This window comes from Nicotiana tomentosiformis, chromosome 11 (assembly GCF_000390325.3).
Source record: "Nicotiana tomentosiformis chromosome 11, ASM39032v3, whole genome shotgun sequence".
NCBI lineage: Eukaryota > Viridiplantae > Streptophyta > Magnoliopsida > Solanales > Solanaceae > Nicotiana > Nicotiana tomentosiformis.
The window spans coordinates 80,052,230-80,124,318 of NC_090822.1; the positions used below are offsets into that span (position 1 = coordinate 80,052,230).

Below are 72,089 nucleotides of genomic sequence, written 5' to 3' on the forward strand. Positions count from 1 at the left end.
TTCATTTGAAACTACGGGACGGTATCCCGAGAGATTTTCCCACTGTGTTTACCTTGTTTTGAGCCGAGGGCTCCCTTAACTATTAAATTTTTGAGAATTTCTTTAACTATGTTACTGTAAATTTCACTTATATCTTTTACTGTTTAATTTATTATATTTACTCCGGTAGGGCCTTGACCTGACCTCGTCACTACTCGACCGAGGTTAGGCTTGGCACTTACTGGATACTATTGTGGTGTACTCATGCCCTTCCTGCATATGTTTTCGTGTGCAGATCTAGGTACGAGCTATCAACATTGGGGTTAGTGCGTGCTGCTGATTCTAGGAGACTTCAAGGTACTTTTGTTTGCGTCCGCAGATCTTCGGAGTCCCTTTCTACTCCCTCGCCTAGAGACTTTCTTTATTATCTTCAGACTTTTGTATAGAGCTACATAGATTATAGCAGCTTGTGACTTAGTGATATTCCGGGTCTTGGGAAATTATTTTGTATATGCCGAGTGGTACTACTCTTGGCTATTTATAATATGTTGTTTATCTTTAAAATGTTGTGTTTCTTTATATTTTTCGCAATATTAGGCTTACCTAGTCATAAAGACTAGTTGCCATCACGACACCTTATGGAAGGATAATTTGGGCCGTGACAGTTAGCTTCGATATGGACAAAAGATTATATTGGAAAAGTGAAACATAGAGGACATTTGTTAATTCATCATCAAATAAAGAAACTGAGCCTATGTGTGTTACAGAGGTGGTGTGACCATTAGGCAGGTGAACTCTGCTACAATTGGAAGGAATTAGTTGCGGATTAAGTAGAAAATGCAGGCTAGAAAATATTAGTTGCCCCAGTGTCAATCACCCAAGGAGTAGTTTTAGTCCCTGCTGCTAAACAAATGCTAGAACAAGATGATATACCTGCCATGTTGACATTTGTTTCACGTGGAGGTGTAGAAGAGGATGGCGAGATGTTGATCAGTTGTAGGATTTGTTGATATTGTTCAGGCATAAAGACTGGCATTGGCATTTGGTGAGCAATGTCGTTTGATCCCTTTGCCTCTCAAGACTCCACATAATTGGCATTATTCACCAAAGGTCCTCTGTGATTGTTTCCAAATTATTGTGGTCGATCAAAATTACTTCTTTTGTTGTTCTTATGATTAGAAGGATACCCAACCAGTTTATAACAAGTCTCTCTTTTGTGTCCTTTCATATTGCAGTAATCCCGGTATAAGCTAGTATTCTTTTGAAATTTATTGTGTTGAGTAGAGGCCAGAACTGTAGGATCATTCAGGTCCAACTGTTGCAAGGGCTGAGCACATTATATGATCAGATTAGATTGCACGCGCTGACTCTCATCTTGCATAATCATATTATAAGCCTGATTTAGAGATGGGCTAGGGATTGTCATCAGAATCTGACTACGACATTGAGCATACGTCTCGTTTAGGCCCATCAAAAATTGCATAAGCTTTTGTTGTTCCATGTTATATGCATATGTCTTATAGTTTCCAGGAAGTGGAACTAAGGAGAAGTATTCATCCCAAACATTACGCAATCTAGAAAAATATTCAGATACTGAAGAGGTTCCTTGCACCATTGTGTAAATCTCACGATGCAACTGGTATACTCGTGTCAAGTTTCTTTTGTCAAAACATTTCTTTAAATCTATCCAGACCTTATGAGCATTACATGAATACATCGAACCGTTTGCCAATTCTCTCGAAACAGAGTTGGTGATCCATGACAAAACAAATGCATTACACCTATCCCATTCATGGACTAAATCCCCTTTGTAGTGTTCCCTATGACAACTTCCATCAATAAACCCTAATTTGTTCTTGTAACGACCCAGCCGGTCATTTCGAGAGTTATAGCGTCGTTTTCTCCATTTCTACTTCTTTTTACGTTATTCAGCTATATTATGTTATATCGGGTTAGTTGGTTCGGGACCAGAGTGGTTTTAGAGTGAATTGAGACACTTAGTCTCTTAAGTTGAAAAAGTCAACTACATGTTGACCTATGTATAAATGATATCGGATTTTAATTCTGATGGTTCTGTTAGCTCTGTTAGGTGATTTTGGACTTAGAAGTGCATCCGAAATATGATTTGGAGGTCAGTGGTAGAATTAGGCTTGAATTGGCAAAATTAGAAATTTGGTGATTTCGGTCGGCAGTAAAAAATTCGATATCGGGGTTGGAATGGAATTCCGGAAGTTGGAGTAGGTTCGTAGTGTCATTTGTGACGTGTGTGTAAAATTTGAGGTCATTCAGACGTGGTTTGATTGGTTTCGGCATCGGTTGCCGAATTTGGAAATTTAGAAGTTCTTAGGCTTGAATCCGAGGGTAATTTGATGATTTGATGTTGTTTTGAGTGATTCGAAAGTTCAACTAAGTTTGTATGTTGATATATGACTTATTGGTATTTTTGGTTGAGGTCTCGAGAGCCTCGGGGTGATTTCGGGTGGTTAACGGATTTGTCGAAGTTGGAATTTGCAGCTGGAGCTGCTGCTTATGCTATTTCAGCACCTGCGGAAGGAAGAGTCGTATGTGCGAAGCCGCTGGTGCGAGCAACGCTGGGCTAGGCAGTTTGCGCAGGTGCGAAACCTGGGGTGCAGATGCGGAAAGGGCAATGCTGGGCAGGCTTCGTAGAAGCAGAGGAAACGCGCAGATGCGCCTTCGCAGGTGTGGCGGGTTTGCCGCAAATGCGGAGTCTGGGCGCGTAAGTGAGTTGCGCAGGTGCGGCTCCTTAGACCGCAGGTGCGGATCCTTGGACCGCAGGTGCGGCTCCTTGGACCGCAGGTGCGGTCGCGCGGGTGCGAGAAAATGGCCGCATGTACGAAAAACCTGGGCAGAAATCATAAATAGAACCCTTCGAGATTTTGGTGCATTCTTCACCATTTTTATTCGGTTTTTGGAGCTTTGGGGAGAGATTTGAAGAGGGAATCAAGGGGGTTTCATTGAGGTAAGTTACTTAAGCCCTAATACTTGTATATATGGTGATTTTCCGTTGTTTAATCATTATAATTAGTGAAAATGAGGGGTTAGGGCTTGGAATATTTGGAGAGTAATGTAAGGATTTGAAGGACCAAACGATGTCGGATTTTGATGAATTTGATATGGTTAGACTCGTGAGTGAATGAGCTTTCTAGTTTAGTAAATTTTGTCGAATTTCGAGACATGGGCCCAGGGGCCGGGTTTGAGCCAATTTCGGGTTTTGGTCTAATTTTATAGCTTTTCTTGTGGAATTCATTCCATTAGTGCGTATTGGTAGTATTGTACTGATTGTATATAGATTCGGAGCATTTGGAGGCTGAGTTCAGAGGCAAGAGTATTGCGGGGTAGAGATTTGATCGGTTTGAGGTAAGTAACGATTGTAAATCTAGTCTTGAGGGTACGAAACCCCAGATTTTGTATCATTCTACTATTTTTAGTGACGCACATGCTAGGTGACGGACGTGTGGGCGTGCACTGTTGGGGATTTGTGACTTGGTCCGTCCCGTAGCAACTGTAAAGTTGCATACTTTGTTGAAACCATATGATACTTATATGTTTTAGAAAGAATTTATGTAAATTGGGTTGAATGCCATGTTTGGGCCTTGCGCCAAGGTTGTTTGGACCCTTAGGGGCTGTTTCTTACCATCCTCATTATTTTCGATTGAAAATCTATACTCAGTCATGTTTATACTTGTTTACCGCATAACTCAGTTTTATGACTCTATTTTGATGCACATAAATATTTTGGGTCGAATGCCCTGTTTTACTGAAATGCCCGAGTGGCTTGAGAGGTTTATGACTAAGTGAGGTCGAGGGCCTGATTTGTGAGGATGAGTGTGGATCGGGGCTGCCCGTCTGCAGCATACTTTATTATTATAGCACGTGAGTTGTCCGTGCAGATTGTTAGCGCTTGGACTAAAGGAGCCCCTCCGGAGTCTGTACACACCCCCAGTGAGCGCATGTACCTACTGAGTGCGAGTGCCGAGTGCTGAGTGATTGGGATGCATGAGTGATTGTGAGGTATGCCCGAGTGGCAAGAGTGATTGTGAGGTATGCCCGAGTGGCACGAGTGACTGTGAGGTTTTCCCGAGGGGCTATATATGAGTGATATTTTTGCCCGAGAGGCTGTTTATGATTTCATCATTTTTGCTCACCTTTGCATTTTTCTCTGTTTGAAAACTGTTAAAAAATATCTTTAAATGATTTTTACTGGAACTGGGTTTAAACGAGATATTTTGATTCAAATCTTGATTTTAAAAGCATGTGGTATTTTACTGAGATTCCCTAATATGAACGTTATATGCTTTATTGCTCGTCACTACTGCTCAGTCTTTATTTATTATTGTTACTTACTGAGTTGGCGTACTCACGTTACTCCCTGCACCCTGTGTGCAGATTCAGGTGTAGCTGGACACGGTAGCGGTTATTGATTGTTCTGGTTGCAGATTTTCTTGGAGATAGCAAGGTAGCTGTTTGCCGATCGCAGCCCCTGCTCTTCTCCCTCTTATCTTCCTCTAGTTGTATTTAGCTATTTTCCAGGCTGAGTTAGCCTTGATATTGTTAAACAGATTGTAGTAGATGCTCATGACTAGTCACACCCCGATGTCGGGTTTTTCTTTTCCGCACTTCTATTTTTTTCTTTGATTTGAACTCCTTAGATGAAGGTTTTATGTTAAATAGTATTGAAATTATCTTTGAAATGAAAATATCGGTTTATTAGGAAATGAGTCGGCTTGCCTAGTTCCACGATAGGCGCTATCACGACAGATTATGTTTTTGGGTCGTGACAGTTCTTAGCTAACAATGCAACCTTCATAAAATTGCACCAACCAGTATAGTTTTCTATTCCAGTCAATTGTTGAGGGATGAGTATAGAACCTGGAGTATCTGATAGATGCAGAAACAACGAATTTCTCGGATGAATATCAGTGAACTGCTCAGCTGATTTTTGAATCGCAAACACTCCTTCATCACTGGTAATCATCATCTTCGCTCAATTTATCAGCAAATCAGAAATCCTCAACAAAACTATTGCAAATCTACTTAGGGTTTGTGCAATTTTGAAGGACTCAGAAATCGAAAGAAGAAGAAACTCGAGAACTCAACAATGGCGAAATTAGGGTTTCCCGTACTTGAAAAATCCAACAAGATACACCTCAATACTGATCGACCATTCGTTAATCGCTCATTAGCTAGCTCGAATTCTACCGATCGGTGGCTCTGATACTATGTTAAAAGGAGAGGTGGAGCTGGGTTAAGTATAAAGCTATGAGAGAGGAGACGCTTCTAGAGAGATATATCTCAAGTGAAAATTTTCTTATTCTTTTTCATTACAACTGTACATACATATTTATACTCTTCACACTCCTTACTAACTTAGCCACTTATATTTGTATGCCTATTAATAAACTAACCACTACAACTAATAAGGTCCTACATTACGTATACAATGTACACACTTCTAATATTTTTACATATTTCATATCCAATACTAATGAATTATTGCTAGAATTAATCATCTTAACTAGATTAAAAAAAGATCATCTTGACTAGAGTTGTATAAATATATTTGGAGTTTTGGTGCTTTTGATGCTGACTACATAAATGAGACAAAACTTTATCGTTATTGCAAAATTTAGAAACGAAAAGCAAGTTTCAAATTTAATGAAGACAAGTCAATAGAAGGGGCACTATAGTCAAATGAAGTTCAAAAAGCATTTGAACAGAATGCAAATATCAACATTATTTGTTCTCAAATCTCAGATTAACCCAGCTAAAACACAACTCACAAACACCTTACACTCGCACACTCTCTCTCCTCTTAATCAGATTTTATAGAGAGAGAAAAAACAAAGCCCCAAAAGCACTGCATTTCAGGACTCGAGCTTGCTTTAAACACTGAAGAGAGAGAAACTCACTGGAGTATCATTTTGAACTCAACATTCCACGCAGTTTCTCTCTCTATATAATACACACGAAGAATTATACAAAATACAGTATATATTATATATATATAGATATAAATCTCACTTGCTTATTGTATTCTGATTAATTGGAAGAAATATTTTAGCGTATTTTGATGTGAGAGAGAAGAGGGAAAAAGTAGAGAGAGAGAGAGATGTCGGAGTTTGTTTCCGGCGAGGGGAGTGAGGAGTTCAGTTACAGCGAAAACGGCGGCGGCAATGTGCGTGAGACGACGCCGTTGACAGTGTCGGCGTCGTTCAAGGGTTCACGGCGGAGGACGGCGGTGATGAGGCCAAGCCTTGACGCCGATGAGTTCTTAAACCTACTTCACGGGTCGGATCCGGTGAAGTTGGAGCTCAATCGACTCGAAAATGAAGTCAGAGGTCAGTCATACTTAGCCCGCTGGATCCAAATGCCTGATTTGGTGTTAGAACGATGTCGTTTTTGTTATGTAGAGTTTTTTAGTTTTTTTGGAAATTTGTGATTGATATTTGATACCGTGTCGTTTTGCAGATAAGGACCGGGAATTGACTGAGGCTCAAGCGGAGATCAAGGCATTAAGATTGTCGGAAAGACTGCGTGAAAAGGCTGTTGAAGAGGTTCTCTGCTCTTTTGACGATTTACTTTCCTTGGGTCTTTTTGTTGTTCAAATGTTGTTTTATAGCACAATGTGAGCACCCTATCAGAAAATCTCTACAACACTTTCCTGTAGATTGCAGAGTTTGTGAGAGAAATTGAAAGGAAAGAGTAAGAAATGTATCTAGCCTTTTTTTGTGGAGAGACATCAAAAGGAAATAAGTAGTCCAAGATGAGGAGGGGCAGATGTGGTTCGCAACTTATGGGTTCATCCGAACCTAGTAGCTTTAGCTCACACCTTTTATATGTGTTAAAATATTCACTAAATAGTCGAAATGATAAATTTTGAACCAGTAAATCAAATGGGCTGTAGTAAAATTTTGAACTTGAACCTATAAATTTCAAATCCTGGATCCGAAAAGCTATGGTAAACATATGTTACAAGATGCATCTTAGTATCAAATACGGCTCGATAAATTAGTTTGGTTGGCTACATGAATTATCTATTCATGTTACAATACAAAGGCAAAAAAGAAAAAAAGAAAGGGAAACTACATTCTTGTTGCATTAAGTGGAAAATAGCAGGATTTTTGATTGTTTGATTACTAGGAAATACATAATTGTTTTTTGGTCTTCATAAATCTTAATGTAAAAAGAAATCGTAGGACTTGAACAATCACTTGGCTGGGTTACTTATGGAGTAATTTCCATTGGTGTAATTGTCCTACTTCAAATTGATTTGAACAAAATCTTCTATAAATGAAATTTGCAGCTATTTAACTGACCACATGTTAAATTCTTCCAGTTTGAGAGTTAGCTTTAAGAAAAGTGGGCAATAGGATGCTCTTTATTGACTTGGACTCATCTGTTAGCTTTAAAGAAAGGTGGGCAATAGGAGCTCTTTATTGATTTGTACTCATGATTTCGAGGATCTTTTGAGCCGTATGTGTGAATTGGAAGTTACATGTGCAGTATATGAAGATCTGGATATGTTCCTGCAATCCATGTTTATATGGGGCGGGCAGTGTATTCCAAAATCAGAATGTTGTGACTTTCCTTTCCAACTCATAAGAGTTGAATAAAAGATTGAGGTTCATAGTTGGAAGCTGTAGTCTAGTCGGGTCTAGATTATTATTTGCATTTTTGCTGTGTTTAGGGCAACAAGATTCTAGTTTATGTCTTGCCTTTATAAATCCAATCATGCATTTTGATTGATGAATGCTGCTGCTGATGTTTGTAAAGATATTCATCAGTGCTCAAGAGGAAAAGCTAATATAGATTGCTTTTTTGTCCGAATTTTAGCTCACTGATGAGTTGTCAAGGGTTGACGAGAAGCTTAAGTTGACAGAATCTCTTTTAGAAAGCAAGGTACATCCGCGAACTCTTCTTGTCAAGATATTCTGTTCTTTCTTAAGCTTTCTATAACTGTGAAATTTTTTTCTTGCTTGGCAGAATCTTGAAATTAAGAAAATTAATGATGAGAAGAAAGCATCCATGGCAGCTCAATTTGCAGCAGAAGCCACTCTTAGAAGGGTCCATGCTGCTCAAAAAGATGATGATATGCCGCCTATTGAAGCCATCCTTGCACCTTTGGAGGCTGAACTCAAGCTTGCTCGTCAGGAGGTGTGTGCACGTATTTCAAAACTGGCTGTGGTATGGTAAAAGCTCACCTTCATAGATTTTCTCATTCTTTGGCCTTCCTTTTGCCCAGATTGCAAAGCTACAAGATGATAATAAAGCACTGGACCGTCTTACAAAGTCAAAAGAGGCAGCTTTACTTGATGCTGAGAGAACTGTGCAGTCAGCATTAGCAAAAGCTTCTATGGTGGACGACCTTCAGAACAAGAACCAAGAGCTGATGAAACAGATAGAAATATGCCAGGTATGTTGATCACAGGAATGGCGCTTCTGCTGTTTTGAACATTGCAATACTCTCTCATTTTAGCTTTTTTAATTTTCAATTCTCTTTCTACTGATCTTGTTTCAATACATACATCAGGAAGAAAATAAAATATTGGACAGAATGCATCGCCAAAAGGTTGCAGAGGTTGAAAAGCTTACGCAATCAGTACGTGAGCTTGAGGAGGCTGTTCTTGCTGGTGGTGCAGCTGCTAATGCTGTCCGGGATTATCAACGGAAAGTTCAAGAGATGAATGTAATATACCCTAGCTAGACTTCTGAATTATACTGTAAACAGTTTGTATGCAGACACTTCTAAATGCAGGAACATTTATATTTCTCCATTTTCCAGGAAGAAAGAAAAACTCTTGACCGGGAGCTGGCACGTGCCAAGGTAACAGCTAATAGGGTAGCAACTGTGGTTGCTAATGAGTGGAAAGATGCCAATGATAAAGTAATGCCTGTGAAACAGTGGCTTGAAGAAAGGAGGTTTTTGCAGGTATAATAGTATCACTTGATCACTATGAGATAGTACAGTCTGATGTCTCTATAGAACTTAATGCATTCTGTTTATGTAGTTTAATAAGCTCTTATTGGTGTCCCAAAATCCTATTCTACAGGGTGAGATGCAAACGCTGCGTGACAAGCTCACAGTCACTGAACGAGCTGCAAAATCAGAAGCCATGTTAAAAGTAATAATTCAGTCCAAAGGGTGCATTTTTATGCTATTGTTTCAATTTCGTTATAACTTGAAGTTTATCATTTTCCTCAGGAGAAATATCAACTGAGGCTTAAGGTCCTTGAAGAGACATTAAGATCATCTAGCTCAGCTACTCGCAGTACACCAGATGGTAGAAGCTCAAGCAATGGTCCTGCACGTCGGCAATCACTGGGAGGCGCTGAAAACATCTCCAAATTGACCTCCAATGGCTTTTTACCAAAGAGGTCACCATCATTTCAGCTTAGATCTTCTGGGTCCAGTACGGTGCTGAAGAATGCTAAAGGGACGTCGAAGTCGTTTGACGGTGGCTCAAGGTCATTGGACAGGGGCAAAAACCTTCTGAATGGTACAGGTCCAAATTTCAACAGCAGCAAGTCGTGTGATGTAGCCAAAGACAATGAGACTGAGAATAATTCCTGGAAAGCAAGTCAAGTTGAAAAGAACAGTGACACACAAGTAACAGAAAGAGAGGATAGTATACCTGGAATATTATATGATTTGCTGCAAAAGGAAGTGATTGCCTTGAGAAAAGCAGGTCATGAGAAGGATCAAAGTCTTAAAGACAAGGATGACGCCATTGAGGTTAGATTTGATTGCTCAGCTATACTATGACTTCGTTCACTATGATATTTCTGCTATGATTGACCGTCTTCTTTGTAACTCAGATGTTAGCTAAGAAAGTAGAGACTTTAACAAAAGCCATGGAGGTTGAGGCTAAAAAAATGAGAAGGGAGGTTGCTGCCATGGAGAAGGAGGTGGCTGCCATGCGTGTTGAGAAAGATCATGAGAACAGGGCCAAAAGATTTGGAAATTCAAGGGGTCCAGCAAACAGTTCTCAGCTGCTTCCAGGAAGGTATGCCTTAAGTTTTCAACCTAACACAATATGATATTACAACCAGTTATCTATAAAGCGGTATGTTATTCTTTATTCACTTATTAACTCTTGATGTGCATGTGCACGTGCAACTCCTTAACTGATAGTTCTAACATTCATGCAAACTTTTGATAACCCAATTCAACTGGACGGAAAGAAGAGAGTAAATGCCGCCTCTTCTTTTAATCAAGGAATAGTTGTATTGATGTTAAAGATTAGCACTCCGTATATGACTATATGAGGGATATACAAAAAGTTGGGAATCTCACCGAAAAAATTGATTTCCTACAAAGAGAACCCAATTATCCATGCTAATCGGAATCTCATTAGTTCCAGAATTTTATGAAAACAAAAACATTCCAGTAATATGTAAAAAATTGCTATCAACCTCATCAAAAGCTCTTCAGTTTCTTTCCTTTCCGTCAGTTCACCCTATTGCTATGGAACCACTTCTGATGATCTATGGACTACTTTCCTCTTAATGGTCTAGCTCTGAAGCATGTCTTGTTAGTTTTAATACCATGATGTATAACAGAGAAAGACCTTCAAGAGTATAAATAGAGGAACCATTATCCAACTACGGAGAGCTCTAATCCCTTCATCTCCTATTGAAAGAAATGGGGAAAAGGTTTAACTCTCCGTCCTTGTCATCACCCATTCTATTCTGAACTATGCTCAACAACAGGTGAGGGAAAACAATACATTGTTGGATACTTGCAATTTTATTTTGTTGAGAATTCTAACAAAATACTTGCAATATTTCTTGTTCCCATATAAATTAGCTTGAAAGGTTATTCTTGCAATATCTACATGTCATCTCATACTTTTTAGCATTTCGTACATGCTTTGGGATGCACCTATATGCATATAATTTCTGCATTATTTCCGCGTTTAATTTTTTTAGCTCATGTTTCCGCCATTGTTTCTAAGGTTCAGAAGTGCCTTGAAATTTGGGAGGTGGATGTGGTTCTTAGACATCTTTGTTGCATGGTGAAATATCTGATATTCCCGTTGCCTGCAATAAAATGGCAATTGCCTAAAGCCTAGAATAGATCATCCACTCCAAATCTCAAGGCAATGGGTTTGGTCCATGATCTTTATAGGCTCCTTTGGAAGCCTTTACAACAACCCATGGGGCAGCAATATGACTCAATACCTTCCCTTATGTGTAAGCTGACTTTGGAGTTCAGACATGAACTTTGATGCCGACGTAAAAGTGTAAAAATGAGCTTACTAAAGGTGGGCTCTGATATCATGTAAAAGAAATCCGAATATCCTACCAACACGTAAGACAATGGATAGAGTGGCCCCTAGACCTTTATAAAACACTTACTTTTACATAACTCATGTGGAACAACAATATAATTCAACGTGTTGATAGAAGTTTGTTACTGGTGGTTGGAGTGTGAGTTTAACATATCATTTTGGTTTAACATAGTTAGTTAGCTAGACTTTTGGTATGACCGGAAGGGCAGATGCTGCAGTTTCCAACTCGCAGAGTTAAGAAACTAGCCAACTAACTATGTCTAGTATCATTATGCTTTCCCTATCTGAATATTGCTACTTGGTTAAGCTGCTCTTAATTTGAATGTTTCTGCAATTATTGTTTACCTTGCAGTGGGGGCTAGGATTAATACTGGATTGTGGCTCCTTGAAATTCCCAGTGCCTGTTTTATCCTATTTATTTTTGTTTTTCAATTTTACTTAAAATAGTATTATATTATCTGCAGAAATGCGGCACGAAGTGGGTTAACACGCAACACTCAATAACATTCGAGGAAACCCCAACTACAGATGTGAAGAAATTCTGCATAGACTTCCTCTGCTCCTAGTCTACTTGACAACTCTACTATTTTCCTCTAATGGTTTATTGTAAAATTGTAACAAGCATGCCAATGACTATGATCTCTCTGCTCTCTGGTTGTGACAAGATCGAAGCCTATCCAAACACCGGTAAAGGCCAGTAGATGAAATGTGGTGTGCTTCTGACTTTGACTCTGATCCCCTTCTGCTTAGAAATCAGCTGGAAAGATACTCAAGCTATCAAAGTTGAGCTAACTTCTCCCAGAATAGCTCGAGTGGTGTGGTTGTATAGGTAGCTGCTCTTGGCATTTACTTTTCACTACTCTTTCCTCAACTTGTTTGCAGTCTATATTTGTAATCTGCAGCTTTAGTGTGATATGTTATTGGTTCATGTTTGTCAATATTCTTGTAAACATAGGATGGTAATTTTTACCCCTTCTGATCGTGATACCTTTTGTGTTTACTATCCCATTGGATTAGAGTATTCATGGTAGTACAGTTATCTAGCCTAGTGCTATATAATATTTCTTTGAACCATTTGAATATCTAAATATGATTAAGCACTATTCTGCTTACCTCATTCCTTGTAGTGCTAGAGAGGTACCATTTTTTTGGTATACTTCAAGTTATCAAATGATTTGAATTGAAGTCTTTGCACCTCCACAAAACGATTATCACTAGACGCTTACAAGTATGGTGGAGGCTTTAAGTTACAGAGGAAATGAGGCATGTAAAAAGTGGCCAGCTCCTCTAAATTGGATTGATTTGATATAAGAAAACTCTCAAAGAATAAATCCATAAGTTTCTAGTTTTCCGCAACTGTTATGCCGAAATGCCATGCCCAGTAAGTATTATCAAGTAAACAGAGTCAAATGGTATTTCTTTTTAACTTTGAGTAAAATATTTGGAGTATTACTACAAAAGGAAATGGAAGTTTGAAACTTATTAGGGAATTAATTTATTTTACCCCTTTTTTTTGAAGTTGAGGACCTAGCCTTTGTTGTTTTTCCCTTAAACGTTACTCTTTGAAGGATTGTGTTGTGTAGAGCATAATTCTTGTCAGGATACCACATGGGTAATGGTTACTTGGTCAAAATAATGCAAATAAACCCATGTAGTAATGATGTCACTTTAGCTTTTTGGTTTTGTCAGTTGGTTTCATGCTTTCTTCACGCTACTTCACGTGCCTGTGAATGAATTCCTTGAGTCCAAGTTAAGATATGGTAAAAAGATATTCATTAAAAAGGCTAAGCAAAGGGTTTCTCAGGCGCATAATTTGACTAAAATTGATCTAAATCAACTTCAAATAATTTCATATTTGATATTCAATAACAAATTTTAATGGTTGATTAAACCCAATTTTTTTTTGAAATTAATAGATTCACTTTCCCTTCTTCAACAATCAAGCTCAATAAAATTTACCAATGGCGTTCTTCAAGTTCTTCTGTCAAACCAATCCGAATCAATCACAAATAAGCAACGAGCCTCAATTTTCTAAAGTAAGATGGAGGAGGAAGAAAGAGGGGAGAAGAAGCAGAAATTTTAATTATGTCTCAATATTTACAAAACTTATGGAAATGTGGACACCCCTGAAAGTGTTTGCAACTTTCCAGACTTTTCAATTTTGTTTTTCTAAAGGCTTAATCGGGGTTGAATTGTTCGCATTTCTTTTCAGTTTGAAAGAAAGTGAAATTCAAGTTGGTTTTACTTTGGAGAATTTTTTATCACAGCCAAAATAATAGTTTTGTTATAAATATATTATGGATGTTCATTTAGTACTCCGTTGTAAATAAGTTTCCTGAAGAAACTGATCTATATGAGACTCCGTCGTAAATATATTTATCTATTTAGTACTCTATTGGAAATAAGTCTCCTGAAAAAGCTTATTCTTTTGGTACCCCGTTATGGATAAATATCATCCCCGATAGAAGATTATCTATATATAGTACAATGAGCTTATCCTTTTAGTACCCCGTTATGGATAAATATCATACCCGGTAGAAGATTATCTATATCTTGTACAATGAGCTTATCATTTCCGTTCCCCTGTTATGGATAAATATCACACCCGGTAGAAAATTATCTATATCTGGTACAATGAGTTTATCCTTTTAGTATCTCGTTATGGATAAACATCATACCCGGTAGAAGATGATCTATATCTTGTACAATGAGCTTATCCTTTCCGTTCCTCTGTTATGGATAAATATCACACCCGATAGAAGATTATCTATATCTGGTACAATGAGTTTATCCTTTCGGTACTCCGTTATGGATAAACATTACCCTCGGTAGAAGATTATCTATATCTGGTATAGTAGCAACTTACACAGCAACAACTTACACAACAACTTGCTTTCTTCTATATATAGAGGATATTTTAGTTCATTATGTACATAAGTTTGAAGTTTGAATAATATATCAGTTTCTCTCTATACTTGTCTTTACTTTACAGTCTTAATTTTATAACACGTTATCAGCGTGAGACTGTCATCTCGAGCAAATACTTTGAAAGTATCAGAGGTACAAACTTTATTTTTCTAAATAATGTCAAATCTTTCTAAACTTGAATTTGTAGCCCTGGATATATCGGGCAAAAGCTACATGTCATGGGTGCTTGATGCTAAAATTCATCTTGATGCGATGAGTCTGAAAGACACCATCAAGAACAAAAATCAAGCATCAAACCAAGACCGTGCCAAAGCAATGATATTCCTACGCCATCACCTTGATGAAGGCTTGAAAACAGAATATCTCACTATTAAAGATCTAGTCATACCGTAGAATAATTTGAAAGATAGATATGACCACCTGAAGATGGCCATTCTTCCACAAGAACGTTATGATTGGACTCATCTAAGGCTACAAGATTTTAAATCTATTAGCGAGTATAATTTTGCTATGTTCAGAATTATTTCCCAATTGAAATTATGTGGTGATAATATTACTGATCATGATATATTGGAGAAAACTTTCATCACTATTCATGCCTCGAATATGCTCATGCAACAACAATATCGAGAGATGGGATTCAAAAAGTATTCTAAACTTATCTCACATCTTCTTGTATCCGAGCAACATAATGAGCTATTAATGAAAAACCATGAAAACCGACCTACTGGTTCTTGTCCATTCCCTGAAGTGAATGAGACGAACTTCCACCAAGCTAAGCGTGGAAGAGGACGTGGCCCCAGTCGTGGTCATGGCCGTGGTCGGGGAAGAAACACTAATCATGGTAATAATAATGCACCAAAAAACCCTCCTCACCACCAGTAGTGAAAAAGGAAGGAATAAAAGCATGAAGCGGTGCAAGCAGCAACGGAAAAAAAATGCATGCTATAGATGTGGAGGAAAATGGCACTGGTCACGTGCATACCGTACGTCAAAGCACCTGGTTGAGGTGTTGAGCTGTATCAAGCCTCCCTGAAGAAGACAGAGAAAAATGCTGAAGCAAATTTTATTTATGAAGATAATTTAGACTTTATCCATTTGGATGTAGCTGATTAATTTGCACTCCCGGAAGGAAAAATAAGTCATGTGATCAGTGATAAATTTGTAGAAATATAAATATTTTATTTTTTGTTGTTTGTAGTAGATAATATGGTTATGTAATTGTTGTACATAAATAAAAGTTATGCTTTGACAATGATGTTTACTATCATATTTATTTTGTTTATGTCATTTTGAAGAATATGGATAATTCTCAAATTATGTTTGGATCAAAGACCAATCATGAAGATATTTGTGTAATTGATAGTGGAACAACTCATGTCATATTCAAAGATCAGAAATACTTTTCTTATTTGCATAAGGAAAAACAAATGTTTCAAAATATTTTGGTAATATAAGTTTGATGGAAGGATTCGAAAGAGCCACTATATTTCTGCTTAAGGGAACAAAACTTATTATATACAATGCATTATTCTCCTCCAAGTCCCGAAGAAACTTGTTGAGTTTTATAGATATCCGCCGAAATGGGTATCATGTTGAGACGATAGATGAAATGAATATGGAATATCTTTGTATTACAAAGAATGTTTCTAGGCAAAAGTGCATTGTAGAAAAGTTACCAACTTTATCTTTTGGCTTATACTATTCAAAGATTAGTACAGTTGAAGCGCACTCTATCGTAAACCAGAAGTTTACTGATTCAAATAATTTTGTGCTTTGTCATGGTCGTTTGGGCCATCGTGGATCAATAATGATGAAACGAATTACTGAAAATTCGAGTGGGCATCCATTAAAGAACCTGAAGATTCTTACAAATAATGAATTTTCTTGTGATGCTTGTTATCAAGATAAAATGATTACTTGACCATCACCGATGAATGTTGGCATTGAATCCCCTGCCTTTTTAGAACGTATACATAGAGATATATGTGGACCTATTCACCCACCAAGTAAGTTGTTTAGATATTTATGGTCATAATAGATGCATCTTCAAGATGGTCTCATGTGTGCCTACTATCATCTCGCAACCTAGCATTTGCAAAGCTATTAGCCCAAATAATTCGATTAAGGGCACAATTCCCAGATTATCGTATAAAGGCTATTCGCCTTGATAATGCTGGAGAATTCTCATCTTAAATTTTTGATGATTATTGTCTATCAATTGGGATAAAAGTTGAACATCTTATAGCTTATGTTCATACTCAGAATGGCCTTGTAGAGTCAGTTATTAAACGCCTTCAATTGATAGCAAGACCAATACTCATGAAAACAAAATTGTCCACTACTGTCTAGGGCCATGCTATCTTGCATGCAACATCACTTATCCGTCTCATACCGACACATTATAATAAATCTTCTGCGTCGCAATTAGTTTTTGGTCATGAACCAGTTATTGCCCATCTACGAATTTTTGGATGTGCTGTATATGTGCCAGTAGCACCACCACATAGCAGTAAGATGGGCCCACAGAGAAGGTTACAAATATATGTTGGGTTTGAATCACCCTCTATTATTCGCTATCTTGAACCATTGACGGGAGATTTATTTAGTACTCGATTTGCAGATTGTCGGTTTGATAAAATAATTTTTTCACAATTAGAGGGAGAGAAAAAGGAAATCAAAAGAGAAATTATGTAAAAAGTTTCATCATTATCTCATTTTGATCCACGTACCCCTATATGTAATCAGCAGACCCAGAAGATCATCCATTTACAAAATATAGCAAATCAAATGATAGGCGCGTTTACTGATTTGAAAAGGATAACTAAGTCACATATCCCTACAAAGAATGCGCCTATCCGAATTGATGTCCCAGCAGGACCATTTACTAGCATGAGAGCTAGTGAACCTAAAGCACGCCTGAAGCATGGTAGGCCTTTGGGTTCCAAGGATCGAAATCCTCGAAAAAGAAAATTGACAAATGATAACAATACTATGAAGGGATCTCCTGAAGAGATCCAAAATCTGATTAGTTCTGAGATTCCTGAATAAATGAATGAACCCGTGACTCAAGTGAGTGGGAAGCTTTTAATAAGTTCTACTAATGAAGGGATTAATTTAAATCGATCTGAAATAGTAGTGGATAATATTTTTGCATGTAATGTTGCACTTAACATTATGCAAGATAGTGAGGATCTTGAACCCCGATCTGTCGAAGAATATCGACAAAGATCTGATTGGCCAAAATGGCAAGAGGCAATTAAATCAGAATTGAACGCACTTGCTAAAAGAGAGGTCTTTGGACCAGTAGTCCAAACACCTGCTGGTATAAAACCAGTTGGTCATAAATGGGTTTTTGTGCGAAAAAGGAATGATAAAAATAAAATTGAAAGATACAAAGCTCGCCTTGTCGCACAAAGATTCTCACAACGACCTGGAGTCGATTTTGATGAAACATATTCACCTGTTATGGATGCCATAACATTTAGATATCTCATCAGTTTAACACTACATAAAAAGCTTGAAATACATCTAATGGTTGCAGTTACATCTTATCCGTACGGTTCACTTGATAATAAAATTTATATGAAAATTCTTGAAGGATTTAAAATGCCTTAAGAAAATTTAAAATCTCGGAAAATGTATTCAATCAGATTACAAAGATCTTTGTACGGTTTAAAGCAATCTGGGCGTATGTGGTATAATCGCCTTAGTGAATATTTGCTGAAAGAGGGTTACATAAATGATGTTATTTGTCCATATATTTTTATAAAGAAAATGTCATCAGAATTTGTTATACTTGCTGTTTATGTTGATAACATAAATCTTGTTAGAACTTCATAAGAGCTCCAAAAGGTAATTGAATATCTTGAGAAAGAATTTGAGATGAAAGATCTTGAAAAGACAAAAATGTCTTAGTCTGCAAATTGAACATTTAGCAGACGTGATCTTTATCCATCAATCTGCCTGTACAGAAAGGGTCTTAAAATACTTTTACATGGACAAAGCGCACCTATTGAGTACACCAATGGTTGTTCGATCACTTGAAGTGAATAAGGATTTGTTCCGACCTCCACAAGAGGATGAGGAACTCCTTGGTCCCGAAATACCTTATCTTAGTTCAATTGGTGTACTTATGTATCTTGCTAATGCTACAAGGCATGGCATAGAATTTTCTATAAGTTTACTAGCAAGATATAGCTCTTCTCCTACACGGAGACATTGGAACGAGATTAAGCATATATTGCGATATTTAAAGGGAACACTTGATATGGATTTATTTTTATCACGATCCAAAATTTTCCACCGATGGGACCGTGATGGCGCCTAACATTTCACTTGATAGGCAAGCCAATGTTAGAAAAATTGTTAAACTAATTTCTTATTTCTATTCAGTAAATAACCATAATTAACTAAGATGAAATATATTAAGTGCGGAATATCATAAAACTGTATTAATTACTACAACCCGGATCTGGAGTCACAATTCACGAGCATTCTAGAATTTACTACAAGTAATAGTCTGAAAGAAATACAACTGTCTGAATGAAAGAAAACAGTAGGACATAAAAGATAGACGGGGACTTCAAGGTCTGTGAATGCCGACAGATCTACCTTGAGTCTCCGGACAGCGGACCAGTAGCAAATCTCGATCAACCTGAGCCGGTATCAGAATCTGCACAGAAAGTGTAGAGTGCAACATAAGTACAACCGACCCCATGTACTGGTAAGTGTCTAGCCTAACCTCGACGAAGTAGTGACGAGCCTAAGTCAAGGCACCTACAAATCAACCTGTACAATTTAACAGTGTATATGCAAATAATAGAAATGAAGAACCAAACAGGAAATGTCGGGAGGGGAAACATATTGAGGGGAATACAAGATAAAGAACTACAACAGAATGATCACCGGAGCAGTCAATATACCATGAATCAACAGGAATAGTGAATACAGTAAGAAAAAATGCACGACATCACCCATCGTTCTTTTACTCTCAATCTCACCATAAAATTAATAGAAACAACACGACATCACCCTTCGTGCTTTTACTCTCATATTATGGCACGACATCACCCTTCGTGCATTAACACTCACAATATGGCACGACATCACCCTTTATGCATTAACACTCACAATATGGCACGTCATCGCCCTTCGTGCATTAATACTCACAATATGGCACGACATCATCCTTCATGCATTAACAGTCTCCCATACCATAATGCAATGCATAAATAACAACAGGGAGATAGAATAACAAGTACAAACCTTACTTCAATATTTGGTTCCATAATATCAACCTCAACTTTGAAATAAAAACTCAGTTATCCCCAGAAAAATCCGTAAACATGATAAGAACGATAATTTGAACAATACTAGTATAACACGTAGCAATTTGGCATAGGAATGAGACAATATCAGAAAAATAGAGAAACATGGAAAATAGGTAAATTGGCGGCGCATAGGTACTCGTCACCTCACATATACGCCGCTCACATGAATTTCACTTAGAAAATAATCTAAGGTTCCTAATTCCCTCAAGTCAGGGTTAGACACAACACTTACCTCGCTTCGAAGACCACTTAATTCTCAATCACAGCTTTTCCTTTGGAATTTACCTCCAAACCACTTGTATCTATTCAAAAATGACTCAATAATATCAAATATTGCTAAAGGAATCAATTATATTGCATAAATTAAAATTTCCAATTTTTCCTCAAAAAAGTCGAAAACTCGACCCCGAGCCCACTTGGTCAAAACCCGAAGTTCGGACCAAATTCTTTTTACCCATTCACCCCCGAGCCCGAATATATAATTAGTTTTGGAATTCGACCTCAAATTGAGGTTTAAATCCCAAAATTCCCGAAATCCATATTTTCTACCCTAACCCCTAATTCTACCATGAAAACTCTAGATTTTAGGTTGAAAATTCAAGAAATATAATGGGTAATTAAAACAAAAAGGTTTAGAATCACTTACCAACAATTTGGGGAAGGAATGACTCTTGAGAAATCGCCCCTCACCGTTTGGTTTTTGAGAAAAATGAGTTTTTTTGGCAAAAATCCCGTTTTGGATTCTGTTAAGTGCTGGGCGAGAGTGTTCACCGCGTTCGCGAAGTGTATGGGCTGCCAAGCCTTCGCATTCGCGTAGGCTACCCTTCCCTGGTCTTCGCGTTTGCGAGACATTGCTCGCGTTCGCGATGAAGAAAAGGCTGACTCCCCATTCCCATTGCCTAACGCTACGCGTTCGCGATGAGCTTGTCGCGTTCGCGAAGGGTAAGGCTCCCATCGCTTCGCGTTCACGACCAAGCCTTCGCGTTCGCAAAGAAGAAATTCTCAGCTGCCTAGTTTACTCTTCACGTTCACGAGAGTACCTTCGCGAACGCGAAGAAGGACATGCCAGAACACAGATTCTGCAAAAAAATCCAGATTTCCAAAGTCCAAAACATCCTGTGGCCTATCCGAAACTCACCCGAGCCCTCGTAGCTCCAAACCAAACATGCACACAAGTCTAAAAACATCATACGAACTTGTTCGCGTGATCAAATCGCCAAAATAATACCTAGAACTCTAAATTTATCACCAATTCAAATGAAATTTTCAAGAACACTTTAAAGCTTCTAATTTCTCAACTAGACGTCTGAATCACGTCAAATCAACTCCATTTCCCACCAAATTTCATAGACATGTCTTAAATATCATAATGAACCTGTACCGGGATCCGAAACTAAAATACGGACCCGATACTAACAATGCCAAATATCAATCAATTCTTAAAAACAAATAATTTCCAAACTTTTAATTTTCATCAAAAATTCATAAATCAAGCTAGGGACCTCCAAATTTGATTCAGGGCATACGTCCAGGTCCCATAATTCGATACGGACCTACCGGAACCGTCAAAGCATGGATCCGGGCCCGTTTACCAAAAATGTTGTCCGAAGTCAACTAAAATTAACTTTTAAGGCAAAAATTCTTATTTTTATTAGTTTTTAACATAAAAGCTTTCCGGAAACCTATTCAGAATGCGCACGCAAATCGAGGAGGGTAAAAATGAGATTTTAAGGCTTAAGTGAGCAGATTTGAGTTCTAAAGCATAAGATGACCTTTTGGGTCATCACAATCTCCACCTCTAAAACAACCATTTGTCCTCGAACGAACATAGAAAAGTACCAGGGCTGGTGAAAAGGTGGGGATATCTACTCTGCATATTAGACTCGGACTTCCAAGTAGCTGCCTCAATAGGTTGACCTCTGCACTGCACTCGAACTGAAGGGTAACTCTTTGACCTCAACTGACGAACCTGCCGGTCTAGAATGGCCACCGGCTCCTCCTCGTAAGTCAAATCCTTGTCCAACTGGACAGAGCTAAAATCTAACACGTGGGACGGGTCACCATGATATTTTCGGAGCATAGACATATGGAATACCGGATGAACTGAGGATAACCCTGGAGGAAACGCAAGTCTATAAGCTACCTCCCCCACTCTCTCGAGGATCTCAAATGGCCCGATATACCTAGGGCTCAACTTGTCTTTCTTCCCAAATCTCATAACACCCTTCATGGGCGATACCCGAAGCAATATTCTTTCTCCAACCATGAATGCAATATCACGAACTTTACGGTCAACATAACTCTTTTGCATGGACTAAGCTGTACGAAGTCAATCCTGTATAATCTTGACCTTGTCCAAGGCCTCCTGAACTAAATCTGTACCCAATAACCGAGCCTCCCCCAGTTCGAACCACCCAACTGGTGACCTACACCGTCTACCATATAATGCCTCATAGGGAGCCATCTGAATGCTCGACTGGTAGGTGTTATTGTAGGCAAACTTCGCTAACGATAAAAACAAATCCCAAGAACCTCCAAAGTCAATAACACAGGCGCAGAGCATATCCTCCAAGATCTGAATAGTACACTCGGACTGCCCGTCCATCTGAGGATGAAATGCTGTGCTCAACTCAACCCGCATACCCAACTCACGCTGAACTACCCTCCAAAAGTGCGAGGTAAACTGCACACCTTGATCAGAAATGATAGACACAGGCACACCGTGAAGACGGACGATCTCACGAATATAAATCTATGCCAACCGCTTCGAGGAATAGGTAACTGCCACAGGAATAAAATGTGCTAACTTAGTTAGCCTGTCCACAATGACCCAAATTGCATCAAACTTCCTCTGAGTCCGCGGGAGTCCAGCAACAAGGTCCATAGTGATACGCTCCCACCTCCACTCAGGAATATCTAACCTCTGAAGTAAACCCCCATGTCTTTGGTGCTCACACTTTACCCGCTGGCAATTTAGGCACCGAGCTACATAGGCAACTATGTCCTTCTTGATTCGCCTCCACCAATAATGCTGCCTCAAGTCCTGATACATCTTGGCGGTGCCCAGATGAATAGAATACCGGGAACTGTGGGACTCCTCAAGGATCAACTCACGAAGTCTATCCACATTAGGCACAAAAATACGACCCTGCATCCTCAAAACTCTGTCATCTCCAACAGTAACCTGCTTGGCACCACTGTGCCGCACTGTGTCTCTAAGGACAAGTAAATGAGGATCGTCATCCTGCTGATCTCTGATGCGCTCAAATAAAGAAGACCGAACAACTGTACAAGCTAGAACACGACTGGGCTCAGAAACATCTAACCTCACGAACTGGTTGGCCAAGGCCTGAACATCCAATGCAAGCGGTCTCTCACCAACTGGAATATATGCGAGACTACCCATATTGACTGACTTTCTACTCAAAGCATCGAGCCATCGACCACCACATTGGCCTTCCCAGGATGATACAATATAGTGATATCATAGTCTTCAATAGCTCCAGCCACCTCCTCTGCCTCAAATTGAGTTCCTTATAATTGAACAAATACTGCAAGCTCCGATGATCAGTGAATACCTCACATGGCACGCCGTAAAGATAGTGCCTCCAAATCTTTAGCGCGTGAACAGTGGCTGCCAGCTCTAGATCATGAACATGGTAATTTTTCTCGTGAACCTTCAGCTGCCGCAAAGCATATGCAATAACCTTGCCACCCTGCATCAATACCGCACCCAGACCAATACGAGATGCGTCACATTATATTGTATAAGATCCTGAACCTGTGGGTAACACCAATATCGATGTCGTAGTCAAAGTAGTCTTGAGCTTCTGAAAGCTCGCTTCACACTCGTCTGACCACCTGAACGGGGCACCTTCCTGGGTCAATCTGGTCAACGGGGCTGCTATGGATGAAAACCCCTCTTCAAATCAACAGTAATAGACCGGCAAACCTAGGAAACTACGGATCTCTGTAGCTGATGTGGGTCTAGGCTAGTCCTGAACTTTCTCAATCTTCTTAGGATCTACCTGAATAACCTCTGCTGATACAACGTGACCTAAGAAAGTAACTGAACTCAACCAAAACTCGCATTTTGAGAACTTAGCATATAACTGGTTGTCTTTCAGAGTCTGAAGAATGATTCGAAGATGCTGCTTATGCTCTTCTCGACTGTGGGAGTAGATCAATATATCATCAATAAACAAAACCACAAAGGAATCCAAGTAGGGTTTGAACACCCGGTTTATCAAATCCATGAATGCTGCTGGGGCATTTGTCAGCCCAAATGGCATCACTAGAAACTCATAATGCCCATACCGAGTCCGAAAAGCTGTCTTAGGAACATCGGATGCCCTAATCCTCAACTGATGGTAGCCAGATCTCAAATCAATCTTTGAAAACACCTTGGCACCCTGAAGCTGATCAAATAAATCATCAATCCTCGGCAATGGATATTTATTCTTGATGGTGACTTTGTTCAACTGCCGATAATCTATACACATCCTCATCGATCTATCTTTCTTCTTCACAAACAACATGGGTGCACCCCAGGGCGAGACACTAGGTCTAATGAAGCCCTTATCAAGCAAATCTTACAACTGCTACTTCAATTCTTTCAACACTGGCGGGGCCATGCGATATGGCAGAATGGAAATAGGCTGAGTGCCCGGAGCCAAGTCAATGCAGAAATCAATATCCCTGTCGGGTGGCATCCCCAGCAGGTCTGCAGGAAACACCTCTAGAAACTCACAAACATCCGACACTGAATCCATGGAAAGAACCTCTGTACTAGAATCGTGGACATAAGCCAAATAAGCTAGACACCCTTTCTCGACCATATGCCGATCCTTCACATAAGAGATAACCCTGCTGGCAGAATGGCCAAGATTCCCACTCCACTCTAATCGAGGCAACCCCTGCAAGGCTAAGGTAACCGTCTTGGCGTGACAATCTAATATAGCATGATAAGGTGACAGCCAATCCATACCCAGTATGACATCAAAATCAACCATGTCGAGAAGTAGAAGATCTACACGAGTCTCAAGACTCCCAATGGTGACCACACACGAACGATAAACACAATCTACAACAATAGCATCTCCCACTGGTGTGGACACATACACATAAGCACTCAAAAAATCATGGGGCACAACCAAATATGAAGCAAAATAGGATGACACGTAGGAGTAAGTAGATCCCGAATCAAATAGAACTAAAGCATCTCTACTGCAAACTGAAACAGTACCTGTGATAACAACGTCAGATGACTCAGCCTCAAGCCTGGCTGGGAAAGCATAACACCAGGACTGGGCTCCACCACCCATAAGTACGTCCCTGGGACGACCTCTAGCTGGCTGGTCTCCACCTCTAATGGCCTGACCTCCACCTCTAACTGTCTGGCCCCTACCTATGGCTGCCTGACCCCTGCCTCTGGCTAGCTGAGCAGCTGGTGCAGCAACTGGTGCCGGAACCATGGCACGAGAACTCTGATGCTGTGAGCTGCTCGTTGCCCGAGGGCAAAATCTGGCAATGTGCCTCGGATCATAACAAGTATAACATAACCTCGGTTGCTGTGACTGCTAACCCTGAAACTGACCCTGTCGACCTGAATAACTACCCTGATAACTCTGGAGTGGAGGTGCACTAATAGGAGCTGGTGGTGCACTGTAGGCTAGCTGGTCGGAATAATTCATTTGAGGGCCATGACCATCTGAGGCACCGTGGGATGCTTGGAGCACTGAATGAAATGTCCTGGGAGGATGGCCTCTACCAAAATTACTCATGCCTCTAGATAAGGCAACGCTGAACTCACCGGAATGACGAGGCCTCTTGTCAGACCCCTGACCTCCCTGAGTAAGAACCATCTGAAAAGAAATCTCACTCCTAGTCTGAAAAGAAATCTCACTCCTAGTCTCCTTAGCCATCTGCAATCTGATAGGCTGAGTAAGTCCATCAATAAACCTCCTCACCCTCTCTCTCTCGGTGGGAAGCAAAAGAATGGCGTGACGGGCCAAATCCACAAACTGAGTAACAGTCATACTGCCCTACTGGAGACGCTCAAACTGACGGCGATGCTCCTCTCTCAATGTGATAGGCATAAACTTTTCTATGAAGAGCTGGGAGAACTGGTCCTAAGTAAGAGCAGGCGACCTATCTGGTCTGGTCAACAAGTAATCTCTCTACCATTTCTTGGCGGAAGCAATCATCTGAAATACAGTAAAATCGATCCCATTGGTCTCCACTATACCCATGTTCCGTAGAACCTTGTGACAGATGTCAAGATACTCCTGGAGGTCCTCTAAAGGAGCACCACTGAAGAGAACAGGAAAGAGCTTGGTAAACCTGTCCAATCTCCATAAAGCCTCAAAAGACATAGCTGGCCCATCTCCGACCTGTGCCACAATAACCGGCTGAACTAATCCGATTGGCTGAGCTGCTGGAGCCTGATAGTGGGGAGGTATCTGCTCCGGAGTGGGAGTGGTAGGAGTCTGGTCTCCTCCTCCAGCCTGAGAGACTGTCGGTGCCCTGGGAAATACGCTAGTCTAGGCCACACTCTCCATAAGGCCCACCAAACGGACCAAAGTGTCCTGAAGTACTGGGGTAGCAATGAACCCCTCCGGAACCTGAGCTGGTCTGACAGGAACAGTCTGGGCTGGAACCTCCTCGTCAATCTCTATCTGAGGTTCCACTGCTGGGGCTGCTACTCGGGCCCTAGGTTGAGCCCTGCCTCGGCCTCTGGCACGACCTTGATCTCGACCTCTGCCCCACGTATGAGCTATCACTAGAGGCTCTGGCTGCTGCTCAGCTTAGGAAGCGGTACGTGTTCTCGCCATCTGTGAGAGAATAAGAGTAGAAGAGTTCAATCAGTATTGAGAAAGCAAAATCGCACGACAAAGAAGAATAGAAGTGAAACTTGTTCTTAAACTTCATAGCCTCTAGAAGATAAGCACAGACGTCTCCGGACCGATTCTCCAGACTCTACTAAGCTTGCTCGTGAATCGTGAGACCTATGTAACCTAGTGCTCTAATACCAACTGTCACGATCAAAAATTTCCCACCGACGGGACCGTGATGGCACCTAACATTTCACTTGATAGGCAAGCCAATGTTAGAAAAATCGTTTAACCAATTTCTTATTTCCATTCAGTAAATAACCATAATTAACTAAGATGAAATATATTAAGTGCGGAATATCATAAAACTGTATTAATTACTACCACCAGAATCTGGAGTCACAATTCACGAGCATCCTAGAATTTACTATAAGTAATAGTCTTAAAGAAATACAACTGTCTGAATGAAAGAAAACAATAGGACATAAAAGATAGACGGGGACTTCAAGGTCTGTGAATGCCGACAGATCTACCTTGAGTCTCCGGACCTCGGACCAGTAGCAAATCTCGATCAACCTGAGCCGATATCAAAATCTGCACAGAAAGTACAGAGTGCAAGATCAGTACAACCGACCCCATGTACTAGTAAATGTCTAGCCTAACCTCGACGAAGTAGTGGCGAGGCTAAGGCAAGGCACCTACAAATCAACATGTACAATTTAACAGTGTATATGCAAACAACAAAAATGAAGAACCAAACAGGAAATGTCGGGAGGAAAAACATACTGAGGGGAATACAAGATAAAGAACTACAACAGAATGATCACCGGAGCAGTCAATATACCATGAATCAACAGGAATAGTGAATACAGTAAGAAAAAATGCACGACATCACCCATCGTTCTTTTACTCTCAATCTCACTATAAAATTAATAGAAACAACACGACATCACCCTTTGTGCTTTTACTCTCATATCATGGCACGACATCACCCTTCGTGCATTAACACTCACAATACGACACGACATCACCCTTCGTGCATTAACACTCACAATATGGCACGGCATCGCCCTTCGTGCATTAATACTCACAATATGGCACGACATCATCCTTCGTGCATTAACACTCTCCCATACCATAATGCAATGCATAAATAACAACAGGGAGATAGAATAACAAGTACAAACCTTACTTCAACATTTGGTTCCATAATATCAACCTCAACTTTGAAATAAAAATTCAGTTATCCCAAGAAAAATCCGTAAACATGATAAGAACGATAATTTGAACAATACTAGTATAACACGTAGCAATTTGGCATAGGAATGAGACAATATCAGAAAAATAGACAAACATGGAAAACAGGTAAATTGGCGGCGCATAGGTACTCGTCACCTCACATATACGCCGCTCACATGAATTTCACTTAGCAAATAATCTAAGGTTCCTAATTCCCTCAAGTCAGGGTTAAGCACAACACTTACCTCGCTTCGAAGACCACTTAATTCTCAATCACAGCTTTTCCTTTGGAATTCACCTCCAAACCACTCGTATCTATTCAAAAATGACTCAACAATATCAAATATTGCTAAAGGAATCAATTATATTGCATAAATTAAATTTTCCAATTTTTCCTCAAAAAAGTCGAAAAGTCGACCCCGGGCCCACTTGGTCAAAACCCGAAATTCGGACCATTTTTTTTAACCCATTCACCCCGAGCCCGAATATGTAATTAGTTTTGGAATCCGCCCTCAAATTAAGGTTTAAATCCCCAAATTTCCGAAATCCCTATTTTCTACCCTAACCCCTAATTCTACCATGTAAACTCTAGATTATAGGTTGAAAATTCTAGAAATGTAATGGGTAATTGAAAGAAAGTGATTTAGAATCACTTACCAACAATCGGGAAGGAATGACTCTTGAGAAATCGCCCCTCACCGTTTAGTTTTTGAGAAAAATGAGTTTTTTGGCAAAAATCCTGTTTTGGATTCTGTTAAGTGTTGGGCGACAGTGTTCATCGCGTTCGCGAAGTGTATGGGTTGCCAAGCCTTCGCGTTCGCGAGGCAGTGCTCGCATTCACGTAGGATACACTTCCCTGGTCTTCGCGTTCGCGAGGCATTGCTCGCGTTCGCGATGAAGAAAAGGCTGACTCCCCCTCCCCAGTGCCTAACGCTACGCGTTCGCGATTGGTTTGTCGCGTTCGCGAAGGGTAACGCCCCCATCGCTTCGCGTTCGCGACCAAGCCTTCGCCTTCGCGAAGAATAAATCCTCAGCTGCCCAAAACATCCCGTGGCCTATCTGAAACCTCACCCGAGCCCTTGGGGCTCCAAACCAAATATGAACACAAGTCTAAAAATATCATACGAACTTGCTCGCGCGATCAAATCACCAAAATAACACCTAGAACTCTAAATTTAGCACCAATTCAAATAAAATTCTCAATAACATTTTAAAACTTCTAATTTCTCAACTGGACGTCCGAATACGTCAAATCAACTCCATTTCCCACCAAATTTCATAGACATGTCTTAAATATCATAATGAACTTGTACCGAGCTCCGGAACTAAAATATGGACCCGATACTAACAATGCCAAATATCAATCAATTCTTAAAAATAAATAATTTCCAAACTTTTAATTTTCATAAAAAATTCATAACTCAAGCTAGGGACCTCCAAATTCGATTTCGGGCATATGCCCGGGTCCCATAATTCGATACGGACCTACCAAGACCATCAAAACACGAATCCGAGCCCGTTTACCAAAAATATTGACCGAAGTCAACTAAAATTAACTTTTAAGGCAAAAATTCTTATTTTAATTAGTTTTCAACATAAAAGCTTTCCGAAAACCTGCCCGGACTGCGCACGTAAATCGAGAAGGGTAAAAATAAAAATTTTAAAGCTTAAGAGCGCAGATTCGAATTCTAAAGCATAAGATGACCTTTTGAGTCATCATAATTTTATTCTAACAAAGGTAGTGTAGATCTTGTTGGTTATGCAAATGCATGTTATTTATCTTATCCACATAAAGCTCGATCTCAAACCGGGTACATGTTTACATGTGGAGGTACTGTCATATCATGGCGCTCTACAAAGCAATCTATTATTGCTACTTCTTCAAATCATGCTAAGATAATAGCTATTCATGAAACAAGTAGGGAATGCATATGGATGAGATCAGTGATTCATTTTATTCAAGGAAAATCTGGTTTGGAATGTGATAAAAAATTTATAATTTTATACGAAGACAATGCTGCATGCGTAGCTCAATTAAAGGGGGAATTTATAAAAGGAGATAGAACGAAGCACATTTCACCAAATTTATTCTACACACATGATCTTCAGAAAAATGGTGACATTGATGTGCAACAAATTCGTTCAAGTGACAATCCGACAGATTTATTCACTAAATCTTTGCCAACTTCAACTTTTGAGAAGATGGTATACAAGATTGAAATGCGGAGACTCAAATATTTAAAACAGGTTTTTATCAGGGGGAGTAAAATACGCGCTATACTCTTTTTCTCTTACTAAGGTTTTTCCCATAGGGTTTTTCTTATAAGGTTTTTAATGAGACAACTAGTTATGCGTATTACTAAATATGTGTATTCTTTTTCCTTTACTAGAATTTTATCACACGGGTTTTTTCTTAATAAAGTTTTAATGAGGCACATTATCTTTTAATGAACATTCAAGGGGGAGTGTTATAAATATATTATGGATGTTCATTTAGTACTCCGTTGTAAATAAGCTTCCTGAAGAAGCTTATCTATATGAGACTCTGCCGTAAATATGTTTATCTATTTAGTACTCTATTGGAAATAAGTCTCCTGAAGAAACTTATCCTTTCGGTACCCAGTTATGGATAAACATCACCCCCGGTAGAAGATTATCTATATCTGGTACAATGAGCTTTTCCTTTTAGTACCCCGTTATGGATAAACATCACACCAGGTAGAAAATTATCTATATCTGGTACAATGAGCTTATTATTTCGGTACCCCGTTATGGATAAACATTACCCCCAGTAGAATATTATCTATATTTGGTACAACTTATCTTTTTAGTACCCCGTTATGGATAAACATCACACACGGTAGAAGATTATCTATATCTAGTACAATGAGCTTATCTTTTCGGTACTCCGTTATGGATAAACATTACCTCCGGTAGAAGATTATCTATATCTGGTACAGTAGCAGCTTACATAGCAGCTTGCAGAAGCAGCTTACACAGCAGCTTGCAGAAGCAGCTTACACAGCAAATTGCAGAAGCAGCTTATACAACAACTTGCTTTCTTCTATAACTAGAGGAGCTTTCAGTTCATTATGTACATAAGTTTGAAAATTGAATAATATTTCAGTTTCTCTCTATACTTGTCTTTGCTTTATGGTCTTTATTTCGTAACAAATTTATCATTTCAAACATAGTTAATAGGGGACTAGCAACAGGATAATACTAGTCAAGGGCATTGACATCCGAGTTTGTGTTTAGTGTGCTTAGAATTGCGACCTTTGACCCACTATATTTTCTCTAACTCTTGAAGGTAATATTTGAATTTGAATCACAACGGAAATAGTTTTACAGAAATAATTAGCAGAGTTTTCAATTATAAGTTGATAACCATTAGGAGTATTTTTTATAACCATTTGGAGTATTCAACACTGACATCATGCTGATGAAAGGGAGACTGATGAAAGAAAGTAAGTCCAGATTTCAAATTTTGTAGTTTATAAATATTGTGGATTTGATCCCAATTCGAAGTTCATAAATTCTATGTTTCTTCATTTGTTTCTTATTTTGGCGTTTTGAGAATTTGGCACATGAAATATTAATATTTTATGATATTTATTCAGATGGCTTGTTATTTTGACATAATAATATCAGTATTACATATTGGCATGTTTTGAGACCTACTTTCTCAGCCACAGGCTCTCTCAAATACTTTACCAAGACTTATCTAGGATATGATGAGAAATTAATTTTTATGATCTTACATATATGTATAATCGTGTGCACACGCAAGACCACCTAATGAAAGGGACTATTGCAATATCAAAGTTACTCCAAGCTTTTGGAATATCTCTGATTCATGAAAACTTTATAGAATACAAGAGTATGACGTGAAAGGTTAATTATTTATTGAAATGACATAATTCTATATGAGAGAATCGATAAATTTATGTTTATTTTATAATAATATCATTACATAATACTATTTTATATAATTATTCAATGTGGTTTCATAGTTGGTATTATGAATTAATAAATTAGTATGATTATGAATGAATAGTTTACTTTTTGTCCACCAAATGTTTGAATGTTGAAGAAATTAAAACATAAAAGGAGAATGGAATTCAAAATGTCAATATTTTTCTTGTCAGATTACGTCGAAGAAGTGGGTGAATAAGCACCATCGAGTCATATTTATTTGCAAAAGGTGCATATTCAACTCATATTACAAAAGATGCATATTAAAACTCCCGGAAAAAAAATTATATTTCGAAAACATAATTTTTAACTTTTGACACTTAGTTATTATATAATTATTAAAAGGGTATCGGCCGTTATTATTCTAACACTTGAACTATTGCCACAATTTAAGTTCACAAACCAAATCTACGAACAAATGACTTACATGTTGGACTCTTCAAGAAGCTTATACAATAGTACATGGATGATCTGTGGAGGATATGACTGCAATGTATAAATGCATAAATTATAACATGTCAATTTGCTATCAAGCATATATTTATCCTAATAACTCAGCATTTTTTCCTGTAAAAATAAAGGATATCCTCTCAATTTTGTCGGAAAATATCTTCCTGTACTTTTATGTTTTGCAACAATGATAAATAAAATATACATCAAATAAATCCCAATGTTAGATAGTCCATCATATTATTTTTTCACATATACAACTTTATATTACACTCATAACAGATATCAATATCGACAACAAAAATTATGATCATTACAGAGCAACCTAAATGGATGAAAGGAGCATACACTAGAAATACATGTTTATACCTTATAAAATTAAAATAAGTAAAAAAAAAAAATTACTTGACGATTTTCAATCATCTTGACCGCAACAAACAAGTGACCATACAACAATTTTTATTTGTCATTCGCAGGACTTATATTTTATTCTTTCATATATAATTATTTCTATAAATGTTGCTTTAATTATATTAATATTATTCTACAAAATTGTATAATATATGACTCGGCATACACGTGCAACACACGTGCCGAGAAACTAATTTGGTACTAATAGCTGCTACAACTGGTATATATATATATATATGCCAATAGTAAATATTTCATCTTCACTAGATATTTGCACCAAATTAACAAACACGTGACATATTCTTCACAAACATACTCATCATTAAATCATAATTAATTAATATACATTCTCACATTATTTTATCACCATGGTAAACTAGTATGATTTGACGTAAGCATCTAGTTCATATAAGTTTTTATCTTGAAATTACCCTCAATGTCCTTGAGAATGGATAGTCTTAATTTTTTGAGTCGTGCTTACCCGTGAACAAACCTTTAAAGTCAAAAGTGTTGCCTATGGGCCATGCGAGGATTATTAAACTTGAAATTCTGTCGTAGGGTAAGCATGGTCAGGAAATTAACAGTGATACCGAAATGCCCTATTGCTGTCATTCACTCCGTTTTTTACATACTCATTTTGTGAGTTTGTTGAGCCCAAGATGCCCAACATTCACTTTGATATATATTGCTAATCACACAATTGCTCATTTTGATCTGTAATATTCTTCTGCAGCATAAGACTCTGTACGTAATCTTCATCCATTTTAACCATCTTATTGGAATTTTGTATTACATTTTCATCTAACATAACATTTTGCAATAACCTTAGTCCTAGTATCCTAAACAATATAAGCATAGAGAAGCATTATGAAATTGTATAAAAAAAGGTAACTAGGACTACACCTTGTAGTCAACATTATATGAAAACGTACAAAGTGAAGTACTACAAAACATTAATTTAGTTTATCACTATTAGGCATAAGAACCAATTTAATTGGTTATGTTGGACTAGATCATAGTACAAAATGGAAAATGACATCTCTGGAAAATATGAAAGACGATCAGAAGTCAGAAGCAATAATTCCATCATAACTCATTGAAATTTGACTGTAACCGAAAAACATAAAAGCTTTTTCTAAGCAAAGTAACATACACTACACATTAGTGTTTTTGTTTTCCTCCAATTTTCCTGGCATGTGATGCTCCGCAGAAGCAAAACTGGACTAATCCCTTAGAATTACAAAGAATGAAAGAATAACAAATAAAGAAATTAAATTGGTAATTTTGCACCACCAAACAAGAATTTACCAAGTAGGACATTTTGAAACTGAAATCCTTCCTTATTGCAAGAAGGTATATTGGCATCGAGAAAAACATCCTTGCAAGATTAGCCACCGGTATAACAATGCTTTCATCTCCTACTACTTTATTTTATACTCTATCCAGAAAATGAGAATCTTTTTTTTTTCAAATAAGAAAAACTGGAACTCATCATTTCCATGCAACTGCGTCAATCTCATCTCTGGCTGACTTATATAGCTCAAGCCTTTTGGCTATAGTCTCTCTCTTTGCCATGAGAGAGGGATCCTCATCCAACATTTTCCCCAGCTGCTCCTTCTATACATACATTTAGAGAACATAACTTATTTTCTTTCTAGGAAATGTCAAATATTTATCATTTTCTCTACACTAGCAAACCCCCTTTCCCTTGTGGTCTAAGGTTTCCTCACACAAAACATCTAGGATTCAGCAAAGAAATATCTATAACCCTCACCTTCATCTTTTCAGATACTAAAAGATCTTAACAGATTGATAAGATTACAAAAAAATGAAGAAATCAGAGCTCTACTCTATTGACTTTAGTTTCTCTCTCGTGTTTTATTCTGTATCCATCATCCATTTTGCATTAGCATCTCTAAATCTGAATATTCTGTATCACGTTTATTGAGTATCAAACGTTTTTCATAATAGAGACATGATCATGTAAGGGTTTGCCATGATGATCAGATAGTATAATCTACATTTAGCGTAAAACTTTACTTATCCTTTTCGCTACAGAAGTCTCCCAGGGAAATAAAAACTGAGGAAACACTTGGAAAATCTCGAATACTTTACCTCTCTCCTTCCGACTTGAGCATAGAACTGATTTAATAATGACCTCTTTGCTTCTCTGACTTGGCAAAAGACAACAGCCTTAGGAATAGTATTCCTCAATGTTTCACAGACCATATTAATATAAGCAGAGACATTTGAACCTGTTGCAGATGAAGCAACATAATTTAGACACTGTATGTCTTTAAGTCAGTTTTTCTACTTTCGTAGAACGGAACGGATATGTTTCACTAAAGTATCCTACTGGGGGGAATCTACAATGAAGTCTGCGATCTTTGAAAAGAAAACGCGAACAATATACTATTTACCAATTCTCCGAATATGGTTATATGTATCGATGGAATGAAAAGGGCAAAGCAATCTGATGATACTTACCAATTCTCCTTAGATGATTATCTGAATACCGGTCTACATTTGGCGCTGCTGCTTGTGCCTGGTTTTGGGGGGGTTTTTCTGGTTCAGTCTGAAGCTTCCTAAAGAATTCAACTGTCAGGTAAGAAGACTCCATCTCCACCAGCCGTAAAACTGTTTTTCGACTTTCATTACGAAATTTCTCAAGAGCATCATTTGCTGCCGCTGCTATATCAGATTGAAGTGTTGGAAAACGTTTCAGTTCCTGCATAGGGATATTCTAGGTTAGAATTATCACCTTTTCATCTTCTAAAGGTCAGCTTGATGTTCTGATTGACCTAGTATTTTCAGTAGATGAAGTTTGGGCCTCTTATATAGAAGCATTTATGAAAGATGGATAGGCAAGAACTGATCATAAAAGAGTTGCTATTCTTTTTCTCTTTGGCCAGAATCTATGGTCAGGGCTTAGATAGGCATGATTCCTTTTCCCTCCTAAGATCATAATCTTTAGTTTGGAAGAAACTTCCCTTTAAGTTCTTAGTAACATAAACAAGATTTGAATGCACATGATAATTAACAAGTAGATCATGATGATTTCTGAACATTGCGCATCACTAAGAAAATATCAGGGGAGGAAACATAGAACCAACACTGTATTCTTCTTCTCAACAAAATTTTCTGACTCTCATGCACTAACACTACTCATTGATGAACTTCGAATAGCTTTTGTCAACACAGAATTCTTCCATCCTCTTCACAAATCTAAGACAGAAATCCAGTGTCTAGTGACTGCACAAATTCCTACAATCATACTTCAAAATCTTCCATAGTTAAGAATTAAAAGACAAAGAAAGGAATATATACCTAAAAGCACTACTACATAAATCCTCGAAGGACAACTAGGATAACAATTCGAATCCAACTCCTTGTGTGATCTGATATCTTCTGGACGAATTGTGATGATGCATGTGAACATTTTACAACTTATCATGATACAAATGGATAAGTACTATGTTAAGAAATATTAGTAGATATAATTACTACAGTTTCAAACTAATATTGCAGCAAACCGAAACGTATAGTAATCCTTTTGGATTCAGTTGAGAGCCATAAAAATGAAATAGCAGGAAATCTGAAGCTATCTTTAACAAGTCGGGCTGTGCTTTCTGAAACATAAGCTAGCAGAAATAGCTACAGTTTTTGGGTTAAATATTTGAAGAATGATCAAAAGGATCAGCTCCAGGTTCCTATTGATAAACAAGCAAACCTGTGGGAAGAACAACATAATTCCAATCAGCAGAGCAAGGTTTACAGAAGACGTCTGCTTTACCTGGGTCTCTACGATTGACTTCCTCACAAGTTCTTTCAGAATGGAGTGCACCTGCAAAGCAAAAAAAAACAATTATCTTTGAAGAAGTAAAACACTACCATGATACGTGCTAGATCCAAAGGCTTCATGAGATCCGAACCTAAAATAGTTGTAATTGATAAAAATACAGAAGAATAGTAATTTAAATACTTCAACATTCATAAGTAAAGATGCAAAAGAAATATGGAATTAAGCATATTGAACTACATATCTGTCATCTTCTGTAAAAAGACAAATTATATGCGTGTCCGTGTGGACATTTCGGATTACCTTCTATTTTTCCTCCTTTTTAATCTACATTACCTCATACTGTTTGAACTAGCTAATTGATAAAATCAAAGCTTTCTGATTTCCACAAAGCAGGATTTTGATGAAACTTAGCGTAATGTCTACCACAGATATATAACACTGAACAAGACAAACATTTTAAACAAGAATCAAAATTAAGAACTTTACTGCATCAACTGAGGCTTCAGCGGGGCCTTTGAAGAAGCCAAGGGATCCATCAATTAGCCTTCTATACCCTTGCTCAGGAGCAATTAAGTGAGGTTGGTATCCATCTGCCTCAGAAATAACCTTTTTGACATTACTCGTTGAAAGATGACGATCAAATGGAAGCTTCTTAAGAGCATCTGGAAGCTGATGGTCAAAGACACGATATATTCTATCGCCACCTGGCCTCCTGAGATAAAAGAAAGTATAGCTAGTATCCCTTTTATTAGAAATTAGAACATTTTACAATCAAATAATATACGTAATAATAGTAAAGTCATATAGAGCATGATACTCCTGGCCCCTTGAACTCAGGTAATCACTGTAACTTCATCTAATAAGTTCAGCATGTCAATTCATGATCGAACAAGATTAAATCAATCAACTATGCCTCAATCCCAAAGAAGTACTAGCATTCTGTGATTCTATGTCATGAAGTTCTAACTGTTAAGCATTACCCTCCTTCCAGGTGTTCTCTAAATATTCGATCGAATGCACGGCACATTTCCAAAATGGTGTACAGCTGTGCCTGTAGAAAGAAGAAATTACTTCAAGTTAATAAATAAGAAAAGCAGCTCCCAATTACCATTAGTTCTCAGATTTAATCATATACTGTAATTACCCCTCCATCTACACCAACAGGTCGGCCAATTCGGTCCAACTCAGAGTTAAGCTCATCAATTGTCTTATTTATTAGAGCAATAATGCTTGGTATTCGCTGTCTGATCACAGTCTCCAAGTGCTGAAATTTCAAAAAGGAAAAAAGGAAAGGTAAATAATGGTAATTCAGGGAATTCTTAACCCAAAAAGGAATATTTGAAAGCCAAAAAGGAAAACCTACCCTAGATAGAAGTTTTGCAAGATATTCAGCTCCCATTTTATGAGCAAGATGTCCATATTCAGGACTGGATTCGAAATATTCCTGCTCCTTCCGACGAGCGGCCATCATATCTACATTCTTGTTGATATCAGCCTGTGAACGATTAACAATTCCAACCCATGGATGTTGGAGCTTGTATGATCGACCCTCAAGTACCTTAAACATCAATAAAACTAAAAATAAGTAAAGAATATAGTAGACAATAAGTATTTCAAGGATCACAAACTTGTGTAAGTCAGGCAACTTCTGGAAAAGGATGGATCATACATCCAAGGCATTGGTTCCCTTATCCATCAGATCAAGTTTTGTTAAAACTCCAAATGTTCTTTCACCTGAAATATGAATATAGTATGAAGTACAATCAGACACCCGCCCCATTTTAGCAGCCTATTGGAAGTACAAAATTAGCATATCCCACCATAATACCTGAAGGATCGACTTCTCTTGCAAGCTTTATTGCGTCAGAAGTTGCAATATCTTGATTGGCTGGAGAAATAGCCAATATGATGCAATTGGGCTAGTACAAAAAGCACATAAAGTTTAAACATGCTATAGATAGGACATGATAACTCATGCTTGTTAGTAGCTTCAAAGTATAGTTTAGAAACAAGAAATAATTTTGACACTCTTTCATCAATAACATGCAACTTCACCACACTCTATCCCTGAAGATAAGGTCCAAATGTTCTTTAACATTCCAGAGAAGTAGCTTATGCTGACACTGATCGAAGAAATATTTCAGATAAAGGTAGGATGTTTATTTCTACCATGAAAGAGTATATCAAGGAGTAAGAGAGTGGGAATTTTACTTATTCATAAAAAGGAAAAAGAAAAGAGAGCCTGAATCTTACCTCCACATGCTATTGCCCTAAAAGCTCAGTTTAGAAAAGCAAACATGTAATACACTGTTCAAGACAAACTCAAAAGAAGCTTGTGGGTGCTGAAGTTGTGGGAGGAACAACAGAGCAGATCCCAAAGAAGATAGCTGGAGGAAAAAGGAGTTGGGGGGGAGTAACCTAACAGCACCGGAGCACATCTATTCATGATAACATTATTAACTAGATCTAGATTAACAGTTTTTTTGGTTTAAGAGTTCCAATCAGACAAGATAATGAGGTTACACGTTACAATCACAACGGTAACCTTGGTAGTATGTTCCTCTACAACTTGCTGTTTATTAAGTTAGCGAGCTTTTTTAGCACACATGAGTGAGCACCTCAAATGGTATTCCTTTCAGGGGGAGACTAGGAGAATTTATATAAATTTTATCTGTGATTAGGACAAGACACTTTAAATATACTCCCACTGGTAAAAATAAATGGAACACTAACGTAGTTTGCTTTATAATACACCGATTATCGAGAGATGAGCTCATGGAATAAAATATTCTTTCATGAAGAGCACATATCGGCAGAATGAAGGCTTTATGGGGTCTAACGCTAGTTGAGAGGCTAGCAACAATACTTGTTGTTGATTGTCTTGTGCAAAGTAATAGGAGAGCAAATAAGTTGTTTGGACAGTAAGAGCATCAGAGTATATTTCATTATTTTGGCAGCAATTTGTAAGTGTTTCTCTCAGTTTTCTTGCTGAAAAACACATGTGAGGCTAAGTTGTTTGGACAGTAAGAGCATCAGCGTATATTTCATTATTTCCTCAGCAATAAGTAAGAAATTTGGACAGGTCTTGTTTCTCTCAGTTTTCTTGCTGAGAACACGAGTTAATCATGTCCTTTTGTAAACATAATGCAAAATTTGAAACATTATATTACTACCGAATGTCCATGTTAAGCATCAATCTTATGCAAGGGCTTGCCCAAGACATAGATCATGTTGATTGTCTGGTATAAAGTAATAGGAGAGTGTTCAAGTGACAGTAAGTGCCTACATGTATTATTTTGGTAGCAATCAGTAAGAAATGTGGACAAGACATAGTTTTCTCACTTTTGTAACCTCAGAACAACCTACAGTTCGGTGAAGCTATATTTCATTAATTTTTGTAGCAACTAGATAGAAACTTGGACAAGTCTGCTTCTCTCACTTTTCTAGCTAAGAAACAACCTACAGTTCTTGCAGCTATATTGTAATATTTATGAGAAGAAAAGCAAGGCTATGTTGCCCTTTAGTAAGCACAATGCTAATAAAAGATCACATCAATTCCAGATGTCCCCTTGTTAATCATCAACAATGTGAATCTCAGTTCGCATGAAGATATCACATATATCTGGCTCCATTATCATCAAGATGTTGATAATTTGAGCTTTAAAATTTATTTTTCCTCCTTTGCTCTAGATCTTGATGTTCTTAAGCCCACATGAATTCTGTTTTGTCACCCTATACCTATAAGCAAAGCAGCAAAAGATATATTGTATTTCCTACAAATGATCACATTAAGAGCTTCATGCTGATGGACGTATATTTAAATGGTAGATGTACAAAGGTAACACATAAGTAAATCGCCAACTCCACCAACTTTAACTGTTAGTACAAAGCCAAACGCTAGTTCAATATAAGTAGTAATTCTGTATTTTTCAAGTAGTTAGTTAATCAAGCTTGAACGTAGTCTTACTTTTTCCACATAAGAGCGGACCATCATTTCAATATCCTCAACAATGCTCTCTGGTTGTCCCTCTGCATAATTCAAAATTAATCATATCAATTTCGCCAACACCTAAGTAATACAGCACCACAGGAAGATTGGCTCCTTTTCTATACCTATAGGAAAGTAGTGATTTCGTGCTCACCTACAGCAACCTTTGTCAACCCAGGAAGATCAATGAGTGTTAAATTTACCACTGTAAGACAAAACATGCACTTGATAGTCATTAACTTGAAACAATAACTGTATCAATATAGGCATCTGCTATTCAAGATTATAAAGAGAGGGAGGGGGGGAATAGAAAAATATGACTCACAATGATGTGGCATAAACAAAGCACTAATTCTAAAGAACTTTTGGTCAGGACCTCAAGTTAACCGGCATAACACACAAACTATCTTCTATCTGGTGGATTATGGCTGGTCCATTAATGCATTTAATATTCGCCATAAATTCTTTCTCTATCAACAACAAACTAGGATACATTATAGTATTATACCCATGCAAAATGCCTAACTTCACTTAAGAGTTGCTGATAGGTCATAAAGAGCTGAATTGATATATGTTAAACTGATGTACAACAGATTGTCAGATAAAACCAAAGTAGACATGATGCTTTATGATTAGTTGAATGACAAGAATCCTCAAAGATTTTGTTGGGAAATGTGCCATAGTAAGATGGTCAATTTAGACCATAGCCATATTTCAAGAATTGAACAAGTGCAATCAACATAACCAAGATTTGATAAACTGGTAAGGATACAGAAGACATACCATTAGGAGAATAAATGCTCAGTTGAATTGGAACATTAGAAATTTGCTTGGTCTTCCCTGTTATGCGGTCTGTCTCATCTGCTATCTCTTGACGTACCGCAGCTGCATAAACAAATATTATGTTTTAAATAATGAAAAGCTTACATTTGAATGGATGATTGCATTATTCTCGCAGATAAATGTTAATGTCAACTCAAAATTCCGTTCTGCTTTTTAAAGGAAAGTTTGATGGGTGGAAAACTTTGTAAACAATGGAAGCAGTTGATATCTCTGATTCATCATGTGAACAGAAATCAGATATGGGAGGAAGTGGGTATGACATAGAATGCGAGGTCAATCTCCAGTTCTGATTTTAGGAAAGAAAATTATCAGTGTAACATGCTTTTACGTGTATCTGGAGGACTTGATCTAACATATGCCTGAACGAAATAATCTTTTGACGAACTGCAGAAGTGGCCAGGATACAACCCTACTCAAACGTCTCTCTAACATTTCACACCAAGTTGCACAAAGTTTCCAAAAAAGGGTCAGTTATGTCTATCTTACTAGAAGATCTCAAAAGATTTTCATTGCAAATTAAAGTAGGGAACTCATATACTGGTGTACATGTGTAGCATATGGAGCATCTAAACCTAGTAAAGGTTCAATTATCATGCAAACACATATCAACTAAACCAAAACTGAAAGACCAGCGGTTAAAGAAAGTAAGTTTCTTATAATATCAAAACTCACCAAAGTCAGGAAACTTCTTCTTTGGAGCATGCAGGAACTCCGCATATTCAGCCCCTCCCTCAGTCTTATGCAATTGAAGTACCAATGGCCTCCTTGTAACGATGCCTTTCAAATTTCAAAAGACGAGGAAAAGGAAAACCAAATTAGATGAAGTATAAACTGAAAGAGTAATTATCAGAAAAAGAGAAATGACTGGATAAAGATGTGCTTAACTGCTAACTTCAAATCATACAAAGACAATTGCGACAAACACTCTTTAATCTCAGAAAGCAAAAAAGTAAAGAGATTTATGAGAGAAGATCAATAATTTGGTTAGGGACATGTATTTCAGTGCGCGGATAATTGTGAGATTCAGAGAACCTATAGAGAAAAATGGATATTATACAGGATTCATATAGCTGACGCCAACTAATTTGGAATTAAGAGCAGTTGAATAACCTAATAATCAAATAAAATACCTAGCGTAGATTCATGATTATTGATGAGAGAAGTGTACTGCTGAATTAACAATAATTTAACTATCACATGATTACCTAGAAGTCTTACCATGTGATAGTTAAATTATTGTTAATTCAGCAGTACACTTCTCTCATCAATAATCATGAATCAGACTTTCCACACATAAAAATGCCATCCAAAGTTTTTTAAAAATATTAAAATTACCCGATCCACGAGGCAGGAAATCTCTACCCACGACGCTTTCCAATACAGATGATTTTCCAGAGCTCTGATTGATTATCACACCACAAGATCAGAAAATGAAATGCATGTAACACTATTATAATGTAGAGATTCATATATATAGCGGACTCCAACTAGGAAGAGATTCAGAGTTGTTTGATTTATTGATTCGTTGTATAATAAAAAAATTGAAAATGAATGATGATTTATAGATGTGAGCCCGAATTTTGGGATAGTTGTTTATGATTAACGTAGGAATACTAGCCTGACCACCAACGACGGCGACAGTAGGAAGAGCTTCCCAGAGGGACATTCCTTCACCACCATGATCTCCTAAGATAGTACAGGCACGTTGAATTCTGTTCACTAATCCGATCAAGCTTTCTAGGGTCGCCATTACTATGCACTTTTATGGGATTTTGGATTAAAATTGAGGAATTTTTGGGATTTGCAAAAAAAGAAATGCGGAATTTTGGGATTTGAAAATAGAGAGCGTTTTTTATTTTATCTGAAACTGAAAGATAGAAGCGGGCAGGGCAATTGCGAAGACGAGGTGATGATGGAATTGGAAGATAACGAGAATAACGGTTTAGTTGTTTGTATTTTCATTTTTTAGGACTGTTTGTATTAGCTAATAGTGAAATGCTACTCTTTGTGTTAGGATCGGGTTACCGGGTAGTGCAAAATTTAGCCAAACAACGTTATAATGACAATAACAAAGACAATGCAAGTTGATAATAACGGCAATTAAAGAAGATAATGAAGACACAAATTTAACGTGGTTTGGTCAAGGTGACCTACGTCCACAAGCGGAGAGGAACAATTTTACTATACCAATAAGAGTACAAAAGAGAGTACAAAATTAGAGTAAATACTCTAATTAATCCCAAATACTCCAAGAGAATAATCTCACAAGATCACTCCAAAGAAAGGGTTCACACAAGTATTTTCCAACACTCACTCTCTTACAAAATACTCTATAATGAAATAAAGGAGGAGAAAGAAAGACAAGAGTGAAAAACTCTTGAATTGGTGTGTTTCCAAATGAGGAGAAGCTCATCTATTTATAGCAAGATATCATTGGCCTAATAGTGGATACTATGTCATGACAAATGTCATGATCCACAAATTTTGTTATAATAGATATTATATATGTCATAGCAAATGTCATGAAAATTTGATCATATTTACAAATCTCCAGCTTATATATAGTAAATTTGCTCCACCTTCTCCGCAAAAACCCCAATGGGCAAAATCATTCTTCATAAATGCCAATCAAGTTCAGACAAAGCTTGAACTTGGACACTGGAAGAGGTTTTGTGAACATGTCAGCAGGATTGTCTCTATTGTTGATATTCTGAACAGAAATTTTTCCTTCAGCAATGATTTCTGGAATGAAATGATACTTTATATCAATGTGCTTTGTCCTCTCATGGTACATTTGATCTTTAGTCAGGTGAATGACACTTTGACTATCACAAAAAATGGTAATACCACCTTGGTGTAAACTGAGTTCCGCAAATAGACCCTTCAACCATAAAGCTTCTTTGATCGCCTCGGTCACTGCCAAATATTCTGCTTCGGTAGTAGATAAAGTTACTACATGTTGTAATGTAGCTTTCCAACTAATAGCACAACCACCGATGTAAAATACATAGCCTGTCGGTAATCTTCTTTTGTCAAGATCACCTGTATAATCTTAGTCTACAAAACCAACCAAAGTGTTAGTATTTCTCCCAAACTCCAAACATGTGTTTGAATTACCTCGCAATTATCTGAGAATCCATTTCACAGCATGTCAATATGCTTTACCAGGGCAAGCCATATACCGGCTTACCACGCTCACTGCTTGTGAAATGTTTAGACGTGTACAAACCATTACATACATAATATTGTCGACTGTACTGGAATAAGGAACTTGTTCCATGTACCTCTCTTCTTCCTCTGACTGCGGGGACTGAGCAGCTGATAACTTAAAATGAGCAGCAAGAGGGGTACTAACTGGTTTAGCATCTTTCATGCCAAACCTCTCCAAGACTTTCTCCAAGTACTTCTTCTGGGTCAGAAATAGCCTGTTGGCTTTTCGATCTCTTTTGATCTCCATGCCAAGGATTTTCTTAGCTGCTCCGAAATCTTTCATCTCAAATTCACTTTTTAGCTGACTTTTCAAATTGTGAATTTCTGTTAAATCCTTAGCAGCAATGAGCATGTTATCAACATATAATAATAGGTACATAAATGAACCATCATTTAACTTCCGAAAGTAAACACAACAATCATACATGCTCCTCGAATAACCATGACCCAACATAAAGGAATCAAACCTTTTATACCATTGTCTTGGAGACTGCTTTAATCCGTACAAGGATTTCTTCAACAAGCAAACATGATCTTCTTTTCCTTCAATTTCAAATCCTTCGGGTTGATGCATGTATATTTGTTCCTCAAGTTCGCCATATAAGAAAGTTGTCTTAAGATCAAGTTGTTCTAATTCCAAATCATACATGGCAACGAAGGCAAGCAAGACATGAATAGAGCTATGTTTAACAACATGTGAGAAAATATCATCAAAATCAACTCCTTGTACCTGACTATAGCCCTTTGCAACTAATCGTGCCTTATACCTCGCATCTTCAACCCCTAGAATGCCATCATTTTTCTTGAAGAACCATTTGCAACCAACAATTCTTTTTCCTGATGACAGCTTCACAAGAGACCAAGTACCATTCTTGTGGAGAGACTCAATTTCTTTATTCATTCCAATCAGCCACTTGGCTGAGTCAGCACCAGAAACTGCTTTTGAATATTTTGGTGGTTCTCCAATTTCTTCAGTTTCCTGTGCAACTGAAAAAGCAAATGCAACATAATCTCCAAACCTTAAAGGTTGTTTACCTTCTATTCTTGGTCTATATTTGGCTATAGAATACTCCTCTTCTTCTGGTTCAACTTCAGGAGTCTCAACTTCAAGAATTTCAGCTTCTGTTTCAACTTTAGGGGTTTCAAATGTATTTTGCTCCAAAGTTGATGCGCTTGGCTCAGAAGGAATGCCAATCTCAATCTCCATCTGGTTCTGTGTACTCTTTTCTTTATTTGTATTATAAGAACTAGAAGAATCTTTTCTAGAATGTAACATAAAGGATTCATCAAAGGTTACATCTCTGCTAATTATAAATTTTGGTGCCATGGGATCAGGATACTATAGTCGGTATCCTTTCACCCCTGATGCATACCCAAGGAAAATGCACTTTTTAGCCCTTGTCTCTAATTTTTCATCATTTACATGCATGTATGCAGGGCAACCAAATATCTTTAAATCAGAATAATTAGCAGGAGTACCTAACCACATTTCCTCTGGAGTCTTAAAGTTCAAAGGTGCAGAAGGAGCTCGGTTAACAATATAACAAGCTGTAGAGATAGCTTCTGCCCAAAAGGCATTTGTCAACCCAGCATTTGAAATCATGCAACGAGCCCTTTACAAAAGAGTTCTATTCATCCTTTCTGTCACACCATTTTGCTGAGGTGTCATTCTCACAGTACGATGTCGAACAATTCCTTCATTCTTGCAAAATTCGTTGAATTTATCATTACAAAATTCCAAGCCATTATCTGTTCTAAGCCGCTTAACCTGTTTTCCTGTTTTCTTCTCAATCAAAACTTTTCATTGTTTGAAATTTAAGAAAACATTACTTTTATTTTTCAGAAAATAAACCCAAACTTTCCTTGAATAATCACCAATGAAAGTTAATATATACCTCGTACCACCTTTTGATGGGGTACGTGAAGAACCCCAAAGATCTGAATGAATGTAATCTTAAGTACCTTTTGTTTTATGAATCGATGGAGATTTAAAGCTGACTCTTTTCTGCTTCCCGAACACACAATGTTCACAAAAATCCATATTTTCGGTACTTTGGCCACATAAGAGACCTCTTTTGTTGAGGATGGAAAGATATTTTTCACTCATATGCCCCGATCGTATATGCCACAATTTGGTGATGTCAGAATCTGATTTATCTGATATTGAAACTGCAGCAGCACCTGTAACAGTAGATCCCAAAAGAGCATACAACGCACTAGATCTGCGTGCTTTCATGATCACAAGGGCACCATGAGAAATTTTCAGAATTTCACATTCACCTGTGTACTTGCACCCAAGAGATTCTAGAGTGCCCAAAGAGATAAGATTTTTCTTCAAGTCAGGAATATGTCTAATATCGGTGAGAGTTTTCACCACACCATCGTGCATTTTGATTCGGACTATACCTTTTTCAATAACTTTACAGGCAACATTGTTGCCCATTAAGATAACTCCACCTCCAATAGATTCATATGTGATAAATAAATCCCGACTGGGACATATATGATAAGAACAACCCGAATCTAAAATCCACTCATTGTTATATTTGAAACTATTATTAGTTGCTAAAACAATAGTTCCCTCAGTCTCATCAGCAGCTACACTTGCTTCGGCAGTGTCAGTATTTTTGTGCTCATTTTTCTTTTCTGTATGCTTTTCTTTGTTTTTCAATTTAAAGAATTCAGAAATAATGTGACCTTTCTTATGACAATATTTGCACATGACATTTCTGTATCTGGATTTTGATCTTGATTTAGGTTTCTCACTACTTGAATCTTTCTTATTGGATCTACCTCTTATGAATAAGCCTTCCCCTTGGTTCCCACTAGTTTCCCCAGTAATATCTCTATTATTTGTTCTTTTGATTTCAAAATAGATTTGATATCTTTATAAGAGATATTATCCTTTCCATAAAGCATAGTATCTCTTATATGTTTAAACGACTAGGGTAAGGAAACAAGCAATAACACAACTTGGTCCTTATCTTTGATTTCAACATTTATGTTACTTAAATCCATAAGAAGAGAATCAAAAGTATCAAGATGTGTAAGTATAGAGGTACCTTCAGCCACACGAAAAGTGTAGAGTTTTTGCTTTAGGTAAAGCCTGTTTTCTACTGTTCTTTCATATATAGGGTTTTAAGCTTTTCCCATATGCCTTTGGCTGAGCTTTCTGCTGCAACTTCACGCAAAACCTCATTTGAAAGATTTAAAATAATACCTGTTTTTTTCTTTTTGTCTATGACGGAAAACTCCTCGCCTATCATTTTATCCGGCATCTTCTCCTTTCCTTGCAGTGCCAAATTTAAGTCATCCTGAATTAGGATAGCTTCCATCTTTAAATGCCACATTTTGAAGTTTGCACTTCGGTCAAATTTCTCAACATAAGATTTTGTTAGAGTCATTTTGGCTATTTAAACTAACCGGTTAGATCTGGCTCTGATGCCAATTTATTAGGATCGGGTTATCGGGTAGTGCAGAATTTAGCCAAACAAAATTATAGTGCTAATAACAAAGACAATACAAGTTGATAATAATGACAATTAAAGAAGATAAAGAAGACACAAATTTAATGTGGTTCGGTCAAGGTAACCTACGTCCACAAGCGGAGAGGAGCAATTTTACTATAACAACAAGAGTACAAAATTAGAGTAAATACTCTAATTAATCCCAAATACCCCAAGAGAATAACCTCACAAGATCACTCCAAAGAAAGGGTTCACACAAGTGTTTTCCAACACTCACTCTCTTACAAAATACTCTATAATGAAATAAAGGAGGAGAAGGAAAGACAAGAGTGAAAAGCTCTTGAATTGGTGTGTTTGCAAATGAGGAGAAGCTCATCTATTTATAGTAAGAAATCATTGGCCTAATAATGGATGTTATGTCATGGCAAATGTCATGAAAATTTGGCCATATTACACTTTGTTGTAATGTTTATCGGACCGTTCTATTTTATTTTATCAATTTTTGACTTCTTTATTTTCTATTTTAGATATTGAAGAAAAATTGAAATAATTTTAGTGTGATTCGATTGTTTCTCTTTGGATGCGGTTTGATTGGGCTTATAAAATTGGACCTCTAAAATAGTATCATGTCAAAATTATTTAATTATATAGCTAGATTAAATTATATCAGCATTTACTAGAGTTCATTTAATTACTAAAAAACATATTTACTAGAGTTAAAGTACTTAATTTTCAGTTCGAATTTGAAAATAAATTCCTTAAGTTTCTAAAAATAAAATTTAAATATCTGAAACTATATAAAAAGTAATGTACGATATAATAGTTAATAATTTAAAATATTTAAAAGTAAAATAAGAAGAACATGGTCAAAGAAAATAACCTTGGTGAGTCATGTATATGCGTTTGCAGAGAAATAAGGCGGGCTCTAGAGTTTAGAATAGAACCAGCTCAATCAATAACGTATAGGAATAAACTGAAACAAAAAACAAAAAAAAGCAGCTCCTTCAACATAAAAATTGCACGGGGCGTCCTATTTGGTCGCCCCTTTTAACTTGTATTCATTTTTTATTTTTATTTTTAATTAGCACCCAAAGTTTAAACAATTTCAGACTTTTTTCTCCTCTTTCTTCTTCTTCTTCTTCTTCTTCTTCTTCTTCTTCTTAGGGTGACCGTGATTTTATATAGTGCATGTGAACATAAGGTAGTTGATGATGTTTTACGGTGGTGAGCTGCTATGACGCTTTATTTTTTACTATTGCTTAGGTTCTTCTTCTTTTTCTTAATTGCAAAATGGATTCGTTAGATTTATTGTTATTTTGACAAATTGATGATTGGGGTTTGTTCTTGATGATATTTGGAGGTTATGTTTCAAATTTGAGCTCATTTGGAGTAGATTTATGTGTTAAATCGTATATTGAATTGTTAAAATTCGAAGAACAAACTTCTGTTTCCGGACAATTTGCACTTCTAGCCTATTTGGCCTTAAGTGCATGAAAACGTTGGTTGCGCTTCAGACCTATTTGGCATTAAGTGCATCTGAAGTGCAATTTATTTTTTTTATCTCAGATTTATTGGCCTTAAGTGCATGAAACTATTGGCTGCACTTCAGATCTATTTGACCTTAAGTGCATTTGAAATGTAATTTTTTCACTTCAAACATATTTGGCCTTAAGTGCATGAAACACTTCAGACCTATTTGGCCTTAAGTGCATCTAAAGTATAATTTTTTTACTTTAGACTTATTTGGCCCTAAGTGCATGAAATTACTGATTGCACTTCAGACATATTTGGCTTTAAGTGCATCTAAAGTGCAATTGTTTCACTTCAGACTTACTGGCCTTAAGTGCATGAAACCATTGATTACACTTCAGACCTATTTGGCCTTAAGTGCATGAAACCATTGGTTACACTTCAGACCTATTTGGCCTTAGGTGCATCTGAAGTGCAAATTTTTCACTTCAAACCTTCCCTCTAAGTGCATGAAAATATTTATTGCACTTCAGACCTATTTGGCCTTAAATGCATCTTAAAAGTAATTTTTGCATTTTAGACTTAATTGACCTTAATGCACTTCAGACCCGATAAGTCTCAAGTTGATGGTAAAGTGGGTAGGCTTGCAAAGTGGGTATAGTTTCAATTATGACCCCAAAACCGAGTATGGATGCAAAGCCCCTCCTTCTACTCCTGCAGTCCTGCTCTTGTAGTTAGAGGTGGAGGGAGAGCATTAGCTACGACCAACGGGTTCGGACGAATATAGTTGCTTTTGCTTAGACCCTTTATTTTAATTATAAAATTCATAATATATGTATAAATATTTAATTGCGAACCTAATAACTAAGGGTGTACAAAGGAAATCGATAAACTGCACCAAACCGATAATCTGAATCAAACCGAGAAAAAAAAATCCCGACTATGGTTTGGTGTTGGGAAAAAATCCCGACCATAATTGGTTTGGTTTGGTTTTAACTAAAAAAAGTCAAACCGAAACCAAACCAACCCGACATTACATGTATAGAAGTTTTAAATATATTTAATACATAAAAATATTCATTATAGTGTAGTTTATAAATATTTCTTAAATATTTTCATAATTTTATCTTTTAACGTATTATTTTAAATTTGGACTTATAATTCTTAAATGCTACAATAAGTTTTATAGTCAATATTAGTGCTAATAAAAGACATTCAATTAAATTATACTAGGAATGACAAAAGTGTTGGATATATATTTGTTCAGTTTTTCCATGGTTTAGATAAAATGCACAACTTTTTTTTTATTATAGTGTTTAGTCATGTAAAAATAATACTTATTAGCCGTACTTATTTTAGCAACTTAGTAATTTTAGATTATGTTTATTTTTATTATGGCTTATTAATAATATTTATTTTATGCGATTTTATTATCTTTATTATTGAATATTTTAGTACAATGACATAGCTCATCTCATATAGTTATGTATTACTAGGCTCAAAGAAACACTTGGAGCACAACTTCTATGTTTTGTGCTATAAAGATTTTATAAAAATATTTTCGAAATAACCCGAAAATCTGAGAAAAACATCAAACTTTTACTGATTTGGTTTGGTCTTTAGATTTAATAACACGACACAATTTGTTTGGTTTGGTAATTGGAAAACCCGAACCAACTCGATCTATGTACACCCCTACTAGTAACTATGAGAAACTATGAGTTCAGTGACGAATTCAAAATCCATAAATTTTAAATCTTAACCCCGCCTCTACTTGTAGTTCCGGGACTTCATTTGTTCTTTGAAAAAGAAAATTATTCTGAGATCATGCGCAGACAAGGGTTTATGGACTGTTATTCCCGGTCAATATTGCTGTATTTGTAAATATTAATTCTGCAAAATATAAGTTAACGTAATGAAACAATAATAATAAATTCGAGCCCACTGAATTCACAGTGTTTCCTTAAGGAATTTAATCCCCTCCTAGTACCCAAGGTAATGGATTATTTCCTCCCAGGATAGAACGAATAACACACTGGTGTAGCGGTACTTCAAACCCCAGTATTTCGGCGAACACAAAGTTCGGTAGCAAATCACACTTACAGTTGCTTTGTTTGAAGTTAAAAAAACAATGCAGAACGAAGGAGTATTTACTCAGAAAAACGTATGGAAGTTCTGAGAGGAAGGAATGCAATGTATAGCCAATTTGTTGAGCGAATTGTATGTTGAGTTGAGTATCTCTTCAACTTTGCTGCTCATATATATAGCAGCCAAGAAGGAGTGCAAAACCAAACGTCCACCCTTCATGGTGGATCAAGCATTACATATTTGTGGAGCAAGCACTTCATATTTGTGGAGCAAGCACTTCATGGTGGGAAGACCATTATCCGGCTGCCAAATTATCAATACACGGATTGGAAAATATCCGTTTACAAATACGGATAATCTTACGTTAATATTTACTATTAACAAATAAATTTGGTCCAAAAAATTAATCAATCAATCGATCATTTGACCAAATCCAAATCCAAATCCGAATCCGAAGCCGAAGCCGAAGCCGTAGCCGTAGCCGAAGCCGAGCCGAGCGAGCGACGACGACGACGGCGCGAGGCTTGCTTTCTTCTTAACTCTTTAAGAGCTACAAGAAGAGCAATTATATATATACCCACCAAAAATGTCTTCCACTTCCAATATGGGACAATGTCTCATTGTTAAGAGGGGAAAACTTAAAATTTTACTCAAAATTTCATTTTCCCTCCATTTCCCATTCACCCTCATTTTAAGAATATTACATCTTAAAAGTAAAACCTCAACAATCCCCCACATGAATGGGGAATGGCTATATCACGGAAGTATGCATGAAAAACTGTGTGATTTACAAGCAAGGATTAATTGCATCTGGATAAGTAGGTTTCCCTTTGAACTTTCCGTAGTAAACTTATGTCGGATATACTCGGTCAATCGGTAGATTTGATATCTTTGAACCATCGATCTTTGGTGTATACCTAGACAACCATAAGTCACACAATCAACCCTTAACGTCTTTGGTTCTCATTGTTGTGTTCGTTTCAGCCATGAACACCGCCTGGTTTCATAAGTGCGTAGAGAACTGGCCTTACAAAGTTCTCCTTGAAGCGGCTCATACTTCACACTTAAATAGGTGATTCCTAAGCGTGTCATCCTGTAGATACACTATTTGATATACCCCGTATCAAATTTAGAAATCATTAAAAAGCCTTAATGCTTTATCCTTGGTACTGAACATTGTCTCATCACGAGAATGGACTAAAATTTTATTTGACAATGTTTAACCGTCATTAGTGACTTTGTTTGATCTCTTTGAACCTAGATCTTGGGATCTCCAGTCTTCTAGGTAGAGTTACCGCCACAATGACTTGTTCTCGGCCATAGCCCCATTCCCCTTGATGATTTCTCAACTACCTCTCTAGTTAGGCCTTTTGTAAGTGGATCCGACACATTATCACTTGACTTTACATAGTCAATTGTGATAATTCCTCTAGAGAGTAATTGCCTAACGGTTTTATGTCTTCGTCGTATATGACGAGATTTACCGTTATACATGACGCTCCCAGCCCTTCCAATTGCCGCTTGACTATCACAATGTATGCATATTGGTGCCAACGGTTTGGGCCAAAATGGAATGTCTTCCAAGAAATTCCGGAGCCATTCAGCTTCTTCACCGGCTTTATCTAAGGCTATGAATTCAGCCTCCATTGTAGAGCGGGCAATACATGTTTGTTTGGACGACTTCCAAGATACCGCTCCTCCACCAATAGTGAATACATATCCACTCGTGGACTTAGAATCAGTTGAACCGGTGATCCAATTTGCATCACAGTATCCCTCAATCACCGCAGGGAAATTACTGTAGTGCAATTCAAAGTTCTGGGTATGTTCTAAATATCCCAAAACTCGTTTCATTGCCATCCAATGAGATTGGCCTGGATTGCTCGTATATCGACTCAGTTTACTTATAGCACAAGCTATGTCTGGTCATGTACAATTCATGATATACATTAAGCATCCCAATACACGAGCATAATCCAATTGTGATATGCTTTGGCCTTTGTTCTTTGCTAATGCAAGATTCACGTCAATTGGAGTCTTTGCAACTTTAAAGCCCAAGTGCTTGAATTTTTCAAGTACTGTCTTAATATAATGAGATTGTGACAATGCCAGACCTTGAGGAGTCTTATTGATCTTAATTCCCAGAATTAAATCAGCAACTCCCAAGTCTTTCATATCAAACTTGCTATTGAGCATACGCTTAGTAGCATTTATGTTGGCAATGTCATTACTCATTATCAACATATCATCCACATATAGGCAAACAATGACTATGTGATTTGGAACATTTTTAATGTACACGCATTTATCACATTCATTTATCTTAAAACCATTTGACAACATTGTTTGGTCAAATTTCGCATGCCATTGTTTGGGTGCTTGTTTTAGTCCGTAAAGAGACTTAACAAGTCTACATACCTTCTTTTCTTTACCTGGAACCACAAACCCTTCAGGTTGTTCCATGTAAATTTCTTCCTCCAACTCTCCATTTAAGAAGGCCGTCTTAACATCCATTTGATGAATTTCAAGACCATACACTGCAGCTAATGCTACTAACATCCGTATGGACGTAATTCTTGTAACTGGAGAGTATGTATCAAAGTAGTCTAGACCTTCTCGTTGTCTATACCCTTTGACTACGAGTCTTGCCTTGAATTTATCAATAGTGCCATCATCTTTGATTTTTCTCTTAAAAATCCATTTAGAACCCAAAGGTTTATTTCCAGGAGGAAGATCAACCAATTCCCATGTATGGTTGTTCAATATGGATTCTATTTCACTATTGACTGCCTCTTTCCAAAACAATGATTCCGAAGAAGTCATAGCTTCTTTAAATGTTTGAGGCTCATTCTCCAATAAGAAAGTCACAAAATCTGGTCCAAATGAAGTAGACGTTCTTTGACGTTTACTACGTCTTGGATTCTCCTGATTATATGTACTTTCTTTTGTTTCTTCCCGAGGTCGTTTAGATCCTTCACCAAACGACTCACATTCCTTTTTATACGGATATATATTTTCAAAAAACTCAGCATTATCTGATTCTATAACCGTATTATTATGAATGTCGGGATTTTCTGATTTATGAACCAGAAATCGATATGCTTTACTATTTGTCGCATATCCTATGAAAACACAATCAACGGTTTTCGGTCCTATCTTTACCCTTTTGGGTTTAGGAACTTGCACTTTTGCCAAACACCCCCACACTTTAAAATAATTCAAGTTGGGCTTCCTTCCTTTCCATTGTTCATAAGGAATGGATTGTGTTTTGCTATGGGGCACTCGATTTAATATTCGATTAGCCGTAAGAATGGCTTCCCCCCACAAGTTCTGTGGCAAACCAGAACTTATCAACAACGCATTCATCATCTCCTTTAATGTGCGATTCTTTCTTTCCGCAATCCCATTAGATTGGGGCGTGTAAGGGCTGTTGTTTGATGAATAATTCCATATTCTAAACATATTTCTTCAAAAGGAGATTCATATTCACCACCCCTATCACTTCTTATCATTTTTACTTTCTTGTTAAGTTGCGTTTCAACTTCATTTTTGTATTGCCTGAATGCGTCTATTGCTTCATCTTTACTATTCAGTAAGTAAACATAGCAATATCGAGTACCATCGTCAATAAAAGTTATGAAATACTTCTTTCCACCGCGAGATGGTATTGACTTCATGTCACAAATATCTGTGTGAATTAAGTCTAAAGGATTTGAATTCCTTTCAACTGACTTATAAGGATGTTTAACATACTTAGATTCCACACATGTTTGACATTTTGATTTTTCGCATTCAAACTTGGGCAGTACTTCCAAGTTAATCATTTTCCGCAAGGTTTTATAATTGACATGACCCAAACGTACATGCCATAAATCATTTGACTCAAGTAAGTAAGAAGAAGCTGAAATATTATTATTATTTTCAACAACCATTACATTTAGGTTGAAAAGGCCCTCGGTGAGGTAACCTTTTCCCACAAATATTTCATTCTTACTAATTACAACCTTGTTGGATACAAAAACGCACTTAAAACCGTGCTTAACAAGAAGTCCAGTAGAGACTAAATTCTTTCTCATTTCGGGAACATGAAGGACATTGTTCAAAGTCATGACCTTGCCAGAAGTCATTTTTAGAAATACCTTCCCATATCCTTCAACTTTTGCTGTTGAAGCATTTCCCATATAAACTGTCTCTCCGGGTTCAGCAAGAGCATAGGTAGCAAAAGCCTCTCTAACTGCACAAACATGGCGAGTGGCTCCTGAATCAAACCACCACAGTTTAGGATTTCCCACCAAGTTACATTCAGAGAGCATGGCACACAAGTTATCAACATCATCATGGTTTACTACCATGTTTGCTTGATCCCTTTTCTTGTCTTTCTTCGGAGCACGACACTCCGTAGATTTGTGTCCGGTTTTCCCACAGTTGTAGCAGTTTCCACTGAACCGCTTCTTGCTTGGGTTGTATTTCGGACCAGAAGCCTTCTTTCTCTTTTTGTTAGCTTCAACAATATTTGCTCCCATTATTGTTGAATTTCCACGGCCTCTCCTTTCAGCAACTTTATTGTCCTCTTCGATTCTCAACCGAACAATGAGATCTTCAAGGGACATTTCCTTTCGTTTGTGTTTCAAATAATTTTTGAAGTCCTTCCACAACGGAGGCAACTTCTCAATCATTGCTGCTACTTGGAATGCTTCGTTGATTACAAGACCTTCAGCAAGTAGATCATGAATAATCACTTGCAATTCCTGGACTTGAGTAATAACAGACTTGCTATCTATCATTTTGTAGTCCAGAAATTTTGCGGCAACAAATTTCTTCATCCCGGCATCTTCAGTCTTATATTTCTTTTCAAGCGCATTCCACAATTCTTTGGATGTCTCCATGCTACTGTATACATTATACAGATTATCATCCAGTCCGCTAAGAATATAATTCTTGCATAAAAAATCAGAATGCTTCCACGCTTCAATCACGAGAAAGCGTTCATTATCTGGAGTTTTATCCGGCAGATCAGGAACATCTTCCTTGATGAACTTCTGTAGACATAACGTAGTTAAGTAGAAGAACATCTTCTGCTGCCAGCGTTTGAAATCAATCCCGGAAAATTTTCCGGGTTTTTCTGCCGGTGCCAACGCCGGTGTTCGGCTTGTCGTTGCGTTGGCAGTCGCCATCGGAACAGCTTGGTTTTCGTTTTCAGTCATCATCTTTTCTGTAAAAGAATGACACAAACAAACGTTTAATACACGTTTTCAAACTGGAGTAAAAATCACGTAGATTTTAATATCCAACAAAACGCCACGAAGGCTTAACTCTCCAAAACGGGAGTACACAAACCACAAAGGTTTTAGTTTGCAGAATAATAAGAATAACACAAGTACAGAAATAAATATTAAATTCCTTAAGATTGTTATTCCCGGTCAATATTGCTGTATTTGTAAATATTAATTCTGCAAAATATAAGTTAACGTAATGAAACAATAATAATAAATTCGAGCCCACTGAATTCACAGTGTTTCCTTAAGGAATTTAATCCCCTCCTAGTACCCAAGGTAATGGATTATTTCCTCCCAGGATAGAACGAATAACACACTGGTGTAGCGGTACTTCAAACCCCAGTGTTTCGGCGAACACAAAGTTCGGTAGCAAATCACACTTACAGTTGCTTTGTTTGAAGTTAAAAAAACAATGCAGAACGAAGGAGTATATACTCAGAAAAACGTATGGAAGTTATGAGAGGAAGGAATGCAATGTATAGCCAATTTGTTGAGCGAATTGTATGTTGAGTTGAGTATCTCTTCAACATTTGCTGCTCATATATATAGCAGCCAAGAAGGAGTGCAAGACCAAACGTCCACCCTTCATGGTGGATCAAGCATTACATATTTGTGGAGCAAGCACTTCATATTTGTGGAGCAAACACTTCATGGTGGGAAGACCATTATCCGGCTGCCAAATTATCAATACACGGATTGGAAAATATCCGTTTACAAATACGGATAATCTTACGTTAATATTTACTATTAACAAATAAATTTGGTCCAAAAAATTAATCAATCAATCGATCATTTGACCAAATCCAAATCCAAATCCGAATCCGAATCCGAAGCCGAAGCCGTAGCCGAAGCCGAGCCGAGCGAGCGACGACGACGACGGCGCGAGGCTTGCTTTCTTCTTAACTCTTTAAGAGCTACAAGAAGAGCAATTATATATATACCCACCAAAAATGTCTTCCACTTCCAATATGGGACAATGTCTCATTGTTAAGAGGGAAAACTTAAAATTTTACTCAAAATTTCATTTTCCCTCCATTTCCCATTCACCCTCATTTTAAGAATATTACATCTTAAAAATAAAACCTCAACAATCCCCCACATGAATGGGGAATGGCTATATCACGGAAGTATGCATGAAAAACTGTGTGATTTACAAGCAAGGATTAATTGCATCTGGATAAGTAGGTTTCCCTTTGAACTTTCCGTAGTAAACTTATGTCGGATATACTCGGTCAATCGGTAGATTTGATATCTTTGAACCGTCGATCTTTGGTGTATACCTAGACAACCATAAGTCACACAATCAACCCTTAACCGTCTTTGGTTCTCATTGTTGTGTTCGTTTCAGCCATGAACACCGCCTGGTTTCATAAGTGCGTAGAGAACTGGCCTTACAAAGTTCTCCTTGAAGCGGCTCACACTTCACACTTAAATAGGTGATTCCTAAACGTGTCATCCTGTAGATACACTATTTGATATACCCCGTATCAAATTTAGAAATCATTAAAAAGCCTTAATGCTTTATCCTTGGTACTGAACATTGTCTCATCACGAGAATGGACTAAAATTTTATTTGACAATGTTTAACCGTCATTAATGACTTTGTTTGATCTCTTTGAACCTAGATCTTGGGATCTCCAGTCTTCTAGGTAGAGTTACCGCCACAATGACTTGTTCTCGGCCATAGCCCCATTCCCCTTGATGATTTCTCAACTACCTCTCTAGTTAGGCCTTTTGTAAGTGGATCCGACACATTATCACTTGACTTTACATACTCAATTGTGATAATTCCTCTAGAGAGTAATTGCCTAACGGTTTTATGTCTTTGTCGTATATGACGAGATTTATCGTTATACATGACGCTCCCAGCCCTTCCAATTGCCGCTTGACTATCACAATGTATGCATATTGGTGCCAACGGTTTGGGCCAAAATGGAATGTCTTCCAAGAAATTCCGGAGCCATTCAGCTTCTTCACCGGCTTTATCTAAGGCTATGAATTCAGCCTCCATTGTAGAGCGGGCAATACATGTTTGTTTGGACGACTTCCAAGATACCGCTCCTCCACCAATAGTGAATACATATCCACTCGTGGACTTAGAATCAGTTGAACCGGTGATCCAATTTGCATCACAGTATCCCTCAATCATCACAGGGAAATTACTGTAGTGCAATTCAAAGTTCTGGGTATGTTCTAAATATCCCAAAACTCGTTTCATTGCCATCCAATGAGATTGGCCTGGATTGCTCGTATATCGACTCAGTTTACTTATAGCACAAGCTATGTCTGGTCATGTACAATTCATGATATACATTAAGCATCCCAATACACGAGCATAATCCAATTGTGATATGCTTTGGCCTTTGTTCTTTGCTAATGCAAGATTCACGTCAATTGGAGTCTTTGCAACTTTAAAGCCCAAGTGCTTGAATTTTTCAAGTACTGTCTTAATATAATGAGATTGTGACAATGCCAGACCTTGAGGAGTCTTATTGATCTTAATTCCCAGAATTAAATCAGCAACTCCCAAGTCTTTCATATCAAACTTGCTATTGAGCATACGCTTAGTAGCATTTATGTTGGCAATGTCATTACTCATTATCAACATATCATCCACATATAGGCAAACAATGACTATGTGATTTGGAACATTTTTAATGTACACGCATTTATCACATTCATTTATCTTAAAACCATTTGACAACATTGTTTGGTCAAATTTCGCATGCCATTGTTTGGGTGCTTGTTTTAGTCCGTAAAGAGACTTAACAAGTCTACATACCTTCTTTTCTTTACCTGGAACCACAAACCCTTCAGGTTGTTCCATGTAAATTTCTTCCTCCAACTCTCCATTTAAGAAGGCCGTCTTAACATCCATTTGATGAATTTCAAGACCATACACTGCAGCTAATGCTACTAACATCCGTATGGACGTAATTCTTGTAACTGGAGAGTATGTATCAAAGTAGTCTAGACCTTCTCGTTGTCTATACCCTTTGACTACGAGTCTTGCCTTGAATTTATCAATAGTGCCATCATCTTTGATTTTTCTCTTAAAAATCCATTTAGAACCCAAAGGTTTATTTCCAGGAGGAAGATCAACCAATTCCCATGTATGGTTGTTCAATATGGATTCTATTTCACTATTGACTGCCTCTTTCCAAAACAATGATTCCGAAGAAGTCATAGCTTCTTTAAATGTTTGAGGCTCATTCTCCAATAAGAAAGTCACAAAATCTGGTCCAAATGAAGTAGACGTTCTTTGACGTTTACTACGTCTTGGATTCTCCTGATTATATGTACTTTCTTTTGTTTCTTCCCGAGGTCGTTTAGATCCTTCACCAAACGACTCACATTCCTTTTTATACGGATATATATTTTCAAGAAACTCAGCATTATCTGATTCTATAACCGTATTATTATGAATGTCGGGATTTTCTGATTTATGAACCAGAAATCGATATGCTTTACTATTTGTCGCATATCCTATGAAAACACAATCAACGGTTTTCGGTCCTATCTTTACCCTTTTGGGTTTAGGAACTTGCACTTTTGCCAAACACCCCCACACTTTAAAATAATTCAAGTTGGGCTTCCTTCCTTTCCATTGTTCATAAGGAATGGATTGTGTTTTGCTATGGGGCACTCGATTTAATATTCGATTAGCCGTAAGAATGGCTTCCCCCCACAAGTTCTGTGGCAAACCAGAACTTATCAACAACGCATTCATCATCTCCTTTAATGTGCGATTCTTTCTTTCCGCAATCCCATTAGATTGGGGCGTGTAAGGGGCTGTTGTTTGATGAATAATTCCATATTCTAAACATATTTCTTCAAAAGGAGATTCATATTCACCACCCCTATCACTTCTTATCATTTTTACTTTCTTGTTAAGTTGCGTTTCAACTTCATTTTTGTATTGCCTGAATGCGTCTATTGCTTCATCTTTACTATTCAGTAAGTAAACATAGCAATATCGAGTACCATCGTCAATAAAAGTTATGAAATACTTCTTTCCACCGCGAGATGGTATTGACTTCATGTCACAAATATCTGTGTGAATTAAGTCTAAAGGATTTGAATTCCTTTCAACTGACTTATAAGGATGTTTAACATACTTAGATTCCACACATGTTTGACATTTTGATTTTTCGCATTCAAACTTGGGCAGTACTTCCAAGTTAATCATTTTCCGCAAGGTTTTATAATTGACATGACCCAAACGTACATGCCATAAATCATTTGACTCAAGTAAGTAAGAAGAAGCTGAAATATTATTATTATTTTCAACAACCATTACATTTAGGTTGAAAAGGCCCTCGGTGAGGTAACCTTTTCCCACAAATGTTTCATTCTTACTAATTACAACCTTGTTGGATACAAAAACGCACTTAAAACCGTGCTTAACAAGAAGTCCAGTAGAGACTAAATTCTTTCTCATTTCGGGAACATGAAGGACATTGTTCAAAGTCATGACCTTGCCAGAAGTCATTTTTAGAAATACCTTCCCATATCCTTCAACTTTTGCTGTTGAAGCATTTCCCATATAAACTGTCTCTCCGGGTTCAGCAAGAGCATAGGTAGCAAAAGCCTCTCTAACTGCACAAACATGGCGAGTGGCTCCTGAATCAAACCACCACAGTTTAGGATTTCCCACCAAGTTACATTCAGAGAGCATGGCACACAAGTTATCAACATCATCATGGTTTACTACCATGTTTGCTTGATCCCTTTTCTTGTCTTTCTTCGGAGCACGACACTCCGTAGATTTGTGTCCGGTTTTCCCACAGTTGTAGCAGTTTCCACTGAACCGCTTCTTGCTTGGGTTGTATTTCGGACCAGAAGCCTTCTTTCTCTTTTTGTTAGCTTCAACAATATTTGCTCCCATTATTGTTGAATTTCCACGGCCTCTCCTTTCAGCAGCTTTATTGTCCTCTTCGATTCTCAACCGAACAATGAGATCTTCAAGGGACATTTCCTTTCGTTTGTGTTTCAAATAATTTTTGAAGTCCTTCCACAACGGAGGCAACTTCTCAATCATTGCTGCTACTTGGAATGCTTCGTTGATTACAAGACCTTCAGCAAGTAGATCATGAATAATCACTTGCAATTCCTGGACTTGAGTAATAACAGACTTGCTATCTATCATTTTGTAGTCCAGAAATTTTGCGGCAACGAATTTCTTCATCCCGGCATCTTCAGTCTTATATTTCTTTTCAAGCGCATTCCACAATTCTTTGGATGTCTCCATGCTACTGTATACATTATACAGATTATCATCCAGTCCGCTAAGAATATAATTCTTGCATAAAAAATCAGAATGCTTCCACGCTTCAATCACGAGAAAGCGTTCATTATCTGGAGTTTTATCCGGCAGATCAGGAACATCTTCCTTGATGAACTTCTGTAGACATAACGTAGTTAAGTAGAAGAACATCTTCTGCTGCCAGCGTTTGAAATCAATCCCGGAAAATTTTCCGGGTTTTTCTGCCGGTGCCAACGCCGGTGTTCGGCTTGTCGTTGCGTTGGCAGTCGCCATCGGAACAGCTTGGTTTTCGTTTTCAGTCATCATCTTTTCTGTAAAAGAATGACACAAACAAACGTTTAATACACGTTTTCAAACTGGAGTAAAAATCACGTAGATTTTAATATCCAACAAAACGCCACGAAGGCTTAACTCTCCAAAACGGGAGTACACAAACCACAAAGGTTTTAGTTTGCAGAATAATAAGAATAACACAAGTACAGAAATAAATATTAAATTCCTTAAGATTGTTATTCCCGGTCAATATTGCTGTATTTGTAAATATTAATTCTGCAAAATATAAGTTAACGTAATGAAACAATAATAATAAATTCGAGCCCACTGAATTCACAGTGTTTTCTTAAGGAATTTAATCCCCTCCTAGTACCCAAGGTAATGGATTATTTCCTCCCAGGATAGAACGAATAATACACTGGTGTAGCGGTACTTCAAACCCCAGTGTTTCGGCGAACACAAAGTTCGGTAGCAAATCACACTTACAGTTGCTTTGTTTGAAGTTAAAAAAACAATGCAGAACGAAGGAGTATATACTCAGAAAAACGTATGGAAGTTATGAGAGGAAGGAATGCAATGTATAGCCAATTTGTTGAGCGAATTGTATGTTGAGTTGAGTATCTCTTCAACATTTGCTGCTCATATATATAGCAGCCAAGAAGGAGTGCAAGACCAAACGTCCACCCTTCATGGTGGATCAAGCATTACATATTTGTGGAGCAAGCACTTCATATTTGTGGAGCAAGCACTTCATGGTGGGAAGACCATTATCCGGCTGCCAAATTATCAATACACGGATTGGAAAATATCCGTTTACAAATACGGATAATCTTACGTTAATATTTACTATTAACAAATAAATTTGGTCCAAAAAATTAATCAATCAATCGATCATTTGACCAAATCCAAATCCAAATCCGAATCCGAATCCGAAGCCGTAGCCGAAGCCGAGCCGAGCGAGCGACGACGACGACGGCGCGAGGCTTGCTTTCTTCTTAACTCTTTAAGAGCTACAAGAAGAGCAATTATATATATACCCACCAAAAATGTCTTCCACTTCCAATATGGGACAATGTCTCATTGTTAAGAGGGGAAAACTTAAAATTTTACTCAAAATTTCATTTTCCCTCCATTTCCCATTCACCCTCATTTTAAGAATATTACATCTTAAAAATAAAACCTCAACAATCCCCCACATGAATGGGGAATGGCTATATCACGGAAGTATGCATGAAAAACTGTGTGATTTACAAGCAAGGATTAATTGCATCTGGATAAGTAGGTTTCCCTTTGAACTTTCCGTAGTAAACTTATGTCGGATATACTCGGTCAATCGGTAGATTTGATATCTTTGAACCGTCGATCTTTGGTGTATACCTAGACAACCATAAGTCACACAATCAACCCTTAACCGTCTTTGGTTCTCATTGTTGTGTTCGTTTCAGCCATGAACACCGCCTGGTTTCATAAGTGCGTAGAGAACTGGCCTTACAAAGTTCTCCTTGAAGCGGCTCACACTTCACACTTAAATAGGTGATTCCTAAACGTGTCATCCTGTAGATACACTATTTGATATACCCCGTATCAAATTTAGAAATCATTAAAAAGCCTTAATGCTTTATCCTTGGTACTGAACATTGTCTCATCACGAGAATGGACTAAAATTTTATTTGACAATGTTTAACCGTCATTAATGACTTTGTTTGATCTCTTTGAACCTAGATCTTGGGATCTCCAGTCTTCTAGGTAGAGTTACCGCCACAATGACTTGTTCTCGGCCATAGCCCCATTCCCCTTGATGATTTCTCAACTACCTCTCTAGTTAGGCCTTTTGTAAGTGGATCCGACACATTATCACTTGACTTTACATACTCAATTGTGATAATTCCTCTAGAGAGTAATTGCCTAACGGTTTTATGTCTTCGTCGTATATGACGAGATTTACCGTTATACATGACGCTCCCAGCCCTTCCAATTGCCGCTTGACTATCACAATGTATGCATATTGGTGCCAACGGTTTGGGCCAAAATGGAATGTCTTCCAAGAAATTCCGGAGCCATTCAGCTTCTTCACCGGCTTTATCTAAGGCTATGAATTCAGCCTCCATTGTAGAGCGGGCAATACATGTTTGTTTGGACGACTTCCAAGATACCGCTCCTCCACCAATAGTGAATACATATCCACTCGTGGACTTAGAATCAGTTGAACCGGTGATCCAATTTGCATCACAGTATCCCTCAATCACCGCAGGGAAATTACTGTAGTGCAATTCAAAGTTCTGGGTATGTTCTAAATATCCCAAAACTCGTTTCATTGCCATCCAATGAGATTGGCCTGGATTGCTCGTATATCGACTCAGTTTACTTATAGCACAAGCTATGTCTGGTCGTGTACAATTCATGATATACATTAAGCATCCCAATACACGAGCATAATCCAATTGTGATATGCTTTGGCCTTTGTTCTTTGCTAATGCAAGATTCACGTCAATTGGAGTCTTTGCAACTTTAAAGCCCAAGTGCTTGAATTTTTCAAGTACTGTCTTAATATAATGAGATTGTGACAATGCCAGACCTTGAGGAGTCTTATTGATCTTAATTCCCAGAATTAAATCAGCAACTCCCAAGTCTTTCATATCAAACTTGCTATTGAGCATACGCTTAGTAGCATTTATGTTGGCAATGTCATTACTCATTATCAACATATCATCCACATATAGGCAAACAATGACTATGTGATTTGGAACATTTTTAATGTACACGCATTTATCACATTCATTTATCTTAAAACCATTTGACAACATTGTTTGGTCAAATTTCGCATGCCATTGTTTGGGTGCTTGTTTTAGTCCGTAAAGAGACTTAACAAGTCTACATACCTTCTTTTCTTTACCTGGAACCACAAACCCTTCAGGTTGTTCCATGTAAATTTCTTCCTCCAACTCTCCATTTAAGAAGGCCGTCTTAACATCCATTTGATGAATTTCAAGACCATACACTGCAGCTAATGCTACTAACATCCGTATGGACGTAATTCTTGTAACTGGAGAGTATGTATCAAAGTAGTCTAGACCTTCTCGTTGTCTATACCCTTTGACTACGAGTCTTGCCTTGAATTTATCAATAGTGCCATCATCTTTGATTTTTCTCTTAAAAATCCATTTAGAACCCAAAGGTTTATTTCCAGGAGGAAGATCAACCAATTCCCATGTATGGTTGTTCAATATGGATTCTATTTCACTATTGACTGCCTCTTTCCAAAACAATGATTCCGAAGAAGTCATAGCTTCTTTAAATGTTTGAGGCTCATTCTCCAATAAGAAAGTCACAAAATCTGGTCCAAATGAAGTAGACGTTCTTTGACGTTTACTACGTCTTGGATTCTCCTGATTATATGTACTTTCTTTTGTTTCTTCCCGAGGTCGTTTAGATCCTTCACCAAACGACTCACATTCCTTTTTATACGGATATATATTTTCAAAAAACTCAGCATTATCTGATTCTATAACCGTATTATTATGAATGTCGGGATTTTCTGATTTATGAACCAGAAATCGATATGCTTTACTATTTGTCGCATATCCTATGAAAACACAATCAACGGTTTTCGGTCCTATCTTTACCCTTTTGGGTTTAGGAACTTGCACTTTTGCCAAACACCCCCACACTTTAAAATAATTCAAGTTGGGCTTCCTTCCTTTCCATTGTTCATAAGGAATGGATTGTGTTTTGCTATGGGGCACTCGATTTAATATTCGATTAGCCGTAAGAATGGCTTCCCCCACAAGTTCTGTGGCAAACCAGAACTTATCAACAACGCATTCATCATCTCCTTTAATGTGCGATTCTTTCTTTCCGCAATCCCATTAGATTGGGGCGTGTAAGGGGCTGTTGTTTGATGAATAATTCCATATTCTAAACATATTTCTTCAAAAGGAGATTCATATTCACCACCCCTATCACTTCTTATCATTTTTACTTTCTTGTTAAGTTGCGTTTCAACTTCATTTTTGTATTGCCTGAATGCGTCTATTGCTTCATCTTTACTATTCAGTAAGTAAACATAGCAATATCGAGTACCATCGTCAATAAAAGTTATGAAATACTTCTTTCCACCGCGAGATGGTATTGACTTCATGTCACAAATATCTGTGTGAATTAAGTCTAAAGGATTTGAATTCCTTTCAACTGACTTATAAGGATGTTTAACATACTTAGATTCCACACATGTTTGACATTTTGATTTTTCGCATTCAAACTTGGGCAGTACTTCCAAGTTAATCATTTTCCGCAAGGTTTTATAATTGACATGACCCAAACGTACATGCCATAAATCATTTGACTCAAGTAAGTAAGAAGAAGCTGAAATATTATTATTATTTTCAACAACCATTACATTTAGGTTGAAAAGGCCCTCGGTGAGGTAACCTTTTCCCACAAATGTTTCATTCTTACTAATTACAACCTTGTTGGATACAAAAACGCACTTAAAACCGTGCTTAACAAGAAGTCCAGTAGAGACTAAATTCTTTCTCATTTCGGGAACATGAAGGACATTGTTCAAAGTCATGACCTTGCCAGAAGTCATTTTTAGAAATACCTTCCCATATCCTTCAACTTTTGCTGTTGAAGCATTTCCCATATAAACTGTCTCTCCGGGTTCAGCAAGAGCATAGGTAGCAAAAGCCTCTCTAACTGCACAAACATGGCGAGTGGCTCCTGAATCAAACCACCACAGTTTAGGATTTCCCACCAAGTTACATTCAGAGAGCATGGCACACAAGTTATCAACATCATCATGGTTTACTACCATGTTTGCTTGATCCCTTTTCTTGTCTTTCTTCGGAGCACGACACTCCGTAGATTTGTGTCCGGTTTTCCCACAGTTGTAGCAGTTTCCACTGAACCGCTTCTTGCTTGGGTTGTATTTCGGACCAGAAGCCTTCTTTCTCTTTTTGTTAGCTTCAACAATATTTGCTCCCATTATTGTTGAATTTCCACGGCCTCTCCTTTCAGCAGCTTTATTGTCCTCTTCGATTCTCAACCGAACAATGAGATCTTCAAGGGACATTTCCTTTCGTTTGTGTTTCAAATAATTTTTGAAGTCCTTCCACAACGGAGGCAACTTCTCAATCATTGCTGCTACTTGGAATGCTTCGTTGATTACAAGACCTTCAGCAAGTAGATCATGAATAATCACTTGCAATTCCTGGACTTGAGTAATAACAGACTTGCTATCTATCATTTTGTAGTCTAGAAATTTTGCGGTAACGAATTTCTTCATCCCGGCATCTTCAGTCTTATATTTCTTTTCAAGCGCATTCCACAATTCTTTGGATGTCTCCATGCTACTGTATATATTATACAGATTATCATCCAGTCCGCTAAGAATATAATTCTTGCATAAAAAATCAGAATGCTTCCACGCTTCGATCACGAGAAAGCGTTCATTATCTGGAGTTTTATCCGGCAGATCAGGAACATCTTCCTTGATGAACTTCTATAGACATAACGTAGTTAAGTAGAAGAACATCTTCTGCTGCCAGCGTTTGAAATCAATCCCGGAAAATTTTCCGGGTTTTTCTGCCGGTGCCAACGCCGGTGTTCGGCTTGTCGTTGCGTTGGCAGTCGCCATCGGAACAGCTTGGTTTTCGTTTTCAGTCATCATCTTTTCTGTAAAAGAATGACACAAACAAACGTTTAATACACGTTTTCAAACTGGAGTAAAAATCACGTAGATTTTAATATCCAACAAAACGCCACGAAGGCTTAACTCTCCAAAACGGGAGTACACAAACCACAAAGGTTTTAGTTTGCAGAATAATAAGAATAACACAAGTACAGAAATAAATATTAAATTCCTTAAGATTGTTATTCCCGGTCAATATTGCTGTATTTGTAAATATTAATTCTGCAAAATATAAGTTAACGTAATGAAACAATAATAATAAATTCGAGCCCACTGAATTCACAGTGTTTCCTTAAGGAATTTAATCCCCTCCTAGTACCCAAGGTAATGGATTATTTCCTCCCAGGATAGAACGAATAACACACTGGTGTAGCGGTACTTCAAACCCCAGTGTTTCGGCGAACACAAAGTTCGGTAGCAAATCACACTTACAGTTGCTTTGTTTGAAGTTAAAAAAACAATGCAGAACGAAGGAGTATATACTCAGAAAAACGTATGGAAGTTCTGAGAGGAAGGAATGCAATGTATAGCCAATTTGTTGAGCGAATTGTATGTTGAGTTGAGTATCTCTTCAACATTTGCTGCTCATATATATAGCAGCCAAGAAGGAGTGCAAGACCAAACGTCCACCCTTCATGGTGGATCAAGCATTACATATTTGTGGAGCAAGCACTTCATATTTGTGGAGCAAGCACTTCATGGTGGGAAGACCATTATCCGGCTGCCAAATTATCAATACACGGATTGGAAAATATCCGTTTACAAATACGGATAATCTTACGTTAATATTTACTATTAACAAATAAATTTGGTCCAAAATATTAATCAATCAATCGATCATTTGACCAAATCCAAATCCAAATCCGAAGCCGAAGCCGTAGCCGTAGCCGAAGCCGAAGCCGAAGCCGAAGCCGTAGCCGTAGCCGTAGCCGAAGCCGAGCCGAGCGAGCGACGACGACGACGGCGCGAGGCTTGCTTTCTTCTTAACTCTTTAAGAGCTACAAGAAGAGCAATTATATATATACCCACCAAAAATGTCTTCCACTTCCAATATGGGACAATGTCTCATTGTTAAGAGGGGGAAACTTAAAATTTTACTCAAAATTTCATTTTCCCTCCATTTCCCATTCACCCTCATTTTAAGAATATTACATCTTAAAAATAAAACCTCAACAATCCCCCACATGAATGGGGAATGGCTATATCACGGAAGTATGCATGAAAAACTGTGTGATTTACAAGCAAGGATTAATTGCATCTGGATAAGTAGGTTTCCCTTTGAACTTTCCGTAGTAAACTTATGTCGGATATACTCGGTCAATCGGTAGATTTGATATCTTTGAACCGTCGATCTTTGGTGTATACCTAGACAACCATAAGTCACACAATCAACCCTTAACCGTCTTTGGTTCTCATTGTTGTGTTCGTTTCAGCCATGAACACCGCCTGGTTTCATAAGTGCGTAGAGAACTGGCCTTACAAAGTTCTCCTTGAAGCGGCTCACACTTCACACTTAAATAGGTGATTCCTAAACGTGTCATCCTGTAGATACACTATTTGATATACCCCGTATCAAATTTAGAAATCATTAAAAAGCCTTAATGCTTTATCCTTGGTACTGAACATTGTCTCATCACGAGAATGGACTAAAATTTTATTTGACAATGTTTAACCGTCATTAATGACTTTGTTTGATCTCTTTGAACCTAGATCTTGGGATCTCCAGTCTTCTAGGTAGAGTTACCGCCACAATGACTTGTTCTCGGCCATAGCCCCATTCCCCTTGATGATTTCTCAACTACCTCTCTAGTTAGGCCTTTTGTAAGTGGATCCGACACATTATCACTTGACTTTACATACTCAATTGTGATAATTCCTCTAGAGAGTAATTGCCTAACGGTTTTATGTCTTCGTCGTATATGACGAGATTTACCGTTATACATGACGCTCCCAGCCCTTCCAATTGCCGCTTGACTATCACAATGTATGCATATTGGTGCCAACGGTTTGGGCCAAAATGGAATGTCTTCCAAGAAATTCCGGAGCCATTCAGCTTCTTCACCGGCTTTATCTAAGGCTATGAATTCAGCCTCCATTGTAGAGCGGGCAATACATGTTTGTTTGGACGACTTCCAAGATACCGCTCCTCCACCAATAGTGAATACATATCCACTCGTGGACTTAGAATCAGTTGAACCGGTGATCCAATTTGCATCACAGTATCCCTCAATCATCACAGGGAAATTACTGTAGTGCAATTCAAAGTTCTGGGTATGTTCTAAATATCCCAAAACTCGTTTCATTGCCATCCAATGAGATTGGCCTGGATTGCTCGTATATCGACTCAGTTTACTTATAGCACAAGCTATGTCTGGTCGTGTACAATTCATGATATACATTAAGCATCCCAATACACGAGCATAATCCAATTGTGATATGCTTTGGCCTTTGTTCTTTGCTAATGCAAGATTCACGTCAATTGGAGTCTTTGCAACTTTAAAGCCCAAGTGCTTGAATTTTTCAAGTACTGTCTTAATATAATGAGATTGTGACAATGCCAGACCTTGAGGAGTCTTATTGATCTTAATTCCCAGAATTAAATCAGCAACTCCCAAGTCTTTCATATCAAACTTGCTATTGAGCATACGCTTAGTAGCATTTATGTTGGCAATGTCATTACTCATTATCAACATATCATCCACATATAGGCAAACAATGACTATGTGATTTGGAACATTTTTAATGTACACGCATTTATCACATTCATTTATCTTAAAACCATTTGACAACATTGTTTGGTCAAATTTCGCATGCCATTGTTTGGGTGCTTGTTTTAGTCCGTAAAGAGACTTAACAAGTCTACATACCTTCTTTTCTTTACCTGGAACCACAAACCCTTCAGGTTGTTCCATGTAAATTTCTTCCTCCAACTCTCCATTTAAGAAGGCCGTCTTAACATCCATTTGATAAATTTCAAGACCATACACTGCAGCTAATGCTACTAACATCCATATGGACGTAATTCTTGTAACTGGAGAGTATGTATCAAAGTAGTCTAGACCTTCTCGTTGTCTATACCCTTTGACTACGAGTCTTGCCTTGAATTTATCAATAGTGCCATCATCTTTGATTTTTCTCTTAAAAATCCATTTAGAACCCAAAGGTTTATTTCCAGGAGGAAGATCAACCAATTCCCATGTATGGTTGTTCAATATGGATTCTATTTCACTATTGACTGCCTCTTTCCAAAGCAATGATTCCGAAGAAGTCATAGCTTCTTTAAATGTTTGAGGCTCATTCTCCAATAAGAAAGTCACAAAATCTGGTCCAAATGAAGTAGACGTTCTTTGACGTTTACTACGTCTTGGATTCTCCTGATTATATGTACTTTCTTTTGTTTCTTCCCGAGGTCGTTTAGATCCTTCACCAAACGACTCACATTCCTTTTTATACGGATATATATTTTCAAAAAACTCAGCATTATCTGATTCTATAACCGTATTATTATGAATGTCGGGATTTTCTGATTTATGAACCAGAAATCGATATGCTTTACTATTTGTCGCATATCCTATGAAAACACAATCAACGGTTTTCGGTCCTATCTTTACCCTTTTGGGTTTAGGAACTTGCACTTTTGCCAAACACCCCCACACTTTAAAATAATTCAAGTTGGGCTTCCTTCCTTTCCATTGTTCATAAGGAATGGATTGTGTTTTGCTATGGGGCACTCGATTTAATATTCGATTAGCCGTAAGAATGGCTTCCCCCACAAGTTCTGTGGCAAACCAGAACTTATCAACAACGCATTCATCATCTCCTTTAATGTGCGATTCTTTCTTTCCGCAATCCCATTAGATTGGGGCGTGTAAGGGGCTGTTGTTTGATGAATAATTCCATATTCTAAACATATTTCTTCAAAAGGAGATTCATATTCACCACCCCTATCACTTCTTATCATTTTTACTTTCTTGTTAAGTTGCGTTTCAACTTCATTTTTGTATTGCCTGAATGCGTCTATTGCTTCATCTTTACTATTCAGTAAGTAAACATAGCAATATCGAGTACCATCGTCAATAAAAGTTATGAAATACTTCTTTCCACCGCGAGATGGTATTGACTTCATGTCACAAATATCTGTGTGAATTAAGTCTAAAGGATTTGAATTCCTTTCAACTGACTTATAAGGATGTTTAACATACTTAGATTCCACACATGTTTGACATTTTGATTTTTCGCATTCAAACTTGGGCAGTA

General features: G+C 37.6%; 2 protein-coding genes across 2 annotated transcripts; one reads left to right on the forward strand and one right to left on the reverse strand.

Annotated features, from left to right (window-relative positions):
* The first annotated feature begins 5,773 nt into the window (after positions 1-5,773).
* Positions 5,774-12,403, forward strand: LOC104098067 (microtubule-associated protein 70-2-like). Its single transcript, XM_009604725.4, has 11 exons — positions 5,774-6,338; positions 6,469-6,554; positions 7,834-7,899; positions 7,984-8,154; positions 8,243-8,413; positions 8,531-8,686; positions 8,783-8,929; positions 9,051-9,122; positions 9,203-9,733; positions 9,817-10,004; positions 11,756-12,403. Exons 1-11 carry the CDS (start codon positions 6,110-6,112, stop codon positions 11,793-11,795), a joined length of 1,857 nt encoding a protein of 618 aa, XP_009603020.1. The 5' UTR covers positions 5,774-6,109; the 3' UTR covers positions 11,796-12,403.
* A 20,998-nt stretch (positions 12,404-33,401) lies between these two features.
* On the reverse strand, positions 33,402-42,990 carry LOC104092014 (phragmoplastin DRP1C). The gene is made up of 16 exons (XM_009597493.4): positions 42,712-42,990; positions 42,429-42,492; positions 41,766-41,870; positions 41,034-41,135; positions 40,405-40,455; positions 40,230-40,291; positions 38,091-38,181; positions 37,932-37,996; positions 37,626-37,820; positions 37,407-37,526; positions 37,243-37,313; positions 36,749-36,974; positions 36,254-36,304; positions 34,948-35,188; positions 34,576-34,715; positions 33,402-34,077 (listed from the first exon to the last, which is right to left on the reverse strand). The coding sequence occupies exons 1-16, from the start codon at positions 42,841-42,843 to the stop codon at positions 33,952-33,954; spliced, it is 1,842 nt and encodes a 613-aa protein (XP_009595788.1). The 5' UTR covers positions 42,844-42,990; the 3' UTR covers positions 33,402-33,951.
* Positions 42,991-72,089: the final 29,099 nt, after the last annotated feature.

Coding starts and splice junctions, on each gene's coding strand:
- LOC104092014 (XM_009597493.4), bottom strand. CDS start 42,843: ATGGCGACCCTAGAAAGCTTGATCGGATTAGTGAACAGAATTCAACGT. Junction 40,292..40,404: donor GTTGACAAAGGTTGCTGTAG/GTGAGCACGAAA, acceptor TGAATTATGCAG/AGGGACAACCAGAGAGCATT. Junction 37,527..37,625: donor TTGCAAAACTTCTATCTAGG/GTAGGTTTTCCT, acceptor TTGAAATTTCAG/CACTTGGAGACTGTGATCAG.
- LOC104098067 (XM_009604725.4), top strand. CDS start 6,110: ATGTCGGAGTTTGTTTCCGGCGAGGGGAGTGAGGAGTTCAGTTACAGC. Junction 6,339..6,468: donor ACTCGAAAATGAAGTCAGAG/GTCAGTCATACT, acceptor GTCGTTTTGCAG/ATAAGGACCGGGAATTGACT. Junction 10,005..11,755: donor TCTCAGCTGCTTCCAGGAAG/GTATGCCTTAAG, acceptor TATTATCTGCAG/AAATGCGGCACGAAGTGGGT.